Source organism: Brienomyrus brachyistius, chromosome 1, assembly GCF_023856365.1.
Source record: "Brienomyrus brachyistius isolate T26 chromosome 1, BBRACH_0.4, whole genome shotgun sequence".
In the NCBI taxonomy this organism is placed as follows: Eukaryota; Metazoa; Chordata; class Actinopteri; order Osteoglossiformes; family Mormyridae; genus Brienomyrus; species Brienomyrus brachyistius.
In genome coordinates, this window is record NC_064533.1 from 34,682,380 (window position 1) to 34,754,468 (window position 72,089).

At 42.8% G+C, this 72,089-nt stretch overlaps 1 protein-coding gene across 1 annotated transcript; it reads left to right on the plus strand.

Moving 5' to 3' along the window:
- Positions 1-14,945: 14,945 nt before the first annotated feature.
- Positions 14,946-48,561, plus strand: klf7b (Kruppel-like factor 7b). Its single transcript, XM_049017695.1, has 4 exons — positions 14,946-15,450; positions 40,280-40,889; positions 44,285-44,408; positions 47,433-48,561. Exons 1-4 carry the CDS (start codon positions 15,349-15,351, stop codon positions 47,482-47,484), a joined length of 888 nt encoding a protein of 295 aa, XP_048873652.1. The 5' UTR covers positions 14,946-15,348; the 3' UTR covers positions 47,485-48,561.
- The last annotated feature ends 23,528 nt before the right edge of the window (positions 48,562-72,089 follow it).

Below are 72,089 nucleotides of genomic sequence, written 5' to 3' on the forward strand. Positions count from 1 at the left end.
GGCAAATGCCTAGGGGAGCAAAAGATTTGTGTTTGTCAGTTGCCACAAACCAACATTTAGCTATGAGTTGTACCTATGGAGCATTATTTGTAAAGACAAATGTTCAGTCTAAGACACTGGTGTAGCTTTATCACAAGGTTTTGTTGGAAAACATGTTGCCATTTAAGAATGTATAGCATTTGTAGTTCCGGAAAAAAATAGTGACCTCACAAAAAAAAAAGATTCTACAAAAATCATGGAAAGACTAAGTTTGCCTATTAGTTTGAAATTAGGAAGAAAAAAAAGAGATAAAACTGAGAATCTCTCTTCATTCTCTAAAGACCTAATTCTGCCTCGGCTTGTGCTGGATTTGCAGTTATATGATGAAGTCCAGCACTTCCCATATTCACTCAGAAAGCTGGGCAAAACAAAACAAAAGCTTACATGTTGTCAATATTATCAGAGTTTTAACACACATAATGGTGAGAAGGGAGAGAGAAGTACTGTTCATGTCACAAATCCGATTTCACCCTGACTCTTGTCCTCTTGTTCCCAATGTGCACAACCAAATTAAAATTCTTTATTCAATGCCTAAAGGGTAGTTTCAGTTTTTGTTTCATCCATGGTGTTTTGTATTGACCCCAGTCCTGTGAAATCCCAGGAACGCCCCCCTCCCCCCCCCAAAGAAAAATGACTCAGTAAACCGGTTCATCTGAGCCTAATTCCTGTCTCGCAGGGATCTGTTGGATGCCCTGATTGGACTCAAGTGCAGTTCAAGAGCATACTGACATTATTCTTCATTTGGATGGATGTTAATGAGCTGGTGTCAGGGAGCACAGGGCCCAGTGCAGGGCATACAGTACCTTGGATGGATCGCCATACACACATACTGTACTGGGCAATTTAATGACACCAATTCAAGATACAAGTTTTGTCTGACACATATACAAACATACAGTGTTTATATGTGTACTCTGTCCATCTGCTTCATGGATTGTGCTCAAAAAAGAAACATGTAAAACAAAGAAAAATAGCATGAACATGAAGATGAAATAAATTAAATAGCGGGACGGCATGGTGGTGCAGTGGTTGGTACTGTTGCCTCACACCTCTGGGACCCGGGTTGGAGTGTCTGTGTTACAGAGACCTGTGTTACATGTGTGTGGAGTTTGCATGTTCTCCCCATGTCGTCATGGGGTTTCCCCCGGGTACTCCGGTTTCCCCCCACAGTCCAAAGACATGCTGAGGCTAATTGGAGTTGCTAAATTGCCCGTAGGAATGCATGTGTGAGTGAATGGTGTGTGAGTGTGCCCTGCGATGGGCTGGCCTCCCATTCTGGGATGTTCCCTGCCTTGTGCCCATTGCTTCCAGGATAGGCTCTGGACCCCCCGCGACCCAGTAGGATAAGCGGCTTGCAAAATAGATGGAAAGATGGAAATTAAATAGTAAAATAAATATTAAAATGAAATCAGTTACAGTATTTGTGCAAGGCAGTGATAGGTAAGGTCCAAAATGAAAAACAAGAAGTATTGTAAAGTGCATAAAAGTGGTATATTAGCTGTATTTGGCCTCATTTACTACACAGACAGCCTGAGGGTAGAAACTTGTTCTCAGTTTCTCAGTGTTGACCCTGACCGCATCAGAGAGAAGGGAAGAGAGAAGGCCATTGTTGGTGCGGGTTGGATCTTTAATTATTTTCTGAGCATCGTCCCTGATGGTGGCTTGCTGCTTATGGAGAACACATCCAAATGATATGCATTTAGATTATGGTTGGAAAGAAGTACCCAGTGAAAACTCACACAGATGGCAAGAACAACCTCCACATACATTGAGCCAGTGGAGGCAGTAAAAACCAGTGTTTCCCAACCCGGTCCTTGGGCACCCCCAGACAGTCCACGTTTTTGCTCCCTGCCAGACATGGGAGCTTGGAGAAAAGAAAAACATGGACTGTAGTATGCCAGACAGGAAACTGGGTGGGAGCAAAAACATGGATTGTAGTATGCCAGACAGGAAGCTGGGTGGGAGCAAAAACATGGACTGCAGTATGCCAGACAGGAAGCTGGGTGGGAGCAAAAACATAGATTGTAGTATGCCAGACAGGAAGCTGGGTGGGAGCAAAAACATGACTGCAGTATGCCAGACAGGAAGCTGGGTGGGAGCAAAAACATGGACTGCAGTATGCCAGACAGGAAGCTGGGTGGGAGCAAAAACATGGACTGCAGTATGCCAGACAGGAAGCTGGGTGGGAGCAAAAACATGGACTGCAGTATGCCAGACAGGAAGCTGGGTGGGAGCAAAAACATGACTGCAGTATGCCAGACAGGAAGCTGGGTGGGAGCAAAAACATGGACTGCAGTATGCCAGACAGGAAGCTGGGTGGGAGCAAAAACATGGACTGCAGTATGCCAGACAGGAAGCTGGGTGGGAGCAAAAACATGACTGCAGTATGCCAGACAGGAAGCTGGGTGGGAGCAAAAACATGGACTGCAGTATGCCAGACAGGAAGCTGGGTGGGAGCAAAAACATGGACTGCAGTATGCCAGACAGGAAGCTGGGTGGGAGCAAAAACATGGACTGTCTGAGGGTCCCCAAAAAACAGGATTTGGTAACACTGATCTAAACTACAATTATAGATGTATGGATTGTCATCAGAGTTATTATACTGTTTTTATTTAATTTAAGAAAAACTCTAAAGGAAGGGGTGGATTAACGGGTAACACTGTTGCCGCTCACCACCAAGGGCACCACCTCCGCTCAGAGTGTGGGGAGTCTGAGATACAGATCCTCCGCTCTCTGAACAAAGACATGCAGTACAGCTGACTGGCAGTGCTGAATTGCTCATGCCACAGTATCTGGGCCCTGTGAGGGAGCTGCCCCCCATCCAGGGTGTACCCCTACCTTGTGCTCTCTGCTTACACACGGTGATCCTGACCAGGAGAGGTGGATGGAAAATGGATCAATCTAAACTGAATCCCTTCATCTTTAGCCTAAATATGTCTCCTAACAACTGCTAAACAGATGCACTAAACATAGTAATAAGAGATCAAAATGCATTTCGTTTAACAATATAGTGGCTACTTGTCTTGTACTCTAACATAGCGATGTCACCGTACGCCTCCTCTATATCACAGTTATACACATTATATGGTATGCTATGTTCCTAATCTCATTCAAGGTCAGCATTGCATTACTTACTATAAATGAAATTCCTTGTGTAAGTAGAATGTTTGTTTGAGTTCAAGCTTCATATATAGTCTGTTTTACTCACATCACCTAACTGGTCAACATATCTCGTAGGCAGCACAGAATACTCTAGGTAGCTAGATAGCAGCACAGGAATGCTTTCTACAGTAGCTGTCATTTTATGCACAAATGGGTTTTAACAGTGTTGTTACTCTGCATTTCAGAATGTCTAAGGCAGAGTGCCCACAGACTGTCTTCTGTAAAGTTTTCTCTGTGGATTTGTCTGCCCCATACATGAGAAGCATAACATTTGGTCGTGGAATTAATATACATCTTAGACAGCTTCAGTCCTTGAGCTGTTTATGCTGTGGTTTCGAATTTTAAAGATTCATCATCCTAGTTAACTAGCATTTCAGCCATAAATACTCCATCAAAATACTTAGTTAGGGGTAAACACTCCAAGGCCATTCTTTTAACAGTCACAAAATATGGTCTGAATAATTTTTTCATAGTTTATTGGCTACATATTTCTCAGAATCATATGACAGTGCCTGCATTTTAATTTTTAAACCCAAAACTGGTGGAGTCAGAATTGTAAAACACACATAGCCAGAGGTCTTAAAGGTGGATTATTCTGTTTCAACACTTGGCTCATATTCTTCACAACCTAAATATGCAGTATTTCACAATAATCATGGCCTGTTCCCTCCCAACCAACTGCCTATATAATATACAGTAGCTAAGTTGTGCTTACATTTTAATTAGCATTAGGAGTGGTGTGATACCTCAGTGTAGTTGTGGATTTAATTCAGCTTTTGTGGTGTGTCAGTACTTCTTTTCCCCCATGTGTGGTTTATGTGAATCTGCATACGTTGCAGGCCTATGATGGACTGGTGTCCCGTTCAGGGTGTACCCTGCCTCAGGTGCTAGAATAAGCCCCAGGCTCCCTGCAAAAATCTGTTAGATAAGTGGCTGTGGAAAAAATTAATGATGCATGAACTGTATATATCTACATCTATATATATATATAGCTGCATATAGGTGCATAGTCTGCACAGCTTTTTAAGCGATCTGTAGCAAACCCTAGTATTACCAGAAAGACAAAGGTCTGGAAACTGCTCATTAACTGGAATGAACGTGCTTCCCTGCCCTCTGCCATGTCGCATTTCTACACACCTTTTGTCAAGTGAATGAATAACAATGCATAAATATCCAATGAACAACTGTATTAACAATGTGCAGTGATTGCTGTTGTGAGAGATGCAAGTCAAACACGCTTACCAGTCACTAAATAAAACAAGGTGCGAGGAAAGAACTCGTTTCCACGGAGACGTCGGCGGCGCGCCGCACGGAGCTACCTGTGTCGCACAGCGGTGATTATTGACACATGCCGAGCACCATCGGCACACACTCAGGCACACCCGCTGCGAGCCCGTGGATCTCTACTGACACAGATAACATCAGGAGAGCAGCCCTAGTGGGAGACTTTTGGGGGGGACCAGTGGGTGTCTCAGGAGCGAGGAATTTTGCCAATAAGAGTTCTGTTACGTGATCAAATCTTAACATGAACGTCCAATTTAATATAGAGAATATTACAACCGAACATTAACATATAACTTACACTGCTACAGGGAGTCCCAGACTGTAATGACAATGATGCTAGGAATATTTCGTTTATGGATTGTTGGTTTCCATGGATAGACTATCTTTGATCCACACTACTCTAGACCTTCACCCTGTCATTCTTTGAAGGAGGCACATCAATGACTGTGGTCGATACCTGACAGATGCTACTCTCTGTGTTGCCATGGTTCCCATGCGACCAGTCTAGTCCCTTGACATCTGACCCCTTTAGTTTGCTCCAAAGCCATGGTCATTTGATGGTAGGAGTGATGGCTGTTCACACCTACAGATGCCTGAATACCCCATTGCCCTGACACAGAGCAGAGCACTCTTTACAGGCGAGCCAACCTCTGCTTTTCTAGAATCCACACTGACTCCGGGGTTGGAGATCTGCTGTTCCAGCATCATTTTCATTAGCCTGGCCCAGGTATGTACATCTCCTGTGTAATGCGGTGAAATTGCTTTTCACAGGTCCCCACTGAATGGCCTCCAGGTTTGCCTCAACAGCAGCAGGAGGGACTGGCCTTCCAATAATCACCATTCCTGGCAGACGCCACATTAGCATCAAATTAACCTTCCAGAAGCATGTGAAGACTTAAGGAGAAAGAGGTCAAATTCTTATGGCCTCTGTTTTTTCTCCTCCACTAATTCCTGTTTAATAGCTTATAAACGGATGGCCCTTCTTGGCCCTGCCTGTGTTTTTACCCTCTGGTTTTCGTGCTATTTATTCCCTTTCTTGGCACGGGAAGCACTAACGCAGCACTAAAGCTGACCCAGCTGAGAACGCACTTTTTTTTTTATACCTATTTTTCACCTCCTTTCTGCAAAAGTAAGGTTGCCCCCACACGACCCCTTGCCAGTCAGTCACCTCCCTTTGCAGTGCAGACCCCTGAACAGGGCATGAACACGGAGCAGACAGACTCCCGGCGTGTCTGTAATGCTCTAATGAACCCGCCTCGCCCTATGAATATGTGTGCTTTTCTTGGTCGGCAAATATGGGCCTTATCGAACGGCACAGACCCTTGAGTAGGTATGTGTTTGTTCACGCAGCGGTGTCCGCCCCCTCTGTCAATGCGCACCGGGGTCTTTGTGTGACTCTGAGGCGCCCGCCGGGCTGCCATGCTGAAGAGCTTCCCACTGGAAGACCTACCCGGCGACCTGCACCGTGCTGATAAATCCGTCCTCAATGCAGCCCCCCCGTCCTCCATTCACCAATGCAGGGGGCTCACGCCGCCCTCCCGCTTCATATGCACCCATTTTCCCAGCTGCTCTCCATGTTGTCGACACTGTCTGCTACACACCTTTGCATGGCTTGCCATGGAATTCCAGCGTCGGCTGCATCTGAGAAGATGAGCGGCCTGGGTTTCTGTGGCAAACCTTTGGTGGGATAACAAATGGCTTAAGAAATACTTGGCCGGTAGACAACGGCATTAGGAAATAGCTGAGGTCAAGGCTTTGCATTGTTGAAAACCAGCTTGAAGGCCATTTACGCATCACTGTCACAACCCAATGCCTGCAAGCCTCACAAGTTCTGCACAGGCGCTACAATATCCATGTAGTTCCCAGCTAATCAAGTATGATCCGGTCGTCAGCTGAAATTAGAGACTGAGACTGTCCCGCATGCCTCCAGACAAGCGACAAGTCTGTTAAAGCAACATGCCATGTTGCTGGCACACTGGAGATCTTCCTCCACACCAGACTCTTCTCCACCATCCCCTGTTGGCACTTGCCTCCATGTTAATCTCACAGCAGGAACTATGCATCTAATTATTTATTCATTCATTTGTGATTTGTTCTGTCAAACAAGCGCAGCACCCTTGAAGTTAACGACACATCATACAGAAGCACAGCGTGATTTACATTTTACACATTTTTTTTTTGCATACACAGGGGTATACAGTATATCTGCCAGCAGAAAAAAACACAGGAAATGAAAACAAAGAAGACAATTATTTCTTCAATACATAGTCATTGCTTTACCGTGCAATTTAATGCAATTCTGAAATAAACTCAGTGGTCACTTTATTAAGTATCCCTGCAAGGAATGAGGTTGGACACCCTTTTATTTCGAGAGTCACAAGGGCTGCTTGTTCCGTGATGCCCTTCTGCACATCACTGTCATACTGATCTCTTAGTTTTCTTGTCAACAGAGCTTCTGCAGACGTGCTTATCGCACCCCACTCTGTAAACTCACCACAGTGTAGTATGTGAAAATCCCTGGAGGGTGACTGTTTCTAAGACGTTGAAACCACGGTGTCTGGCCCATAACGATGCACTTGTAAAATCAGTCGTTTTAGTCATTCAGAGGCTTAGCGGCACAGTAACTGAACTTCTTGACCCAGTCTATATTCTGTATATATTTAGTTGCAGCCAGAGGATTCACACTGTGGGCGAAGAGGATGTCTGTGTTATGTGGCCATGGACTTAATATCCATGTATTAGCAATGGGATGGAAAAGACTAGTCCTTACATTTACAACAGTACAGACACCAGAGGACTGTCAGTTCCCTAATCTCACAAGGCTACCCCCCCACTCCCACTGTCCAAAGCAGTAGCATAGTGGCAGCATAGACAAAATATAACATTCAAAGCACCCTGCCAAGAGTCAAGACTGGAGGGACAGCCAGCCAGTCCACAGGGGGCAGTGCGGCAGACTTTGATCAAAGGACAGATTTAACCAAGAGTGACAGCCCACCCGCACCATTGGCCTGGGTTCAAACAGCATGCTCTCTAAGGGAGGCAGGGCTGCGGGGTGTGTGTCACAGAGCTCAGCTGACTGCGCCCGCTTGCTACACACGCCTTCAGCACGGAAATACACTCAGACTCATGAGAAGATCAACTGGCTCAGCTGGGGGCCCACCCCCCACCCCTATACATATATACATATAGATGTACAGTTCTCCGAAAAAAAGAAAAAAAACAACTGACTACCCTTTGCAGCAAATTCATATATCAAAATCATCCATATAGCAATTTTTGCGCATGCAGACACAATCATTTAACACATACAGCTCCTCATATGCATGAAAAACAAGAACACCATTTCAAATCAACCAAGATTCAAAACACTGACCTACCCAAAAAACCCACAGCTTTATAAATAAGCACAATATACTGCAGTATTCACATCTGTCATTCTTTGCAAAATCCTCTTCCATTAATTGATCCGCCCATTTTCCAACCGTTAATCCCAGTCAGGGTCACCTGGAGACTATCCAAGGTAGCAGAGGGCATGAGGATGGGGTACACCATGGATGGGATGCCAGTCTATCACAGGACACATGCACACATATGCATAGAATTGGCAATTTAGAGACACCAATCTGCAGGTCCTTAGACTGCAGGAAGAAACCAGAATAGCTGCCCGACACGGGGAGGGCATGCAAACGGCAGGAAAAGAGCGACAGAGGGATTCAAACCCCCAGCCTAACAGGTGTGAGACAGCAGTGTGACCCACTGAGCCGCCCATTTTCCAAAAATACATTTAAAAAAATGCCTACAAAATATGCATTTCCACAGAAGCAGCATAATACAAAATCACACATATGCATATTTTAAACTATTTCTGTATAAATACTGATCTGTGTTACCATTAGTACTTTATAGCTAAAGGACGTTGACTTTTTGTATTTGCTCTGCTGTGCCTCTTTGACTCTGACATATGCACTTCTTTATTAAGATCTGAATTTACAATAAGCTGGAATATATAATTACTCCACCACTTTGCATAGCAATAAGGTATTTTTAACTTCTTCTAAATTATTAATAACATCACTTAGTGGAGGAGAAAGTGGTTTTTTTGTGCTGCATTATGACTGAAAGAAGCATTTCAGGGTGAGTGTGTGCGATTTTATGGCTCACGAAGAATATGCACACATTCGGAGGTGGTCCAATCCTGAAATGGGGCGAAAATGAAGAAAACTGAGACAGTTACCCTGCTTTGAAGAGGCTGCGTCTCCTTGCACCCTCCCACCTGTCAAACACAGCGTGAACCAGGCTAATTGCTGCTCCTGCACTTAGCCCGGGTGAAATAGGGTTCCCGTGGGACGCTACCAGCCATGCCCCCCTGCTTCCTGCTCAGCCACGCAGAGATAAGCAGCAAGGAAGTGTGGAGGCTGCAATGTGGCGAGTGGGGGCCAGAGAGGGACAGGCGACACAGCAGCACAGACACATCATACAGGCTTGCGTGTCTGTGCCGCTGTGTCGCCTGTCCCTCCCCAGCCCCCACTGCTTTGCAGACTTTATCATGAGCTGCCTGGCAGTCCTGGGGTTAGGGCCTGGAAAGGGGGAGAGAGAGAGAGAGAGAGAGGGAGAGATAGAGAGAGAGGGGGGGGAACAGGGTGTCAAATGGATGAATGTCTCTGGATATTGCATCTGAAGCCAACCTCCACTTCTTGCCCAAATGCCATGTGTAAAGAGCACAGTCAGGGCTGTCAGCTAGCCTCCCAAAGCAGGATAATGAGATTACAGCTTTCTGTGTCACTGTGCTGGAACCAAGGAGGAAGACAGAAAGTGAAATACAAAACAAGCTTATGTGAAGAGGACAAGTCAGCTGTGTCACTGCCGCCGGATCAGGGAAAGGTCTCACATTTGGACAGTTTAGGGCGGACGCTGGCGTTTGCTCTCTGATCCTTTCATATATTTAGCGGAGCTCGACTAACGACGAATCGCCGCATATTTCCAATTCCCCTGAAAAGTCTCACGTCTCACTATCATGGTCGGTGATATTTCAGAACCTGGAGATTAAAGGGAAAGATCTGTACAGTAATTCCTGAGTGCACTGCAAGCCTGAAGAAAGAATGTAAGAGGCTGCGGGAGAAGCTCTACTCTTTTTAATCATTACTGAATTCATGAAATTCACCCTATATCTGTTTCCTGAGTCTTTCATACTGAGAGTGTTGCTAGATGAAAGGCAAAAGATAAATGTATTCCCTTTATCATTCAAAGTGTGATTTCTGGAATTCATTTAATAATTCTGCTCATTTCGGCTCATAAACCTGGAACGGTTTTTTATTATTTTTATTCTAATCCTTTTTTGCTTGTATAATCAAATGAATAAATGTAGAAGAATAGCTGTTTGTTTTCCTTTTTTGCCTCCTCCTCCATTGAAAATGCCCTCTTTGCAAACCATAGGCTGGGTCATTCTGGGACGGGATGCTCGGCCTCACTGAGGGGCGGCTCTGATCCGAGCAGACGCCGCCTATCCAGAGTGCCGTGCCGTCCAGCATAATTGGGACAATTCCCACTTGTGATATAATTTCCTTCGTACCTCGATGGCACTTTTCCCTTCATCTGATGCCATCCTCCAGCTCCGCCTCTAATTGGCTTTCTCCTGGCAAAACAGCCTTGTCCCTGTACAATATCCCTGCAAAAGCACTGACTGCCGATTGCCTGGCATATGGGTCAAAGGCTCATTGAAATTGTGGTTTCAAATGAAAGTTTACAAACATAATACTTATCCTTTATACAGAAAAAGCAGGTTTTTTTAAAACATGAGTAATTTTCATTATAAGAACAGATACGGTTCTTTTTCAGTGTCCTCGCGTGACTCTTCTAACTCCATTAGCAGCCTCCTTTAGTATAATCCTTTGCACATCATTGCATTTGTAGATCTGTTTATTCCAAGCCCGATCTAGATAGACTAATACTAGCAATGTTGAAGTTCGGCAAAGTTAAAACACCGGCTACAGAAGACAAACAACACAATGACACAACAGCTAATATCAAATGAACTCCAGAATCAGGTGAGCAATTAAATAGAAATTATGAAAATGCCTATGGAAATTTATCGAGCGGGGCGGGGGGGTGGGGGGGGTGGGGGGGGGTGGGGGGGGTGGGGGGGGGTGGGGGGGATGGTTAGCAATATGAATCCAGAATGTCGTTGGTTCCGATTCTGTGACTGGCATAGTAACCATATCACTAATGGGCCCTTGAACAAGTCCTGCATTCCCAAACCCTGCTTCCCGATCCCAGAACCTGCCCTGCCCTGTGTATATGTGTAGGAGTGTGTGTGTGTGTGTGTGTATATCTGCATCGCTTAGACTGGGAAAACCCACAAATTCCTACATACCTGTGCTTTCATTTATACACTGAATTTTTTTTTTTTTCTTTCAGGCAAATATGTTCTGGAAAGTAGCTTTTCAAAAGTTTTACCTCATTTCCACACTACAATACAGGTTATATGGACAAAAGTATTGGGACACCTGGCCATTGTACTTACAGTAACTTTTATAACATCCCATGTTAAATCCATAGGCATCAATATAGATTTGGTCCCCCTTTTGCAACTATAACATCTACCACTCTTCTGGGAAGGCTTTCCACAAGACTCTGGAGCGTTTCTGGGGGAATTTTTCCACATTCATCCAGAGGAGTATTTGTGATGTTAGGTACTAATGTTGGACGTTGGTTTGCAATGTAAATTCTAGATCATCCCAAAGGTGTTTCATAGGGTTGAGGTCAGGGTTCTGTGTGGGTCAGTCAAGTTCCTCCACACCAAACTCACCCAACCATGTTTGTATGGACCTTGCTTTGTGCACTGGGGCACAGTAATGGTGGAACAGAAAAGGACCTTCCTCAAACTGTTTCCAAAAACTTGGAAGCATATAATTGCCCAAAATGTCTTAGTAGGCTGAAGTATTAAGAGTTCCCATCACTGGAACTAAGGGGCCTAGCCTAACTCCTGAAAAACAACCCCATACCATTATCCCTCCTCTACCAAACTTTACAGTTCTCCTGGCATCCACCAACCCCAGAATCGTCAGAATGCCAGACAAAGTGTGATTCGTCACTCCAGAGAACACATTTCTACTGCTCCAGGGTCCAGTGGCGGCGTGCTTTACACCACTCCATCCGAAGCTTGGCATTGTGCTTGGTGGTGTGAGGCTTGCATGCAGCTGCTTGGCCATGGAAGCCTGTTCCATGAAGCTCTCAGCACAGTTTATGTGCTGGAGTTAAAGCCAGAGGGAGTTTGGAACTCTGCAGTTGGTCAGCAGAGTGTTGACGACTTTTACGCACTATGAGCCTCAGCACTCGGTGACCCCGCTGTGTTACTTTATGTGGTCTGACACTTTGTGGCTGAGTCTCCGTTGTTCCTAAATGCTTCCACTTCCAATAATACCACTTACAGTTAACCATGGAATATCTAGCAGGTAGGAAATTTCACAAACTGACTTATTGCAAAGGCGACATCCTATAAAGTACCCTGCTTGCATTCACTGAGATCTTCATAATGACCCATTCTTTCATAAATGTTTGTAAACCTGACTGCATAGCGAGGTGCTTGATTTCATACACCTGTGGAAATAGGAATGAATGGAACATCTGAAACATCTGAAGGAGGTGTCCCAGTACTTGTATCCATGTAGTGTATACTTTACATTTATTTAGCAGATGCTTTTGTCCAAAATGATGTGCAAGGGAGGATCAGAGAACAAGATCAGTCTGCCTTGCTCAAGAACCAAACTGTGAGATAATTACTCAACCAACCATGGGATTTTAATCCTTGATCTTCTAGACAAAGGTGCATATTCCTGGCCTAATGGACTGAACACCACACCATGAAAAAGCAATGCAATGTACAAAACAAACAAACAAACAGACAGACAGACAGACAGACAGACAGACAGACAGACAGACAGACAGACAGACAGACAGACAGACAGATAGATAGATAGATAGATAGATAGATAGATAGATAGATAGATAGATAGATGTGCCTAAATATTGGATTCCGCAAAACAGCCACCTGATCAGCTGCAATAAACGAATCACATGCTTTTACAGTATGCTATGATAACCATGCTGGCTGAGATCAGCATGAGTTTGATACCTACCAAAGCAATCCCAGACCATCACAAAGCCTCCTCCACGTTTGATAGTGTGAACCACACATGCATAGCTTCTCTTTTGTAAAATGTTTCACATTTTGGTAAAATTATTTTGCTGTAGATATTAAAAGAAATGTACAGAGTAACAATTCACATAATCTCTGTTGTGGATTAGGCCTCTGTGATCGTGATCACAATATCATTGGTTTGAACTCTGTCCTTTGCAGGATAGTAACTTCTCAGATGAGCATTTGAGCAAGACCCTTAACCCCTCAAAAAGCTCCAGAGGCACTGGAAAAATGACCATGCTGACCCTGTGCTCTGACTCCTGGCTTTCACCTCTGTGTGTGTGCCAAATGGACAGCAAAATGGGATATGTGAAAACGGCAATATAAAGCATCACTTTTTACCCCCAATTCATTTCTCTTTATAAGAGGATTAACTAATAGCAGTGAAGGTTTTGCTACTTAAAGAAGTCTATTCTTCTCTCCTTTTGTACATCTTTCACCTAGCACTGCCCAACAACTATAAGAATAAAAGTCACAGCTTTTAATATAAACAGCACCGGCTACATGTTACACTGCAACAGCAGAGTGTAGACTCGACCCAGTGTCAGCGTGATGTAGAGGGATGTCGCTGGGGCTTTAAGGTTCAGTGAGGGCCAGCTGCTTCAGGCATGGTATTACAGCAAACCACCAGCAGGGAGGCCCACACCAGACATCAGGGGTGAGAGGGCCCAGCTTGAGCCCAGAGCATGAGTAAATCACACCTGCCCTTTACCTGCGGTGGGCCTCGCCACCCCTCCCTACAATCCCCGGTGTCCTCATTGCTGCTAAGCCAATAACTGAGGGTCTGTATGATGGAGACCTATCTGCATCCAATAAGATTAGACACGGTATTGACAGAGGACAGAGGTATTGGACAAACGTCATATTCCTCATTTGGGATACACCTCCCTGCAAGCAGCCACTGCTACTTGCTGTTCTAAACCATTCCTTACATACATCACAGAAGTCTTCAGCAAAAATAGCTAAAAAAAAATCAATCGAGACAATGGCCTGAAACTGATTTAGTAAGCATCCTCTCCTGTACTCTACTGAGACCTACAGTAGTACATGCAGCATGCAGGAGCAAGGAATGAAATGATGCAGGTGCAAACTGAATTTGAGCCACATCAGGAAATAAAGGGCACTGTCACTGTTAAATGCATACCCACACAAAATCATCCTGTAACTAAATCTACTACAAATATATTCTCATTATATTCCAGTCCTGGGTTGATGTAATTGTTTCTATTTTCCTCTTTATTTACTAAATTGCTGACAGAACATGTTTGCAGTGATAACATAATGTAGATCCTTATTTTCAATGTGCGTGTATTACATCTAAAGACTGAATGCTGATTCTACACATACAGCTGTTGTTTTATTTCAGAGTATATGAATACCGTCTCCATATACACATATACATTAATACACAAATATACGTTCATGGTAGTCTATCACATTCTCATTTATTTTACAATATATTAGCAAACAATAGCATATTTTAAACGCAATGAATGTGTTGGACTTGCCCTTGTTTTAAAAACTTCATCATGACGATGTTGTGCTTACCCTAGGTAAACAGAATAAGGATCACTTCCCTTTCCTATGGGAGACGCTAACACCACTTATTTCTCAAACCACTTATTTGGCACATACTGACAAAGATGACGCAATTAATAGCACGTGTTAAACGAGTGTTATTTTCTTAGTTTCACTTCTTCGCCGACATTAAGTTACATCGAACAGGCTCAGTAAGAGCGAGTTCCCGTCTTGAATTGGCATCCTTCAAGTTATTCTCTCCTAAGCAGACGTGTATGTTGTGCGTAATAAACGTTACACAACGACCATGCCGTCAATGTTTTTTTCTTGTTATAGGAACTTTTCCTGCTACCTACACATGTGCATCGCAATGATAACCCACCGCGATAACAGCAGCAATTTGGGTTAAAAAAAATAATAATAATTTTCAACATTTCCCTGTACACTGCAAGCACAGGTTTCTGTTTTCTCACCAACTCTCTTTCTTGGAGTGTACAGAAGCCAAGCTACTACATTTATATAGCCCTCTAAAAATAGCTCACCTTTCTCTGCCATTTATGGCTTGACTGACATCCAGCAGTAGCAAATAGCAATATTATATGGCCCATAACTCCGCCCAAAACCTTTACTAGCGCCGCCTTAATTGGTCGCATGTGAGATCGTCAACCCTCTATACCTTATATGGTCACGCACGGATTTGACAGACAGCGAGCTCCCCGTCCACTCGCCCCCCCCCCACCCCCGCTTCTTGGCTTGCTCCGCTCAGTAGAGAGCTAGCCCGGCTACTTACCTGCTGATACCAAGCAGCCAAAAAAAGAAAAGAGCAACCTGGAATTTAAAGCGCAAAGATTGCAATTTGGCAATGCGGAAATAGATGGACGTTTCATGTCGCTGAGCTTGTTTCCCACTTCTGGACTGACTACTTAACCGTTAACACTAGAGAAGGGATTGCATTTTAGTGGCACGAGCTTTTTTTTTAATGTTTTCCTTGTCTTTATGCTTTTAAGTACGTTATCTGTTGGTACATATGCATTCAGCTATCCTGGATCTCAAGGAACACGGATTCGAAAAGCTTTTTGCGCTCATTAGAACAAAAGTGGGCTGCAGTTTGCTGGAGTGAATTAATTTGTTTTACACCGAGCATCACCATGGATGTGTTGGCAAATTACAGTATTTTTCAGGAACTCCAACTCGTGCACGACACAGGCTACTTCTCGGCGATGCCATCCCTGGAAGAGAACTGGCAGCAGGTGACCGATTTAAGTTACTCTAGAAAGCTAAATCTGTTACTATAGTAAATGCTGTCAATTGCTACGCAACTTTGTTGCTCTGATTTACTGACGTGCGTTCGGATGGAAACAGTCTCAACTCCTTTTCACCTGCCGCCCTGAGCCATGGATTTTACTTAAGTTTCTCCCTTTAAGCAAGCTTTTGGCTTTGGAAAAAAGGTTATATGCACATATATTTTATTAGTGTGTATTAGTGTTCCTGTATTAACACTTTATCGGGCGATAATTATTCTGTGATTAGTTAACAGACAGTATGAAACCCAGCAAAAACAATGTACTGAATAGCATCATCTAATTTGTTTGTTTATTTGATGCAACATCTTGGCGTATATTTTCTTTAAAGTAACATCTTTATGTTCTTCGTGAGGCAAAATGCTGGAAGATGCTCGGAGGATTTGTATCGATTTCTAAATGCTTAGAGCAGATCGATACGCCCGTCTGTCAGTCGTTATGTTTCGTGGATTTCTAAGGAACAGTAATCCGAGCGGATAGTCTAATTGTGATTCTTTAGATGCCAATTTTCGAAGGCGAGAGTAATTCAGACAGAGAAGATGAAGACTTGACTAATAGCAAACACACTTATTCTTAAATAATGCATCCGCATCTGTCAGATTACTTAGAGTTTTCTGCCTCTCGGTACGGCCAACATCTCCCAATTCTAATGCATAATATATTAGCGCAGCTGAGAGGATGTGTGCGTTCAAGATAAGCGGAGCTGAAGGAAGTGCTCAGAAAGGATGCTTTCGCAATGAAACTGGGCTCCTTTTGCAGTTTGCGTGAATTAACCACGAAAGTCAATGAAATATATCTATCTACCTATATCTATCTACGAAAATCTATGAAATCTATGAAAGTCATTCCATACGCGGCGTGACACATGGTGACATCGTGTTGGCCACGCACTCACTCGTTAGAATTAAGTCATCTGCAGCGCTGGCAGACAAAGCTCTTGGCAATGCACATGGTCAGGCTCATTCTATAGATAGCCTTAATCTTCTGCAAGACTTTTTTGGAAATAAATGCTTAACAGAAGGTCTAATATCAGAAGTTTTGCATTTTGTTAGTGACGATACTGTTAAGCTTTTTGGGTGTGATTAGTCGACATTGTTGCTTCTGCTCCACGTCCCTGTGAGGGCTGGTGGTGTTAGGGACATTTTGGGGTTTCGGTACACTGGGAGAGGTGAAAAGAAGGCGGCCCCAGATTTTTTTGCCCCCGCCGCACTCCGATGTGCGCATGTACCAGCTTGCTGTCCTTAGCGCATTGCCAGTCCATGTGCTCCAGCTATGAGGATGTGCTCTGGGTGGTTATTTACAGGTTCTGTATTCGTGTAGTTGATGGTCTATTCCCTCCATGCTCTCCAATATTAAGGTGGACTTCGGTAGTATCAAGACACTTTACTGCGTGATTGGTTGCCCCCTGTCAAATTGGCAGGTCCATCAATCACCTTTTCAGTTTTTTGGTCATTCTCTTTTTGTTGTTTAATTTACTTGTTTACATTTTTGGAAAGTATAAGCTGAGCCACACACTGAATCCTTTTGTTTTTAAATACATTTTGGCTGCTACCTGTGTGGTATTACCTTTCTGAGGTTTCGTGGACTGCACCGGTGCTGAAATACAGAATTTTGGGTAGTCTGTATGCATAAGTGGAGGGGTGAAAGAACTGTTTTTATGGTTGGGGGGGTGGGGGGGGGGGTGGTTGGCCTGATTGTGAATGACCGTAAAATTGCACAATGCTCAGGAATGACATGTGTTCACTCACAGCAGGCCAGGAAAATGGAGACATACATTGCTGGCCCCGGATAAAATATTGCTCAGAAGGGTAAACCATAAAAAGAGCCATTTAAAGGGGAGCGGAATTAAAGGGCCAGGTTCACAGGACAGGTGAAAAGAGGCGTTTATTTGGTGGCAGGCCGTTAAAGTGAGATGGTTTTACTGGACCTGGTGGTTTTATGGTGGCCTTATTTCTTGCAGAGGAGGTAAACAAGACCCTTCGTACTTACAAGAAGATGGATTGTTGTGTTTGGTCTTCAACTCATGGACCATGAATCAGAAGCTAATGGAGGCAGCATGGACTGAATTTTAGAGCTTTAGCAGTATGAATTGAATCGTAGGGCACCTGCTGTGACCAGCGTTCAGGAGGATAAGCTTGGGTTTGGTGAGGTCATGAGTTGGTGTAGGGGCTTGGGGTGTATGATTGAACACTAAACTGCATTGCCCTGTGATAAAGTCTTTCGGACTGATGTGTAGTGCTTCAGTCTCCCTTGTTCTGCTCTCTCTCACAGCCATGGCTGTCTTTGCATGAACAAAGACACCATCCCTCACTGTCACCAGTGATGGGGAGGAGAGGGGGCACCAGAGAGACGGCACAGTAATCATTCCCCGCTGGCCTGGCCGCCCACCCGCTCACTCGCTCGCACAGGGGGGATTATTTAAGTGACCCGCAAGGAGGTTAATTCAAAGAGCGGCTGTTTGCTCAACAAGAAAGCCCCTGTTCCCCTGGCCTCTGGCTGGCGCATGTGGGAACCCTGTGGCAGGGAAGAGCAGGTGGAAAGGCTGGCCGACCGAGACCAGCACAGAAAACAACATGATTATTATATGAAGAGTCAGCTGGGCCAATTAGCAGGGGATCCACATCACCTGGGAAACGGAGTGTCAACGAAGCCACTCCCTACGAGGCTGCTCGGGGGGAGGCCGGCTGTCTGTCTGTGGCTCCGTCCCCACGGAGCGAGCCCCGCACTCCTGGGGCTCCGCTGCCTGGCTCGCCCCGCTATAATGGGCTATGTGAAAATGGGTCATCTCATACCTCTTTGTCTCAGCTATTGCACGCAAAAATGTTATTCTTTTGCATTCCTTCGTTTTTTTTTCCCCCTCATTTAACTTTTTTCGGTAAGTCTATATTTGAATCCTGGAGCATTGTAAAGCATCCTTTCTGATTGGTTTATTTTCAGTGCCACATATTTTTGGCTCTCAAATAATATTGGGTTGAACCGAACTGTAGCCAAGAATGGCCGAGAGGGTCAGGCAGGGCTTTCTTAGGAGGGGCTGTGAGCGCGGTTTGTTTTGACTTATAGGGTGAACCTTATAAAGTGAGGGAGGCATCACTGGGTATTACCACTAATTAACATGAAGTTTTTGGCTGCATGGATGTGATCTTTTACAAATATTTTTCATGCTTGAGAGATCGTGCAGTGCACCACACAGTTGGTGTTAATCCCTTGGGGAATATAGGATTGCTGTTGCTGTACTCGTAATGCTGGACTTTACCCTTATCAGACAAAGGATCCAAAGAACCAAGCTGATGCAGCTAAAGGCTGTAGGTTACAGTCCAGAGGATAGTGGATGTGGCCTTCAGGCAGGACCTCTCTCCCACCATGGGGCTGAATCCTGACAGGATGATCGGCTTCACTGCTTGCATGCCCTGAAAGGCCTTAAGAGTCCGTGATGAGGGAGCTGCTGAAGACAACACTGTTGCAAAAGGGCTGGACCCTGTTAAATCCTTGCCCCAGAACGGTACTGTGTCCTGCGAGGCATGAGATACGAGGCAGCTTGCTTTGAATCTCAGACATAAACACCCATCTCGCCTCCCACGTGTGGAGAACCATCCAGCTGAATACGCTCCCATTACTTTAGGCGATAACTGCTGAAATGTGTGTTATGTAATCCTCCGTGGAGCACAGCTGGTTGCTCAGAGAGGAGCTGTGGACTGGAGCTGAGTCTCGTTGGCTCACTCCTGGACAGTATTTTGGATTAAAATCACATGGCATGACAAAACCCTGGTGAAAAGGAGGTTCGGCGATGAAAACCTGATGGTAGGATTTCCCGGATTGGAAGAGACACATCCGGGGAGTATGTTGAAACCCGGAGTGTTCAGTATGTAACCTGTTCATTCTCCAGTTTAATTTCTCAATGAGCTGCAGGTGACCTGTTTCTTAGGGGTATCTAATATATTCAGCACTGTCCCCAAAGTCTTTCACAGCACTAAAACATCTAAAAAGATGATTCTGGGATTTTTTTTTTCTTAAAAAACAAATTCCTTTTGGAAACGTATAAATATCTTGTCACAACCAGGACACACTGTAATTCAACATATGTATAAAAGAGGGGAAGGCAACACTTAATGTGAATTTGTATCACATGATACTAACATTTTCCATGGTTTGTTGAATTTTTAAAAGGAATTCAAATGGAAAATTTTGTGGGAGAAATGAAGGAATTCAAATAAATGTGTATGTTTTTACTTTAGCTGAACAAAAAGACCTGCCAACCCTGTATTCCTTAAGCATTTGAAAAATCTGTAACCTCTATGCCTTATCAGTGCCTGAAAGATAGCTTAAAACACATTTTTTATATGTTAAACTCCTTAAGTTGAGTGGTACAACACTGATGTGTCTATGGCTGAAGAGTCTGTTTTTTTTTAAAAAAAATGTAATTATTCTCATTTAAGACAATATGGGAAAAGCAAAGAATGCTATGAATCAGTTGTCGCCAACCTATTGACAGCTCTTACAGTCTTTCCAAGAGAGTGTGCTGAATCCTGCATGTATAAGGTGGTAGTTTTTTGAGTGTCTCATTAAACCACCAGAACTGAATCAGATGCATACTATAATATGAGCAATTTACAATCCCAGCAATCTACAGGAAAATGAAAAAATAGTGAAAAGCTTTTATTTATTTATTTATTTTTTTTGCCATGTAGTGATTTTGCTACCATTATGGGCAGCAGTCTGCAAAGTGGTTGCGGTCTTCACATGCTGCTGCTTTGTGTACCAGCCAGGTGTCAATCGGAGTAGCGCGGGTGGAACACATTAGATAGCCAACAAGAGGCTCGACATGAGTGACATGCCAGCAAGGCAGTGTATTTACAGGGTAAACGTCAGCCTGCCCGAGCCTCGAGCTCCAGGGCCGAGCAAGGACAACAGGGACACCCTCCCACTCATACCAATCTCGAACCGGAGCGATTCGATCGCAATTCCACTGCCCCGCTCATGAGACGTGACAAGTCCCAGCGAGTGGAGTGATTATTTGCGCGGCTCGGGAGATGATTGCGAATCAGCACCGTCATTGTCGTTGGCGCGCCGTTGGGAGATGGAGAGGTTCGCGACAGCAGTGATGAGGGCACCAGGCATGGCATTCATTTGTCTTGCGGTTCTTCGAATGGCTGTCAACACCCAGCCCATGGACAGAGCACCGAAAGGGAGGCAAGAACAAGATGAGCATCACTGACCTATCTTTATGTATGAGGCCTGTCGCCTCCACTCCACACTTTGATTAACAGGGAAAGTGGAGGTACCCATTTCTCTCACATAAGCACACATGGCTTAGCAATGACTTTAGCATCACTTGAGTGAAAATAAAAAACCTTTACAACAGATCACAGCAGTAGGATATGGATCAATTATATATCACCATCTCATCTCACTTTTATTTCTTTACCCCTTCAGATTCAGTTTTTAATATAGGATAGGCATTCGTAATAACTGTATTATTATTATTGCATAAATATCCCAAGGATCACATTTAAAGATGCTCATTGCCTGCTGTTTTTTAAATTAATGGGCATATCACATTTTCATGTAAAATTTATGTTTGATTAATAGTCTAATAAGATGATCAAACTTCAACACTGAATATTGGTGCAGGGCTGCATTAACCTTGTCTTAATTCCCAACTGAAAAGTAGCTTCAGAATGTTCCCTTGAGAGCCATGAAAATATGTATAATATTTGAACAGATTAGCAGTTTCTGGCCTCTTTAATATTGTATTCAAATTGCTTAGATTCCAAAGACTTATCGCTGATAACATTATTTGAATGGAAGGTCAAAAAATGACTTTTTTCATTTCTTTTCTTAGTTTTCTTTTTGTCTTACACTTTGAAATTATATGAGGTGTAGATTAAGACAATAGCTGTTTTATTCTATATGTTTGCCAGTGGGGTACAGCACATGCCGGAGGATAACTTTGATAGAGCAAAATTTGATTAACCCAGATTTCCAAAAACACCTGTTGCTAAGCAACTATGAATAATCGTAGGCTATGCTCTATTATTTGTTTTGCTATTAGTAAAGATGGATGATTCTAGTTCTGCGGATGCACAATTAAAGCAGGCATGCAAGATTTTTATGCATATGGATGTTTTTCCAGAGAAACCACTCAGTGCGGGGGTGTCCTCAGGAAAAGATATGGAGGGCAGTCTGCTCTGAATAAACACCAGAATTATAAATCATCAATTCCTTTTTGTAGCATCACAAAGCTTTGTAGCAAAAGGTGGACCATGTTGTGTGGTGCACAGGTGGTGACCATGCATATTGGCTTGAGGATGTCTTCACTTTGCTGAAAATTCTTGCAGAGCAGGTGTTTACATTTAGGGAGCCACATACAACAACATACAACAATATTAACTTTCTTGTTAATTGTGGTGTAAAGCACTTGATGCAATGTTGCCTTTTTGCAGAAACCTTAATTCAGTACTTTATAAACCACGCAAAACCAACTGTCCTCCTAGATATTGGTGTTGGCTTCTAGTAGTAGCTTGCATGCAGATTTAGGAGTGTTTACATATCGTCATTGTAAACTCTCAGGGGTCCATGTGACCTGGCTGTGTTCCACCTTTGCATTGACTCAGGTATGTGTGCAGCTTAGTCTAGTTTGCAGTCATGGTCTTCTTGCTGTGCTGCATTCTTGCATAGTCCTCTAACCTAATTGACTCTGCTGAGTAATGAGATGTAGGAGGAAAAAATCAGGACAGGTGCCTGGACTGACTTAGAATTCATTCGAATTAGTAGCATGCTTGGGAGAAGTCCTTTGACTCTTTCCACTGATTTACTGTTCTGGAAGTATTGGCAATGGACCAGGGGTCTTTTAGGGCTGCACTATGGCCCTAAGTGCAATCCGTGGCCAGAAAGCAGCTATAGAAACACAAAAGGAAGCCAGAAGTTGTGGTTGACATGCAGGACATTGTGAGCACAATGTTTCCCATGACTCCAATCAAAGGTCCCGCCCCCTCCACTTCCTGTAGTTCAGGAAACCTGGGCCTTATTTCCAGTGTATGAGTGGGTGTGCATGTGTGTATCTGTGTGCATGTGTGTGTGTCTTTCCTCAATGCTACAACATCCCATCCCAGCCCCCACTCCCCACTAGCACCATGACAGCTGGGATTGCACCAGTTTCCTCATCATTCATCACCTGGTTCCTGCCTTGCTTCCGGTTGTTGTTCCAGCCCCAGAAACTGTCATGTGCCTGGCAGAGCATTGTGTTGTTCTTATTTTTGTGTTTTATTTTAGGTCCTTCCTGCCTTCACACATTTTGCATCTCACCAGGTGGCAATCTGTACACCCAAGTAGAACTCTTTCTGCAAATATACTCTGCTTAGTTCTGGGTTTATTCTAATACTCCTGCTCCCTGCAGTCCCACTCTAGAATGTGTAAAATGATTTTCGTTTGTCTTAAGAAAGTTAAGTGACACTGAGAGTCATCTTGCTTATTGGGGTATTTACATATTTTACATTTCCATAGCAGTGAGGACATTTTGCTCATTACATGTCTTTGATGTATTGAGTTGCATTGATATAACATTCCAGTTTGCAAACTCATTTCTTGGCGCACAACTGTGTTCTTTAACTGACTGGCTCTACAAGAATGAAAGGCAAGCATGATGGTGTCAGGAACCTGAATTTAGGCCCACACTGTAGTCAATGCAGCAATGCTGGACACTGATGACAAGTAGGGAGTCAGAGCGTTTCGCAGGAGCAACGGAACCATGCTGGAGCTATATGGGTCGAGAGCTATTTTAATCATAGATATGGCTGAGAATACCTGAGGGAGTGTCCCCACACTGCTGGAATGTGGGCTGTTGGCATGTCTGTGTACACGTGCGAGTGCGTATGCGTACGTGAGCTTCTTTGTGCGTGTTGCTGCATTCCATGGAAATGAGCCCCCGCCCTCTTTCACTCAGTCAGTGGTGAAGACACTATGTGAAGGCGATCAGCACCCGTCCCACCTAAAGACGGGAAACTGGAATGATGGGTAGGTCTTTGTGTCCCAGCTGAGTTTCTGAAAGCTTAGCAGCACCCGTCGTATCGTCGGGTAATGAGAAAATACATTGTCAGCAGCTTCAGCTCTACTTCACTGATGAGAGATGATGGGACTCTCATGCATGAGCTTTCCTTACTCTAAACTGTGGCTGTAAGTGCCTGGCCTACATTCTGGTAATGGGATGGGGCTGGGGAGCTGTGGGGGAAGGGATTCTGAATACTGTCTTGACATTGCAGGTGAGGTTGTGAGTACCAGTATAGATATAGGATGGCTTTCTGGCTTTTCTGAATATAGACTCCATTGTTTTCTGTCACTTCATCTGAAAGACAACAGTTAATGGGAATAAGGAGTTTTCTGGCACAGAAAAGTGATGGATGACTGGAATTGTGACTGTTGACAGGTGTGGTGGCAGCAGGGGTCTGGCCACAGAAAACCACCATGACAGTGGGGAAGTGGCTTCAAAAGCAGTCCCCTTACAGGCCAAGTGTTATTTATAAACTTAGCAAGTCTGGCAACTTTGTACAGTGGATCATCAGGGAGATGATCTCAGGTTTGTCATGTGGCCTCAGGCAGCAGGTCACCATCCAAAAAGATGCCTTCTAGCTTCCTTGGCCGACCCATTCTGAAAATAATGGGCCACAAAAGTGTTAATCAGCTCTTTGTTAGTCTCCCTTTCTGCTACATCTTGTCCAGCTGGGATAATTGGGTCAAAAGTGCTGTTCGTTGCTTGCAGTTAAATAGCATTGTACCAAACGTATACCGTCAACACAGCCAAGGCATCTAGCGTTTCACGAAGGCTTGAGTTTGCAGATACCAAGTGGCTCTGATATGGCTCTCACAATGGCTTACATGTTTGTGTACGGCTGAATAGTCAGTCATAGCTTCTTTGTGTTGTTTGTTGGGAAAAAACGTACAGCGAGTCTCTCCAAATTGTTGTATTTTTTGTGTGAAAAGTGAGGCAGCGACACAAGGGCAGCATGGTCATTATTCTTCTTCCTCCAGTAACTCGATTTTTAGAAACGACAAACGTGCCCAAAAATATTCAGTAATATTTTTCATCATGCTTTGTATATATTTGCTTGGTGTTAGTCTGTCATGACTCCATGTTGGTTGAATAACTGGAGTGACTTCATCTATGCGGTATTTATGAAAGGTTAAATTCTGAAAGTGGTTTCACTTTGCTTTTGCATTCACTTTCCTTTTGTCCACCGTTCTGTTTTGAACGCCAAAGTCAAGCCACCATTCCAGCCAAGAACAAAGCTCTGGTGACAGAATTCCAGTATCTGATTCATGTTCCCCATTGTTTCTGCCAGTATAGTTTGTCTCTAGGCAGCCAAATCTCAGGAGTGCCATGTGAGAGAAAAATGTGAACCATCTTCAACAAAAGATCTTGAAACACCCCTGGGCGTAATAGTATGGTCAGGCAGTTTCTACTACCTTCAATGGTAAAGCGTTGTTAATGGAGGAAGGGATGAATGAGTATGCCTATTTGAAAGCACTGTGTACTCTGTCCTCATAACTAAGATTGAGGCAAACAAATTAAGAAGACAACGTGTGGATAAAAAGGCATCTTTGATGCTTTTCTACTAGTAAATGAATGAACTATTTGAGCTGGTGCAGAATTCGGCCAGACATCGTTTGCTCAGAACAGAGATACAGTGTGTTTGTTATCTCTTAGAGGTGAGCTCACGCAGTGTGTCTTCTGTGGAGTGCCGTAGCCAATCGGCGTTCTTCAATTTGCTTAGAGAGCTTTTCTGCATGAATAATCAAAACGGGGCTGCTGCTGTTTCCTACCCTATCTATGTTAGCAGCCAGCGCAGGACATATGATATGCGGATCTGCAGAGAGGGCTGCCTTTGGCCACCCCCACACTTGCCCGTCCTGACCCACTTGTCTGGAATTCAGATATTATCAAAGCACAGGCAGCCAGATCCTGGCAGCCAAGCGTTGTTCTGTCAGCACTGGTGAGTCAGAACATAGGGCACCATGTCTGCAGGCAGGGATTCACATGTTCTGCTCTGTCCTACCTGTGCAATTTCCTGTCCCATTTCCCCCTTATGAGGCAAACAGTTTCAGTCTGTTGAAATTGCAGTTAAGAAAGTGGGGAGAGGAAAGAGACTAAGATAAGAGATGAGGTGCTTCCTGTGTGTTCAGTCCAGGTCATGGCTTTTCTTTCTGACGCTTTTCCATGGTGCAGTTCCTTAACAGGGGAAAAAAAGCCCATTATTCATTCATTCATTCATTCATTCATTCACTCACTCATTTATTCATCTATCTATCTATCTATCTATCTATCTATCTATCTATCTATCTGTCTCTGTCTGTCTGTCTATCTAGGGGGGGCTGTATTGTCCCATTATACCATTGCCCCCTACCTCACTATGTGTTAAGCCGTGAGACCTGCAAGATGTTGTTCGTCTGGATTTTCCCATTTGTTGAGAAATGAATAATTGGACACAAATGTTTTTCCAAGTAAGATCTGGAGAAAACGGCCTCTCCCAGGAATCACAGGCTTCGTTGACTGCAGTGAAAGAGAGTTTCCCAGACAAAACTGAGAGGAAGCACATGATGGGCAAGAGGCTGCTATTTTCTCCTGAACATTTCAGTTCTGCAGAAACTTCACTCGGGGTTCCATTGTTTTATCCAGTGCATTACGATGGGTGATGCACGTACAACAGTGATGGTGCTGCAGGAGGCGTGCGTTCTGGAATTCGCTCAACACTGTAAAACAGCGGATATCCTGTGGGCCTCTTGAGGGTAGCTTGTTGAGAGAGGAAGTGGAAGCTGGACTGAGGGGGGCTATTGTCACCACTGACAGGCCAATGGCACGAGCCTCTTGTCCAGAAACCTGCAGCACTTTGATACGTTTTCTCATCCAAGGTGCTGCTGATACTCATGAGGCTTCCCAGTGCAGTACTAACTAATACCCTTAGTAATTGAAATCCAGTGGGTTTCTAGATAACAATGACATAACCACAGAGGAAAACACTGGCCTGTTCCCCTGGCCACATTCACGGCGGGGTAATTTTAGCAGCTCCTCATGTCGCTTCCTGCATTTGATGTAAGGGGGCAAAAGTGCGGAAGTATTTGCTGGCTGTCAGCCCAGAGCCTGGAGAGCGCCTGGAAGATACTGGAGACCTGCTGCCCACTTCTATATCAAAAACCATCCAGAGTGATGCTCACAAAGGAGACAGTTCAGTCACTGGATCCCGATGTGGTAAAAGGTCCTAGGTGGCTAGCCTCAGCAACCCCTGTAGGTCCATCCAGAATATACTCCTCTCTTTACATTCTGCTAATAAATAATAGAAATCCATCCATATGCCCCTCTGCTATCTGCTGGCCAGTGTGGTGGATATTCATATAATCATATACTTGTGCACCAATACTACACAATGATTTGGAAAACTCTTAACCAATACAAATATTGGTTATCCTGTTCTGTCATTTGAAAAGATAATTCTCTTATTCTCTCTCCAATCTTCTGCTTGGAGGCTTCCAAAACGATAATTTAATTCAGAAAAGTGAATAGAATTAGAATAAAACAACAAGGTTATCCTCATGACGCTGGCCAGTGGATGCGTCCTTAACGGCCGCTCCCACAAATGTCGTTCACTGGTACTGAGTATTTCCCCCTTCCTCTTGGGATCTGAGTGCATTTTTAGCCCTGGGAAAGATGGGGAATCTCCAACACAACTCACTCTAGACGTGCCAAACTCATTGCCTTGCCTTAGATACATGAAACCAGAGCTCTTGCAAGAACACTTAGGGAACCATGTATTTGATCAAAAAGAGATGCCCTTCAATCTCTTTGTCTCACTCCCTTTTTTCTCCTTTACCCCCCTCCCCCCACCCCCACTACTAGCATATCTGTTGTTGTTTTCATACCTGCACCCTCCACCAATGGAATCCTTCTGTCTCGCCGTGTAGCCTGTTGGCCCAGTCCCATTCTACTGCCTTTTCATCATGTTAAGTAATAAAGATTAGCTTGCCACGTGGCACAAGGGGCCACAATATCCCTCGCACAGACGTCCCAATCTTATAAAAAGCTGTTAACCCTGTTTAAAAATGTCCCCTTTAAATGGGCTTGTGCTGGGCAGTAATCCTGACTGGGCGATTTAATGAAAGTCGCCATGTCCCGATTAGATTAGCCTGTGTCGCCAGCAGACTGTTATTAGCCGACCCATATACAGATAAACCACGGCTCTCCCAAATCCAGTTAGCGGAAGATGGGGATGCAGCTTGAAGCCAGCGGCTGCCCGTGGGATTATCCCAGCACTGGCGTGTTCCCTCTCGTCGCTCCATGTCACTTTCACACGCTCACACCTCTCATGTCACTTCCTTGACTCTTTGGGTTTAGTTTGTCCAGCTTAGCCACTCATCACAAAGGCTATACTCAATATTGAATGGCGGAAAGCTGTTCATTTTCTTTTTAAGAAAACACTATCATCAATAGGTATTTCTTTTTGTATTATCTTTTTATTCCATAAATAAGCAAATGTATTGTGAGAAATGTGCATTTACATAAAAATGACTAAATCATCATGATAAATGAAGTAATGGCTGTTAATCAGCCCCCGAGCACTGCACTCACTCGACTCAGTCCACTGCAGGCACAGAGTCAATAAAGTATTTACAGCCCCATCTCTACAGTGCAAATGTAAGTACATATGTAGTGCTCTCTGAATTTAAGTGTGGGAGGCATGTGTGAAAGGATGAGGAGAGGGGGGTTCAAAGTCAGGATGAAGGGCATATTGTGTGCCTCACATTTGTTTACTGATGAAGCAGCTAAGTGGGGTAAATGTTAGCTTTTCTCCTACTGTTTGTCTACAAAGTGACGTGTGACCTGTGTCAATTTGCAAGCCAAGGAGAAATAATTGGGCTAAAAAAATAACAAATAACCATCCCTGAAACCTAAAAGGCAGTTTCACATACGACCTTGCTGAGTGAGCTTGCAGAGTGGCTGAGTTCAGATGACAGGATTATAGCCTGTCCTTATAATCCCCCAGAAAGAAATACTTTACTTACTGAAGGTGACTATGGAGGTGCTATTGGCGGTGCATAGAGTTAAGACTGAGGTTCAGAAAAAGCAGGTCTTTTGGACCCGTCTGGGCGATGAACTCCACACTCCACACTGCTGCTAGGGTGAACTGGCTGTGGCAGACACAGCGTGTGAGGCCTTTGGCTGTCCCCAAATCTGGCCGCAATCATATGTGACTTTGGATACTGGATACAACTCTGCAGGTCTTACTATCAAAAGAATCCTGCTAGAAATTTGGCATTCTTCCATTTGTTTAACATTTTTCTGCCAAAGCCTGTGGACTAAAAATGTATGCATTTAATTACATTAAGCATACTAGTTATTTATTGGTTGTGTTAGTTACAGTTCTGTATAACAGCGGATGTCCTGTAGGTCTCTTGAGGGTCAGTTGTTGGAAGAGGAAGTGTGAGAGGGCCATTGACCAGCTACACGGTGTTGCCATAAGTTCACAGTCCAGAATGCTGTAGCATCCTGGCAGGACCTCTCCTTCATTGTGCTGCCAGGACTTAGGCAGCACGGGGCCCCTCAGTGCAGTATTATCTTACAGGCTTGGTAACCGAAATCCTGATGACATAACAGTCCCAGATAACACCGGCCTTTTCGCCCCGGCTACCCGTCACGCAAGGGTAATTTTAGCAGCTCCCAGTATCGTTTCCCGCTTTTGATGCACGACAGCAAAAGTCCAGAAGTCTCAAAAGCTTATAGGTTCAAGTGCCTCAAACATACTCAACCTTAATTACTTCACTAATACACCCGCTTTCTGCGATATGGAGAGAAAATGTGCCACCTACAATCCTGGACTGCTAGCAATGTACACTGTTTGAAGGCTTGTACTTTTGGTGTTTTAAGGTGTTGTATACTGGAAAGCACTGTAGTTTTAGAGCATTCTTAGTGCAATGCCTCACTTAGCAAACTGGAATCCCCTGCCATGCTGAGTGCATTAGGGAAGGAGGGGTTCTCTTTTGCTGCCCCATTATTTCCTAGTACATCAAACCGTGAGCGTAGCAAACATTGTAAACCTCCACTGTTAACTGAGAGCTGACTGCTACCCCTATGGTGAATGTTAGTAGCAGACTTCTGGTCTGTCCAGTTTCTTTGTTTAACAGCAGCTGCAGCTGTGTAAAACTTCCCTCCTGTAACAACATGCATAGCTAAGTCGGGGGACAACCATTCACATGTGTGAAAACAATCCAACACGCAGCTCAGCACACTGCTTGCTGGATGCTAATGGATTGGCTTCATGTGTGTAGCCCTGATAAGACTCGTACAAGATTTTGAACAAGCAATGGTCTTTCACAGGACAGAGAAAGATATTACCACATGAATTGCGTGAAGCAAGTAAGATGAGGTTTATAACTTGTGGTACGTCAGAGGCACTACAGCTGTTTCAAGATTCAGGAGTCGTGATGTTTATTGGCTTGGAATGCTTACTTGTTTGGCTCAACCCAGTACAAAGACCCATGAAAAATATACAAATAATAAGTAATAAATAGACAATAGACTGTAGATGTGCTAAAAATATGTTGAAAACAAGTCATATTTAGACATTACAAGTCGCATAAAATGCAGGTGCACATGCTACTATTGGTGACATGAATGGGTTGGTGGTAGAAGTTTTCTTGGTAGTAGGTGTTCTTGAGTATGGTGGTCAGCATTCTGATGTTAGAAAACCTCCCATTAGCCTCCAGGGGTGGGAACTGCAGGCTGGGTCCTGTGGTATACTCTCAGCATTAGTGTGCCGGCAGTCAATGTATAGTCAGTTAATGAATGGCATTGCAAGCTCCACCATAGTATACTGCTCTACCTCCTCTGAGGACACTTTCAATGGTATTAGCAAATAAGTCGGTAAGTGTGACTGTCTCAGGAAGTGAAGATGCTGCCAAGATTTTATGAGGATTGATCTAGTGTTCTCTATCTTACCCTGAAATCAGGAGGCTAAGGGACCTGAAGCTGCTGATGGTTTCCACTGGAGAGCCATCAGTAGTGACTGGTGTGTAGTTCTTGCTGTGCCTCCTGAAGTCCACAACGATCTCTGTTTCATTGATGTTCAGGGTGAGGTTTTGTTGTGGCACTACTCCACTAGTTCCTTCACCTCACATCTACATGCAAATTTATCATTATGGTAATGAGTCCACATACTGTAGTATCAATAGAAAACTTGATGATCCAATTGTTTCCAAATTTGCCTACAAAGTTATTGGTTATGATGGAGTACAGCCTTAGGGTCATGCAGGAACCCCAAGGAGTCCCCATGTTGAGAGACAGGGTGGATGAGGTTATATTCCTGATCTTCTCCACCAGGGGTCTGCCTGTCAGGAAGTCCTACACCCAGTTGCAGATGAAGTTTCTGTGTTCCAGTTCCCAGAGTTTACCCACCAGCTTGTCTAGGATGAAGCTGTTAAAGGCTAAGCTACGGTTGATGAACGACAGCCTGGCATAGCTGTTGTGCAGGTGTTTAAGGGTGGTGTGAAGGACCAGAGAGAAAGTGTCATCCGTTGAGCTATTCTGTAGGAGGTCTACAAGTCCACTAGTACTTCAGGAAGTATTAATGCACAGTGGGACACTGGACAGGGACAAAGAGATGTTGGAGATGTTGCTTTCTGCTTGTCTTTAAGACATCGGAAGGGACGCCATCATGGCCAGCAGCCCTGCAGGCTTGGACCATTAAAACGTCCTCTCCATGTACTGTTCAGACAGCTGCAGCACAGATTCCTCCTGGTCCACTGGGAGCTTTGCGTGTCTGGTCCATGTTTGGAGCCTCAGACCATGAATTCCATAAAAGTTACTCAGCTCATCGGGTAGTATGACATCAGATTCTGTAATCTGACACGTTTTTTTTTTGTAGTTGGCGTTGCTTTGTGTTGGCACCCCACATTGTCATTCCAGCTCTCTGAGCCACCCTGGGTTTCCAAAGCATCAAACCATTCCTTTAATTTTTAATGTTATTATTCAGCCAGGGATTTTGATTTGGAAAAGGTCTTATTTTTATTGAAATACAAATATGAAAACATTGCACCTCTGCATATCCGTTAGTGTCTGGCTGGGTCTTTGAATGCATTCCAGTCTGTGCATTTGAAGTAGTCAGCAAGTCATTGCTCTACCTTGCAAGACCAGCTCTGAGTGGACCTCTTCACAGAGGGCGAGTCTTTCAGCTGTTGTTTGTATCCGGAGCACAGAAGGATGGAAGTGTGGTCGGACATGCCAAAGTCTGAGTGCAGTACGGCATGGCACACCCATTTGTTTGCGGTGCAACAATGGTCTGGGCTTTTAGTGCCTCTGCTTGTGGGTCATGATGTGCTGATGAAACTTTGGCAGAACTTTCCTCAGGTTATGGTGGTTAAAGTTCTCTTTAATAGTGAAGGAAAGCTGGGGATTCAGGCTCTCCTGTTTGCTTATCACGCTGCACAGCTCGCTGAACACCGCCTCGGCTTTCGCCTGTGGCTGGATGCAAGAATAATGGAGCTGAATTCCCACAGTAGCTAGAGAGACTGGAATATGAGCATATAGTGCTTAATGTTTGCAGATCAAGACTCAGTATAGACTCCTTTTTAACCAGTCATTTCCTTTACACTCATTTATCAGCAATGGTGAATATCCATCAATTCTTGTTCTATCCCATTATCTAGATCAGGGTCATAGGGGGGCCTGGAGCTTAATAGTGAAAATCTCTGAAGGGATTCTTAACCATTTGGACCTATTATATCATTTGGATACCTCCAGGACAGGAAAATTCCATTTATCAACTAGTAGATGCTTCTATTCTGCTTTCATAGTAGCATTTTCAGCTTGAGTTTGCATGTAGCTTTTTAAATGCTTCTGTGAAACTCTGCCTGTATATTGGGCCCCTCTGTGCTGACTATACTTCCTTCAGAGTAGCTCCTATCCTGAACTGTGGCTCCAACTACTGCTATTCCATATACCATTGGTGAGGACATATATATCTAAGAAAACTGTATTAATATAGTAGAGACGCTCCTCACCTACCAACCAAGTTCCGCTCCTGTGACCAGGTCGCTAAGCGAAGAGCTGCCCCTTACCAATATTTCAGGGATACTGTACTGGTAGTCTTTAGATATTTTGATGTCACCTTTGCACCATTTAGTATGTTTATAATGTTTATATAGTAATGTACTGCTCTGAAATGCATTACATACTGTAGGTGTGCAGGTCGGAGAGCTGGTTAAGTGAGAAACGTCTGTATGTTTGTGTGAGTGTGTGGTCCAGGTATACCTTACCTTGTCCCCACAATGTGATGAATACCCAATTTCCTGGTCCCCATTTGGGAGATCTCTATTTTATATAAATCTGTGTCTGCAATTTAAAAAACTAAAAATGCAAGAACTCTTGTATTTGGTTTGGTTACTTATGGTTATGGTTACGGCTGGGTAGGTGTATAAGCACAATTGTATATTGTTAGAATCTCCGTTTCTGTTTTAATCTAAGGATTTATTAGCTTTATTTTGTTCCATATCAAATATATATTGTTATTAGTAGTAGTTCTAAATTCAGGTCCAATTCACCAAGGCTAAACGGCATTTTCATAACTTAATTAGAAACTGATTGTAGTATAAGAGGTCTATTCCCTTAACAAACCTGTCCTTTAATGTTACCCGGTTTGTCCTTTGGTCTCTGTTTTATTGTCTTTTAACCATTATTACAAAAGTCTCTGTCCTACACATATTAGATACCAAGGCTCTCGGGAACTGGGCTTGATAATGGAAGCAGGAGCTCATACCCATCCCCCACAGTGGCATGTTTCTTCCCCCCTCTCATATTTGTACCGTGACAATATGGAAGGAGTGGAGAAGCTTCCGGACTTCTGTGTTTCTCATATGAGCCTCGGTTTCTGCTGGCGTGATTCGGCACGTCTCAGTGGTCAAGCTGAGGAAGCTGAGGGGCGGGCCTGAGTACGCGCAGCATCGCCTGACTGTGCAAGGGTCTGCTTACGGTGCCGAGGACGGATGTAGCCTGGCGTGAGGAGGCTTCTCACAGCCGCTGAATCATTCCTCTTTCGAGAGCAGGATACTTCTTACCTTTTCACGTGTATCTGTGCTTTCTGTTGTTTGAAAATGTAAGTCACGGGAATCACAGGAGTTATTTTGAGTGTGCTAATTTTGTGGCAGAACTGACAAAATGGAAATTTTAATTCTCACATACATGCCTCAATGAGCTCTCAGATCGTGTGGTAAAGCGGAACGAACCTGTTCAAAACCGCTATTCAGGCACAGGAAATATCATTGCTATTATTGTGTTTGAAGAACTGATAATTCCTGCTGGGTTCATATAAAAATCTCATTTAGGGTATTGCTGTGGTATCCTAGAGTTTGAAATATAGCCTTTTGACATGGCCAGTCTTATACGGTAATAAAACTATACATTTCCAAGGCATACACATTTCTCTCATTTGCATACATTTTGTGATATAATGACTAAAACTATTATTAAACAGACAATGAAATGCAGCTGTTATAAAGGACTCTCAGTCATTGTCAGTGGTAAAATCAGGCTACTGCATTTAAGTGATGTTACACAGTCATCATGCTCCATTAGTCAGGCTGAGGTGCCAGGCAGTCCCAAGACAGCTAGCCTTGAATGTTTGCTTTACCGTTGGAGCGGTTAGCAGTGAAAATGGGCCTACCTTTTGTTTCTGGCCTCTCCCCTGGTATTGATCCAAGCCTCCCGAATGTTTTAATGTCTGCTGCCCGGTGGGCACTGAAGGTTCGCTATCGCCTTTCCCATCATTCATCAAGCAGTCGAGCTGTTAGCTATTGGCGCCGTGTCCTTTGTGTGCAATTGGTCTTTATAATAGTGCCGGTGTCCTTGTGTTTCTCAGCTTCCATTTTTATGTCTTTACTTACACTGCACACCAATCTTCTTCCCTCCCAGAAGGCAATCGGTGCAGGTAGCGATGACATATTCCTAGGTGTTGCCCAGCAAGGCTGTAAATTTACCCCTCTGCAGTCATAAGTGTTGTCCAGTTCGTGACCAGGTACTACCCCTCCTTTTTCTGTCATGGGCTGTTTATTTACATCACTGACCGCTACACAGAATATCACTGCAGGCTATTTAACTGTGGCAAGTAGTCATTCCAGGGAACATGGGCAGTGTATTGTGAAACAAATAATATACATATGTCTGCTTGTGTTGAATTGCTTTTTTACCCAATGCCTCCATATTTGTCGAAGGCGTAATCAATGACCGCTGATGAAGTGTACTCACTAAAGGCGTGTCTAGAGTGAAAATACAGATACATTAATAAACGGCAACGTAACGCACTCTCTCATGATATTTTGCTATCTCCCGTAAAAGAATATTGCTGTATTCAGCTCCTTGGCATTGCTGAACCGGTCTGTGGACAATGAGTGTGTTATTTTTTACCATCAACAAATGAGGCATGTTTGAGGACAAGTGCTTGATTTGATAAATAACCCCACTGTGCCATTTTTTTCTCTGAGTCAGTGCCACTGGGCACTGGTGGCAAGTGGCCAAGAGAAGCCGGATTGAATTATTCCAAAATTAAATGGGCATATCCTCCCTGCCTTTATCCTCAGCTGTTGGTATTTCTCCTTGGCTATAGCTGTGCAGTATTTCATTATACCCATAAGCTGCCTGTGTGCTGCTTGGGTGTCGGTTGTTCTACTGGTTTTTGTGAGAGGCAGTGTGTGCATGTGTGTATGCCTGTGTGTGTGTGTGTGTGTGTGTGTGTGTGTGTGTGTGTGTGTGTGTGTGTGTGTGTGTGTGTGTTTAGGGCACATGGAGGCAAAGGGGACGTTGTGTGGGCCATTTTAGGAGGGAGGCTGGCCAGTTCACAAGCAAACGGGAGGGGGGAGGTGGAGCAGGGGTCACAGGTGCAGAGATGTGGAGAACAGAGGGGTAATTACACAGCAGGAGTCTGTGAGTGGAGCTGCTCCATCACAAACCATTTATTAAAATTTCATCGAAGCAGGCTGAGACTAGTGGGGCTCTGAAAACTATATTTTTAGACTCAAGGGATGAGGGTATTACTTTGAGATGAAAACGCGAGCACGTGTTTAGGTGTACGCATGTGTGTCTGTCTGAAGTCCTGGGAGGTAGTTGAAAGTCCTGTATTCTTTGAGAACGCTCAACCCAGATCTTTGTGTAACATGGATTAAAGGGAAGATCTGAGTTATGTGTGGTGCTCAGGTCTGCCCAGCAGCTATAAAACATTACTATAGCCATGCTGAGCAAATGTCATGTGCCGCTTCATTTGTTGACAAAACTTTAAAGCTTAAAGCAGTATGAAGTCAGCAGGGTGAGTGTGTGCAGTTTCAGCTGGGGTGGGCATTTGAGGAATAGTCTTTTGGGTTCCAGTGGGACAAGTCAATCAGTTACCATAGCGCTCCAGAAAATGTTTAGTTTCAGGGAGCGTTACTTGGTTCCTGACATTATATGGAACTGACCTGTGTTGACTTTTTAGATCAAAGTCTTTCCCTTCGCCACTGACCTTGCATCAAGCCACTTTTTAATCCCCTTTTGTTGTACATGTTGTTTAAAGTCAGCCATGAAGAGGATTCAGTCGGCTGGTTTTACGGCCTTTTTTCAATTAGAACCACACACACGCACACACCCACGAGCGTACTGTATTTATGGCCATTCCCTGTAACCGTATCCACTAAATGTCAGAATCACAGGGGCTGGACAAGGCTGGGGAGGTGGGGCAAATGGGACAGCGTCCTGAGCAGATGAGAATCCGGGGATGTTGTGCCTTCAAAGTCTGTGCTTCCCTGCTGTCAGTCACTCAGGGCAACCTGACATCATTCCCTCGTACAGCTGAGATGGACCCGATATGGAGAAAGGGGGGAAAATCTATGAAATCCTGTTTGTGTCGGTGTGCATATCCCAGGCCCCAGCTGACTCTGATGCACAGCCTGCTGCGATGATGGTTTGAATGTCATCTGGCCAGATACGATCTACCCCCGAGTGTGACGGGGAAGCTGACCATCCCCCCGCCCCGCCTGCAGACTCGCCGTCAGCCGCGGAGACGGACCGGCGTGGGGAGGGAGTCAGCATCCCAAACGTGCCCCTGCTGCTGATCGCAAGCGACTGTCACTTCTCACAATGGCTCTTTCATGGCTCCAGTAATTGTTGTGTCGTTACAGAGCTAATGGTGCAGCAGGCGCCGGCAGTCGCTGCCTCTCACTGCCATGCATATCACGCAGCTCCTCATCTGCAGGGCTGAGCAAGCAGCCGAAATCGGCGAGAATATAAATTACGGGCAGCATCCTAATTTCGCCGGGGAATGGTTCTGATGTTGGGAATGTGTGGGCAATAATAGATGCTGCAGAGTTATAGCTCTCAGGTTGATGGTTACATACGCTGGTCGAGGGGGAAGGGGGTTGTAAGTTACTATGGCTCATGCTCATCAGCTGGGTGTATGGATCTGCTAAGTAGAGCCAGACAGGGGACAAGGGCAAGGTCATTGCATAGGAGAATGGTGTTTTCACCTCTTCAACGTAACAACCCATTTTCAGAGACAACTCTAAAGGTTTCTGAACATAATATCAGCAGTTGTATTACATTCTGCCTGAATGTCTGAATGTCTTTTCTATCTATTGTCTACCACTCACACACACATACACAAACCTTCCATTTGTAGAAATTTAAATAAAAGGTTTACCTCCACTGTTTTTTTGTGGATACTACTCAGAACAGCCTTTTGTGCAACCACACACACACACACACACACACACACACACAGTGGCTTCCCCATCAGCAAATTAACTGAATAAAGAGCGTCTCTTCACTGGTTCGTTTGAGTGGCTAATTACTCATCAGCGCACGCTGTGTGGGGAGGGGAGAGATCGGTTTTGCATCAAGAGGTACAGCTTCAAACAGCATCTGATGAAAGCCAAAGCACTTTAATTAAAACCTATTTGTATAAAAAAATTAATCTGAACTCTGAGAAGGGGAAAAATACACAATTCCAGCAATGGGGCGGAGATTTAAACCCATTAGTTTAGATAATGTGCTGACTTCATTATTTTACCAAGAGAGTCAAGACTGGGAGAGTAACTGAATCGGATATCAATGATCATTTCCCCTTTGTGTCTAGTTCAGCTCCAGCCATATGCATTAACAACAATTTGTGAATCGCACCTCCACCTTTCCCTTGTCTGGTGACCTTTAAAGTCTTGGAATGAACCTGAAGCTTTGCAGTGTTCATTCATGTGTCATAGATGACAAGTGATTTAAATTGTAAAGAATAGCAACTGGGATTTGTGTTTATGGCACTAGTGAGCTGAACAAGGAGTATTCAGACTATTATTTCAACAGCATTTTTTCCAGCTCACTAAAGGGCCAGTCCAAACCTTATATATGCCTTTTTTTACCTTGGACACTACTGAGTGCTGGCTTGCAAAGAACCATATAACAATGAAGGCTTCCTGCTATTTCATGTTATCATGTGGTGTTTTAAACGTCAACCCATCTTGCGATTAGCCAGTCCAGGTGACAGTTATTTGACACATTTGTATTTTAAATGAAACTGAACGGTATCACAAAAGGACCACTGGCTGTCTGGGAGCGGAGAGCAGTAATAGGAGAAGATGTCAGAACTTTCTACCGCAATCCGCTCCGCAGCGAGGCAGTCGAGCATTCCTACGTCAGTATGTGTGCATGCTCATTTCACATCTTCCTTTTTCGACTTTCCGTCAGGCCCACGTCAGAAGCTGTGCTGCCTGTTAAGGGATGGTTGGAAAAAGAGGCACTGCAAAGTGCTTTGTTCTTGTTTGAGCTAAGTTCCCCTTTGCCCACAGAGTGAAAAGAGGCCATTTATTGAATACTATACAGAAAACACTGGGCTGGTTGTAGATTTGTGAAGAAATGTGAATTTACGGTTTATAGCTGTGTATCAATCAGTCAAAAAGGAAAGCTTGGGGATTGCTTCTGCAAAAGAAAATGAGAGCTGTAAGGGACACCTTTTTGTGTTTTGCACCATATGTAAAAAACTCTTATTGGCAAAGTTTATTAGAAACCATTGCCCTGAAATCCTTTGATTGATGTTCATATGCAAATGTGTTTCTCTGTTGAAAAAAAAGCAAACATTCTTTAAAAAAAAAAAGGCAAAGCTTATCGTCAAGCAACAGATGCTGAGCTTAATTTTGTTACTTATTTTCTGGATAATAAGAGTTTGGTAAATACCTATGATGCATTCTGTCATGTTTTAAGTTCTACTAATGGAACTATAGGAGCTATAATTTATATTGATGAAATGGATGAAAGAGCCAGAAGGTTTGGTTCCATTCTGCTCCATCTGCCAAAGTGGTTTAGTAGAAAAATGCCAGAGAGAATGTGCTAATAACAAAATTACCAACTGTAACAAAGAAACAATATTATCAGACCTTCTTCAAAGGGGCTGCTAAATAGACATTTAGGCAGCAGTGTTTTCTGTGTGCCAAGGCATTCTTTATACTCGAGGATAATGCTATCAATACAAAGGCAAGACAATGTGGTTGTTCTCTACACTTTAATAGAGTTTATTTCTCAGGAAACCAGGTGTAGCTAAAAAATAATTAAGCCCAGATTGGTTCTTTTGTAAGTAATATGTTCTATTTGAATTCAGGGTAAAATATGCCTAATTTTTTCCCTGCATGTTTCTTTTTCTTATGTTGAACTCTTGCAGAATTTTAATAAAAAGGTATAACAGGGAGTGTGCCCTGCTTGTGCTAGGACTGATGAAATGCAGTTCAGGGCAGGTCTGGCCAGGATATGAGTAATAATAATAATAATAATCCATCCATCCATTTTCCAAACTGCTTATCCTTCTGGGTTGTGGGGGGTCCGGAGCCTATCCCGGAAGCAATGGGCATGAGGCAGGGAACATCCCAGGATGGGGGGCCAGCCCATCGCAGGGCACTAATAATAATAATAATAATAATAATAATAATAATAATAATAATAATTTGTAGTATTTTATCTAGATTAGCTGAGTACCTTAGTTCACAGACTCATAATCAGAATTTTGCTTATACTGTGTGATTTTAAACCAATGTTACTTGATGTGCTGTACATTGAGGAGTGATGATACTGATGTTATGGTGTAAATGTGACGGTGTGGATGTGATGGTGTGGATGTAATGGTGTGGATGTGACGTGTGAATGTGATTGTGTGGATGTGACGTGTGGATGTGACGTGTGGATGTGATGGTGCTGATGTTATGGTGTAGATGTGACGGTGTGAAAGTGATGGTGTGGATGTGACGTCCTGGATGTGACGTGTGAAAGTGATGGTGTGGATGTGATTGTGTGGATGTGACGGTGTGGATGTAATGCTGTGGATGTGATTGTGTGGATGTGATGGTGTGAAAGTGATGGTGTGGATGTGACGATGTGAAAGTGACGGTGTGGATGTGACGGTGTGGATGTGATTGTGTAGATGTGACAGTGTGGATGTAATGGTGTGGATGTGATTGTGAGGATGTGACGGTGTGGATGTGATGGTGTGGATGTGACGGTGTGAAAGTGACGGTGTGGATGTGATGGTGTGGATGTGATGGTGTGGATGTGACGGTGTGAAAGTGACGGTGTGGATGTGATGGTGTGGATGTGACGGTGTGGATGTGATTTTGTGGATGTAATGGTGTGGATGTGATGGTGTGGATGTGACGGTGTGGATGTGACGGTGTGGATGTGACGGTGTGGATGTGATGCCAGAGGTTCTTAGTTCTGTGCTAAACAGTTTTCTTTGTGCTTTTTTTCCAGACATGTTTGGAGCTAGAAAGGTACCTGCAGACGGAGCCCAAACGGTTGTCAGAACTCTTTGATGAGGAGCTGGACGGACTGCTCACGCCAGCCTTCATGAAGGGGGACAGTGAAGACGAGCTGGCAGACCCCCTACTGCCTAGCCTCTCTGTTCAACCCAGCCCCCCCCCCACCTTGGCTTCCTCCCTCAAACTCCTGCCAACCCCTGTCACCACCAAGACTCCTGAGTTGGGCCCCAAAGAAGGTGCAGAAGGGGTAAATGCTGCTCAGCTGAGTGCCGTCACTTCCCTCACGCCACCCTCTTCACCGGAGCTGGGACGCCATCTAGTGAAGCCGCCCCAGACACTGACAGCTACGGCCGATGGTACCCTCACTCTCAAGCTGGTGGCCAAGAAGGTGGGCCTAGGGGCTGCTAAGCTGGTGGCCACCAACAGCCTGCCCTCGCCACCCAACAAAGGTGGGCTGAGTGACAGTGAGCAGGCGGGTTCAGGGAGCATCAGTGGTGACATCCCTGAAAACAAGAAGAGGGTCCATCGCTGCCAGTTCAATGGCTGCAGGAAAGTGTACACCAAGAGCTCGCATTTAAAGGCCCACCAAAGGACCCACACAGGTAAGATTCCTAGACCCTAGTCATAGATTTGTGTGGTTCCCTTAAGGTAATGGATGGGACATCAGACATAATTAATAACGGGGACATAAGGGGGGGCAGTAGCTCAGCAGGTTTGGATGCTATGATTTGGGCCCCTGACCAAGGCCCCTTAACCTACAAGTGCTCCAGGGATTGACTGACCCTGGTTTCTCAAAAAAAAAAGAAATTAAAAAAATAATTTAAGTTGTTTTGGACGAAGACAACTGCCAAATAAATAAAATATAGAGAATATGGATTCATATCTCCTGAATCATATAGTTTATGACAGCAGATTGACCTAAAGTTTGCTGATTAACATCGCAGGAGGGACCTTATATTATCACTGTTGATAACATACTTAAGATGAACCCAAATGGCTCCATTAAAAGGTGAAGGTATATAAGTAAAATTTTACTAAATCTAAGTTCAGGTATCTACCTTTTTTGTCCAGGAGGTTCCCAAAGCATTTCATTGTTGTAACACAGGTCCAATCTAAGTCCAGACCAGAGAATCCAACTATGCAAATTGCAAACCAGTATGGACCAATATGCTCTGCTGAAGATTTAATATCTGCTGTAATTCATCCATCATCCATCCTCCCATCTATCCATCATACATTCATGGTCTGTCGTCCAGCTGCTTACCTAGTACAGTGTCATGGGGGGAGGGGCGATCGGGGGCGGGGGGCAGCTGGAGCTATTCCCAGGCAGCAAAGGGCACGGCATATGAACACCCTGGACAATCACAGTGCACTGGTAGTATTTCTCAGTTTTTTATGTATTCTGGCACAGTAGTGTTTGCACTGTACGATGTAAGAAGCACGTGCAACTTCTTCTCAGGACGTACATCCACAAACACTGCTTGGGATCAGTTCCCTCCACCTCAGTCCAATGCCACCATTCAGAAGTATCACTGGGGAAGTTTATAGATGATTAATGCCTTATTTGCACCATGTACCACTTTCTTTGTGTAAATGTATGCTTTTTTTCTGAACTGGTGTCCACACTCCACCTTTGAGCTGTTCTTGTTGTCCTCCAATCGAACCTGAAACATGCCACTCATCAGGGTTACCTGGTGCCTGCTGCATTGAAGCCCAAACCAGTAATCTTGGGAAATAATATTGACTTTGCAAATTCCGATGAGCAGTAATGTATAATGTGGTAATAATCATTTTCACAGCGATGCGAGGCTGCGGCGCTCTTCTGCAACGGGGGAGGCAAAATAACCCCGAAGTCACAGAACCGCACACTCCCATTTTGTTCATTACCAGACGGCCTAAGAGATGTAATTAGCCTAATCCTCTTTTTTGGTTATTATTTCCATAAATTACTGACACAGAGAGATTAAGATTAGTGCAGGATTTAAATGGTCTGCATTGAGATGACACAGTCCTGCATGGTTTTATGAATGGTGCTTCACAAGCAGATAAGCAAATCTACAATAGGATTCCGTGGGTGAAGGATGTACTTTGTGTTTCTTTCTCTTGACTCAGCAGCTCATTATAATGTACTGGAAAACTTCACAAAATTAAAAGCGCTTTTACCCTGTCAGAAATCGCAATAGCTTTTCCTACCTCCAGTTGGCAATAGATATATAATTAACTGTAGTGCAGACACTGGGGGGGGGGGGGTAGCGTTGCTAGGAGACTACATAAGCACCAAGCAAGAGACAGTAATTGGCTGATTATGTGCTGCTTTCCGTACTGGTTTCTGCCTGTACTACTAATGTTTAGTGTGCCCAAACCACCCTATGCCCCCCAAAATAACCCCTTTACTCCTCCACCAACACAGACTCTGTTGGTTTTGGTTGCCAGGCAACAGCATCACACTTAGCCAATCCATGCCATAATTGGCTGGTGGCACAGAGTGGTCTGTGGATTCAGCCGGCTGCACTGCTGTCTCTACTGTTTCTCTCTCCCCTCGTTGCTAGGCGACTGCATCATGCATCTTTGCCTCCCCTGCATTATAATTGGCTGTGTCTGTAGCTGCCGTGGGTGTGGGTCCAAGACTGCCTCACTGCTGTTAGGCCTTGGGGGGTGAAGGATTTAGGATGGGGGGTGGGTCTCTGGCCAATTATTGAGAGTGGGGTGTGAGTTTTGCACTGTCTTGCACCTGCGTCCCCAGCACTCACCAAATGACTGGTGCCTTCCACTCAGTCCAGCAGCCTTGCTACATTAAAGGCACCGATGAAAGCATGTCTCTGGGGGATATTATCTGCTACAGCTTTGCGGTGTGAAAGGGGCAATAACTGGCCAATAAAATACTGGACACGCTTGATCACATCTTTTACAAGGATGTGTCTTTACTTTTTGACAGCCTTGACTGGTTGAGCATCAGAGTCTCTTGTTCAGTTCACTAAAAAGACTGGCTTTTTTCATCTCTTTGTGTTTTTACATCATAGATCACTACTCTCTGTGTGTATTTTGGGTACTACCTTAAAAATGCACCGCTGCAGTGCTTTTTTACTGCACAAAACAAAATAAAAGTCTCCCTCTCTGTGTCCCAGTAAGAGGTGAAACACTTTTCTTCTGTGTTTGTAATTCTATCTGAGTATTTATTTCCTCACTGTACAAGGCTTGTTTAAAAAGAGAAAGGCTGCCTTATTGGCTGTGTCAAACCTTATGTTCCTGTTAATGCCGTGTCACCTTTTATAAGATTCATCATTAGATTTGCAGCAGGCTTTACAACCCAGTGTTCTCTTACGTGGGTGGGCTTTGCTGACTGTCAGCCGTGTCGTTTCCTTCCTTACAAAGGTGTTTTGGCAGCCCTTGTTTCTGTGTCCAAGTTTCAATAGACTTCAGTTTAACTTTCCTTGTTAAGATTTGTGGCAGTCAGCTGAGACAGAGGCGAGGCGCTGATTGTAAATTTGATGCCACTTCCCGTTAAAGATTGTTAGCGGCATAATTGGCATCAATAGCATCATTGCGATTAGACCTGGGTTTCGTGTTCATTTCACTCTTCACACGCAGTTTTTCAGTCTTTTTCTCATCCAGGCTTTTTTGTTTAATTCCTTAGAGAGCATAAAACGAAAAACTATGAAACAGGACAAACAGATAATCTGCAGACTTGAGGGGACTTCAATTAAATTATGAATCTGTCATTTGATTTATGTATGACTTGAAAATCAGTGAACGTCGGATGTGCTAATTTAAACATAATCCTATAAATGAAACGTGTAAATGAGATGGGATCTTAAATGAGGCGCCACTGAGGAGTAATGGCTGTGTGAATTTCATCAGTTCCGAATGTACTCGAGGCCTCCTCTAAAACAATGAAGAAAGCGCATGGACAGTGTGCCTGGTCTGAGACTGATGGTTGCCTGCAGAGTCCTGGTGCAGCTGGGGTGTCTGTGATCACACAGTGTGTCTCCTGTCCCAGGTGAGAAGCCGTATAAATGCTCGTGGGAAGGCTGCGAGTGGCGCTTCGCCCGGAGCGACGAGCTGACGCGGCACTACCGCAAACACACCGGCGCCAAGCCCTTCAAGTGCAACCACTGCGACAGGTGAGACGCGCATGCGCGTTGCATTCACTGCGCTCCATCACACACATACGCCTTTACCACTGTACTTCAGTGTGTTGGGACTGTCATTACACGTATGACCTTTAAATCCCTGGCATGGTCCCACAGATGCAGCCCTTTCTTGACCTTCTGTTCACCTTCAGTGCCTTTAGCTCGCAGTCTTGTGAACTCGTTCACATATTGACCCTCTTTTTCACTTTGCAATATGGCTATTTGGGCTCCTTGCACTAGGGACGCATGCCGAAAACTGTAAAGACTGAATTTCTAGAATTTTGTCCAGAAAACCCAGAAAAATCTTTTTAAAAAATTACAGCAGTGACAACACATACACTCACTCACACTCACAGACGTGCACACACACACACACACACACACACACACACACACACACACACACACACAAACCACAAAAGTAACCCTTTGTCTGGTGATAGGACAGCTGTGGGGTGGGCATTCGCATCATCCAAAGGCCCTGACTGATGGGCTGTCAGGTGACAATAGCAAGAAGCTGCCACGTCCCAAAATGCACACGGACAGCAATTACGCGGCAGCGCTCAGGCGCGCACCGAGCGCACTCCAGGTGGGGCTGTAATTAAGCACGGCTCTTCATCTTCTTCAAGCCAGACAAGCTCCACAGATACGGCCAGTGACCGCCACACCGCAGGCAGGAACACTATTGAAAGCATAATGAACAAATTACAATATGACCCCATTTACTCATAGATGTACTACAGCTACTAGCATAATAGTCAATCCAATAACAAAGATAAATGCTATGGGGGTGGGGGGGCAGAGGAAGGTATATTATGGATTGTTCATCACTATATATAAGACAGATTTCTGAGTTGGACTAAATAATACTTCTGTCCTGCTGGTATCAAGTCCCCAGCAGCTTTCAGATAATAAATGCCTTCCACATATAGACAGAGGACCTGCAAAATTCCCTGTCCATCATATGGGATTTTAAATGGACATTCGGTTCAAGATATAGTCACTTTAAAGTCAAAACCCTTATTTCAGTAATTCAACGCAAACATTTTGCAAAGTAAACATTTTGTGTTGAGGAGGTTAATATTGCCTGATTTTTAAATCTTATGGGATTTATTTGAGAGCTGAATATGAATATCAAGAAAGGAAAACATCTGTTTCTTCCCTATTAATGGTCTGTGCCTTGCAATGCCAAGCGCAAAGTGAGATTAACTTAACGCATCTCTCAGTGCTATAAACAATCCTGCATGCATGTTTCCAGTGAAGTAATATGCCTTTAACCAAGCAGCTCCCTCTCCCTTATGATCCAGTCTGTTCAGGCTCCTTCGGGAATTTAGTGTTGTGTTGCCACGAGGAGCCTGGATTACCATTAGAATGAAGGGGGGGGGGGGGTTGGTTGTGGGAGGGTGGGAGGTGGGGTGGCAGAGTGGAACTGTAGAGGTGAATACTCAGTGTGATTTAACAGTAAATACAGTGCATTGAAGTCCCCCCCCCCCCACACACACACACACACAGCACACATACACACACATACTGGCCTGTTATTAATCCTGCCTAATCAAGCCCAGGACCCCCTGCAAGGTGGAGGAGTCTGGCTAGATGGTGGGGGGGGGGGGGGGGCGGGCTGTGTGGAGGTGGGCAGCAGGTCGGGGGCATGCCAGCTGGTGTGGCGGCCCCTGGCAGCGACTCGCATAGCCATCTGTCCAGCCCCACCCCATACCACCCCCCCCCACTCCTCCTCGCTGGCCATCCCTCCCCCTAATGCCCTGACAGGTAGAACACCAAAGTGTGGTGGAGGAGGGGGTGTACGATGCTGCCAGTGAGCGTGTGTGTGTTCGTGGGGGATGGACGGGGGGGGAGAGGGGGTCACTCACCATGCTGTACATGCCCCTGCATCTCGCTGTGGTGAGAGTGACACTAATTCATTCAGACGTCTTGAGGAGGGTCCCACGTCTGGCCTCTTTCTTCCTGAAAGGGTCAGTGAGGGAGGGTGACAGAGACAAAGGGAACACAAACTTGGGGCAAAGCAGGAGAGACTGTTTCAGATCAAGTTCAGCCACATCTTTATCTCAAGCCGTGGGATTCCAGCGAGCCTGTAAAAACACAACCAATAAATAATGGAGAGAGCCACAGGCAAAGTGATCCTGTTTCATTATTTCTTAAGTATATTTTTATTTCCTTAGGTCTTATTCATTATAATTTTGATTCATTTTGTAATAGTCATAAATATAAAGCAATAATCCTTAACCTATAGACACATCAATATATAAATACATTTTAATTGCAAATATTTTTCAATAACGTGTTATAATTTAGCATTCTCATTGTGAGCGGTAGCCCAGAGTCAAATCGATTACTGCCACATAGTCAATACAATGTGACTGTAATGATTCAAAAGGTTTATAACTGATGCATGTTCATGTTTCTCCAACAGTGTTTTAGCTCCAGCATGCTAATATGAATTGTTTTATTAGACTATCGCGTCTTGATTTCCCGGCATATTTTTTGGAAATTACAGCTCATTTTCTTCTCAGATGCAGTGGATACGAGGGCTCTTATTGAATATGCTTGAAAGTCATTTGTGTCACTGTAGAATGAAGGTCCTTATTTAGAATTCGTTTTAGAAGCCAAAGCCATTTGTGTTCCAGCACAATCCGAATGGTTCCATCTGCACAGGCGACACCATCTCGAGCTTCTGCCATGCACAACTGCTGTGATAATACATATTGCTAAATAAGTTTGTTTTTATTGTAGGCTGATTCTTATGTCTTTATGTGTTTTATTATTATTCCTAATGAAATATTTGCATAGTAGCGCCTTTATCTAAGGCACTTTCTAGTACTGAGGGGATTATGTTTAATCATAGGATTTAATCAGGCACTATCGCTGAGCTCATCGCTTATCATGCAGCCATGTGACCATATCCTGGTTTATTCTGCAATGACATTGTTTAAGAACTCTTTGATTGCTCATAAGTACCGGTTTCCCCTGACAGTCTTCCTGTCTTCTCTGCTCCAGGTGTTTCTCCCGGTCAGATCATCTGGCCCTGCACATGAAGAGGCACATCTGAGACCAAAAGCAAGAAAGAACGAGTGAGAGAGACAGGAAGAGAGAGAGAGAGAGAGAGAGCACGAGAGATTGAACGGATGGACGGAATCAGACAGCGTGTAAATGTGTTGTGCGTGCCATCCTGAGAAGGCCCAATTGAGAATATGAATGGGAGCAATGTGTCCTGTTGACACTGTGGCCACCACCAGCGTAAGGGCAAAAGACAAGGGGATGGAGGGAGAGGGACAAAGAGAGAGAGAGAGAGAAGGAGCTCCGTGGTTTTTGTTTATAGACGCACATTGTCCACCAGACTTACTTTCGTCAGCGGATTAACCATGCCTTACTGAACAGGGGCTGGGAATCAGACACTGCCAAACAATCTTGCTGATCCAGTCATGCCCCACGTACTCTTTTATTTTATCTGCAAAAACACCAGAGAGACTTACAGAATATACACCCAACGCACCAAATACACTCATACAAACTTAATCTCTTACAAAAAAAGTACCATGTGAAATGTATTTTACTTTCTTTTATCTCTCTGGGATCATATCACAGTCCACAAATTTCAGTAATGCTAACCACAAGAGCCAGTCGCTGAACTGTACAACACAGCCAGACTATATTGTAAAAGACCAATGTAACCTGGGCCAAAAGCGATGCCCTGTACCTGGATACTAAGGAGTGGGCTCACTGACGGAGCCAGTACACACCTCTCCACCTGGGGAGCACCTTTCTCTCTTATCTTCATGCCTGCCACCTCACAGGCAACCCAACAAATACGCAGCGACACTTTTTTGCCTTTTTAAATTTTCTTGTCTTTTATGAATTAAATGTCTTAAAATATGATTATCATTTGCCTTGCAAGAATGAACACGGATGTGAACACATGGAGGAAAACTTTACTGTGCATAAAAGCCACTGTTTAGCACTGAGAAAAAAAATGGAAAGACAAGTAAAATATGATCGGAAGGCTTTATGATTGTACTCCTGAAACAAAAAGGATTGGTATCCGGTTTCTCATTTTTTGAGGTTTTTTTTTTCTCCAAATCAAATTCTATACAATGCGAACTGGAGCATAATGTCTACTCCCCCACCCCCCCACCCACCAAAGTAGCAAGACTACAAAAACTGGGATAGCTGGGGGTAACCTAGGACCACCGAGATCCAGGACCTTTCTGGCCAGGGAGCCAATGGACACCATTATCAAACAGGTGCCTCAGGAAGGGACAGGTGGGGACAGGTGGGGACAGGTGGATTTGACTTTCATGGACAAAAAAGCCCACCTCTTTTAGGGTCTGGAAAACAAGGCCACATCAGCCAAATGGAACTTGCCTGTTTCATACCTGTTGTCTGCACTGACTTTTTCCAATGTGATCCATACTTTTTCATATAGGAAAGAAAAAAAAATCTCAAAACAAATGTAAAAAACACAAAAAGAATGAATTACACACAAACACAGAACAGTTTCCTTGCTCATGGCAAAACATATACAAGAATAACTCTCAACTACATACACTCTTTAAAATAAAACACTGCATGGCAGAGTCACACACAGATTGCTTCCCGGAATTATTTGTTAAGTTCAGAAACATTCATATACCAATTATGACAGTTGTGTTTCTTGCTTTGTTGTTTTTTTTTTCCAGAAATGATCCAATCGACAAAAACAACTTTGAAGTGATATGCTAACGTAGCCTATCTTCATGTTGTAGTGGATGCTGTAAGGCAGGTCTATCAGTCTGAACATCCTGGGGGATTAGATTTCTGGTCCAATCCCGGCGTATGCAGCTCTGCAGGGGCTCCACAACCATCCCTCCTTTTTTTGTCCTCACAACAGTTTAAATGGCTGCTGAGCAACGGTGGAGAGGGAGGCTGATGCTGTTATCTGCTAGTAATAGCATTCAGTAACAGCGCCAGACACTCTCAGACGATCCCAGAGCAGCCCCTCAGGGGACCGGTGCCACTCATCACCACCAATACCAAAAAGCTGCAGCACGTAACTGCCCAGAAAGGAGGCTTGGGAGCTCGCGAACAACAAGAACAACAAGTGACTCACTACCACACAACGCCTGTCCGTTCCAGCTCACTTCTCTATAAGAACAGAGATCATTTCTATTCTTCTAACAGCTACTTACAGTAAATAAGCAATCGCGCTTGGTCTTTATATAAGTTTTTTATATGGGATTTGGTTTTGTGGGGGGGGGGGGGGGGGGACTCATGCCAAATTTGTTATGATTTGGGGGTTTTATTCAACCATGATTATGTACAATCAGGTGGGATTTTTCTGATGTTTTGGTGATCAGCTGCCCGTGAATGTTAGCATAAGCCTCCGTTTAGGCCATGTCTTTTGTGGCCAGCTAAATGCACACGGCTGCTGGACCGTTAAAGCAGCATTGTGAGCTGTTTATGAGGGCAGTAAGGAGGCATTTTACTGAGCATCCTTGGGAGACTGCGGTTGTGTGTTGGATAAGAGAGGTTCCGCTGATTCGTTTTCTAATCATCAACTTCCAGTGTAACAGGAAGATGTTCATTACTGCCCAATGTTGGGACTAAAAGAATCTAGCCAGTTTCCTATTTTTTACTAATATATATAATTTAAGTAAGAATGTTACGCTCTTATGGACCAATTCCTGAGTTCTTTGGGGTTTATTTTTTGTTTTTGATGGGTCATTGGCATGACTAATGTTGTAAAACAGAAGAACCCTTGGACTACAGGGTGAGTTCAGCTTGTGCCACTATGGCCGTGATCAGTCCCCCAGTCAAGTGGAACAGACTGACAGGGTCATACCAGGGGCAGACATTGTTTTCATGCCGAATTTAACAACCCCTGGCAGAGAGATGTTATCTCCACAGTCTGAGTCAGCCCATTTCACTCCTGTGGCTTTCACGCTGCTAAGTGTCAAAACATCTTCCTTCCCTCCATTGCCCGGCAAACCCTGCCTGCCATTGTGAAAGCAACAAAGCAAACGGTGGTGTCCTCAAATCCAGTCTCCTGTATATCTGCTTTGCTTCATACGTAAATGCTGGCTATTACTGAAAAAAATTAAGAAGTTTTGTCGTTCAGAAGAGCATTAATATATGGCAGGAAGTATAGGATAAGACGTGTTTAACAGGAGTATTTCAGTCCAAATGATGCTCAACTAGATCTTGATTTTGATGATTCTGCACCGAAACATGAACGCAGACCTGCACCCCCCTTTTGCTATTTACGTGACCCTGGCTGAGACCCAGCAGCGTTTCACTTGCTGCAGGAAGATGAAATGCACATTCACACTTTTCCCAAAGATTTGCATATTTGCTGTAACATGCTGAAAGAGGAGATATAGAAAGAGAAACAAAGAATTTACTTTAGAGTCCCATTTTTTAATGGCCACCTATATAAACTTTTCAGAAGTCGACTGAAACAACTACTTATATGTTTACAGTAATATGACAATAGCACTTGTATGGTCTTAAAGAGCCCCTGTTATCCTTTCAAATGTGTAGTGGAGATGTACTCCTTTCAAGTTTTAAGAACCATACAAGTTTAGTTTTTTTGCAAAATAACTGTTGTCTGTGACTGTACACGTTGAGCATTTAACAAAAATATCAATAGACAACTGAAGTCACAAGTACCAGAGGCTAATCGCATTAAACACCTTAAGCATCCATAACCTTAAGTCTGCTCATTTCCTTTAGACTGTATTTCAGTAGCTTTTACCGCTTAGTGCATAGTTGTTAAACTGAAGGATCACGTAGAGGGTAAAAATGCAAACTCTTAGATTCAGCTGAAAGGAGTTTTATGCAATTAGCCCAGGTCCTCTATGACCTTTCCAAGTTTTGATGGATATGAAGTGTTGCTCTTCTTCTTCGTCAGAAGCCTACCATTTCGCTACATGATCTGCACACTTTCTGTATTCTGCTAGTCTAGTTTATTGGTGCACTCCTCTGTCAAATGTCCACTTAACATGTTCTGATACTTCAAGATGCATTATAAACCACGACAGGAACCCTTATAGAGATAACCGGGAGACAAAATTGTGGCTATGTTTGTGAAATTTAAATAGATTAAATCATAAAGTTGATATCAGTACATTGAGGATCTGCTTTGGGTAACTTACTCTTTCTGGCAAAAAAGTTTAGAGCCAAGTGAATGGTCAATTACTAATTGGATCATTAACTACAGGCGAATGCATATGGCTATATTGCATCTTGGAGTAATCTTTCTGTCTACTGTTGTCCATACTAGGTGTCAGTATGTAAGTCAAGGGTTTGTCAAACCTCTCCTTCTGTCTCTGGGCTCTCCCTCCCCTGACTCAGTGTCCTCATAGCTACTCAAGTGTCCCAGTGCATTCTGGGTTGCACTATGACCACTTTCTGGGTACAGAAGCCTTGGGGTTAGGGGAGTCCACTTTCCTACAGCTCTGGACTATGACGTTATACATTTTCAACAGGCCTTTCAGTTACTCCTGGATTATATTTCGTTTTTGTTGTTTTGTGAGAGACGGGGCATGGCACAGCACACTTTGTCTGTCAGAGCACCAGGCCAAGACCTGCCACTGTTCCCTTGCTGAAGACTCGAATAACAGGGATAGCACCAACCACACAACTAAAAAGCAGAGTACCGCTCAATTTGCGTGGTATTCCTACAAGTGCTTTGTTTTGTCTTTTCTTTGCCAGTTTGAGGACCAAATGCTATGTTCACCAAGGCTCTATTTTAGGTCCTATCATAGAAGAGCAGAATGCATACCACTCAGACTGGTTTAGAAGGCCTCAGGTCTGTTTTCATTATTGAAGACGCCTTGACTTGTTAGACAGAGACCCTCTCTTTGCCCCCCCCCAAATCCCTCCCCCCTCCCAGTCCACTGCTTTTGTCCGTCATTGACACTCTCACTTTTTCACTTGTGTTTTTTCTTTTTTATTTGCTGTAAAAAGTGTTTAAAAATATTATTTGTATTATATGATGTTAGTATGGTAATGTTCTTTATTAAGGAAGAAGAAAATTTATTTTTGTTACTGGTCTGTTTCATAATTCTTTTTTAAATTGGTATTGTAAGATATCTATGCAAGAACTGTTCTGTGGAGCATTTTTATTTAAGAATGTAATATGTGTAATAAATGGTAGAATCTGCTTGGCCTGAGACACAATTCTGTTCTGGGTTTATCACCGGAAATAAATTCCATATTAGGACTGGTATTCAGGGATCATGACATCACCATACATTCCATGAAACACATGACCAATGGTCCATTTCTTTCAGAGGACTGAAGCTCATAACAATTACTGTCACTTTGCATGACAATGAACAATAATGGCCAGTAATTGGCAGCCATATACAGTGGCCTAAATGCTTCAGTTGTTTCAAGGGTTACAGAGTGAAGCAGAGCAACAAATAGCAGTAATAGCAATATCATTAGAATGTCAACATGAAGAACAGAGCCATCCGTTTTTTTGGAAATTAAGTACTTTATTAAGAATTATAAATGGTTATGAAGATCTGTGAGCCCCCAAAGCTCTCTCTCAGGAGGATGTTACATATTCTGTAATTAGAACTGTTATTAACTTGTCAATGACTTATCTACCGTTTATGAAGCCTCTGCTTGTGACTGACCGATTAAAAGAGGTAATCAAATAACTAATGGATAATTAGGGAGCAATTACGTAGAATTAAAGGGCCTCGCACGGTATATAAATTCTGTGAATGTCTCTCAGTGAGATTTTCTTGGCAGGTTTCTCATTTGTAGCTAATGCCTCTAATTGAAAAGGGGCACTGTGGTTAACATGTGTCTTTGTAAAATCATGTGTCTGAGCATTGTGTCATATAGACCCACGCCTGGCAGTCTGTTAAGAACGAGCCCCTCATTGACGAAGGCTTCTTTGTTTTTATTGCATATTGTCATTTCATAGGAATGTATGCGATCTGATCCAAGCACAGTCATGGGATTTGCTGTTACTGACATGCCTGAAACATCTGCAATAGGAATTAAGGCCATAAAATTGGATTGGAAATTGAAGCACATTAACCGACAAATGGCATGTGGGGATTGGCACACAAGGTAAACTATTGCACCCACATTTGCATACTAACTAGGAGGAGTTTGCAGTAATTAATTCCGATACAATAGCATCACATGTGAAGGTTTAACACCAGTTTTATGTGTGTGTACTTACTCAGGCATTTCACTCCCGGTGATGTCCAACACTCCCTCCTGAAAACTCATTATTCAGCCACACCAGCTCCCTGCCTTCATATAACAGGAGTGTAATGGACCAAATGGCCATATAAACATTATTATGAAGGAAAAATGATTATGATAGTGCTCCACTGTGCAGTTTCATGGTACAATAATTGCTCCGAAATCAATGTGTACATTAAAGCAAATTGCTGTGGCTTTGAATGATATTGCTTTAATGTAGCTTAAAAGTCATTTTAAAACAAAATATGGCACTAACTTTTTTCAAGTCAGTGAAATCAAAATTTGTCTAACTTTTTTTTGTTGAGTTAATGAGCAATAAAGGAAGCAATGGCTCGTGAATAGCATGGCACAGAGTGTCAAAATGTCTCTCTTTTAACCAGAGGTGGAAAGTTCAGGTTCAGAAAGTGAAAATCCAGAGCATGATTTTATTTTAACCACCCAGCTGAGTCCTCTGTGACTGTGACTCTTTATGCTCAACTGGTTGGTTGAAGTAAAATCCTGCTCTGGAGTTTTACTCCTAATGCTTGTTTAAAATAGCCAAAAGAGTGTAGCTTTCCTAAAGGTTTATGATCCTATAAGTTATTACAGACTTAGCTTCCTCCAGCAATGGGAACAGTCCTGGTATGGCTATTTATAGTTGAATTTACATTACCTCCTTAACACTCCGTATTTCAGATTCAGCTAGAAAGTGTCTTTTAATGGGGCATGTTAAAACTTGCAGGGATCCTTATTACATAGCTGTTGAATTTCACAGTGAGAGTAGAGTTAACATTCGACACAGGAGCTTAAATATATGATGGGAAATTGATTAAATATTAAATAAAACAATTTGCACAATCAAAAGCTTGAATCGAAGACCTAGAAGACTAACTAAAATTAACCGTTAAAGCATAGAAAGAAGCATATAGAAATGCTTAAATGCTTAAAGTCCAGCTTTTATTTTGTTTAGAACTTTACATTTAAGGCAACATTATAAAATCAATATAAAACAAACAGAGATTTCACTAAAGGATATTTATCATATAGGGAAAGAGTGATCCAGTCTGCATTTCACCAATAAGACCACAAATACATACTCATGCAAATGTACAAGTGTGTATATAAAATGTATATAAAAATACATTCACCAAACATAGCAGCACCTAAATTGGCTCAGTGGGTAGCACTGTGGCATCACTTCCAGGGTTGGAGATTCACATCCCCCCTTCCTTTGTGGGTGTGAACTTTGCATTCCCTTTGTTTTCCCTGCATTTTGTGGGTTTCCTCTGGGTACTCCCCCTGCAGTCCAAAGATCTGCAGTCAGGTAAGCTGCCGTCTTTGAATTGAGTGTTACTGTGTGCATATATGCCCTGCAGTGGGCTGGCATCCCATCTTGGGTATACCCCAATCTCGTATCCACTGCCGCCTGGGATACACTCCAGCTGCCTCCACCCCTGCAATCCAGATCAGGAAGAGAGGTCAGAAGCTGGATGAATAGTCCTCAAACCTGTAGAGGTGATTTCCTTCCCGAGTCCGTAAAGAATAGCAGGAAGGGAAGATCATTACAGCATAACGTCTTTGCCATCTGGGTGCCCACACACGTGTGCCCTCTCACAGAGACACAGTGAAATACCAAAACACATAAACACTTTTGCTATTATAGCCATTCAGCACTATTTCAGACACACAGCTTCATTCTCAGATGAAGCAAAATGTCCTTTTCACAAAATGACAGTGGAAGATTGTGTTACAGTAACATCTTTTAATCGAGCTTGACAATCCATAGCAAGACTATCTTCGGCTCATTCATATAGGTATCCAGTGAAAAGGAGGGGTTCCATATTGAATAAATTCAGTTACCAGTATATCTGGAGACTTTAACGTGGCTGGAATGCATTCCTTTGACTCATACACACAGTGATGTAATTAGCAGAAAAATTGCAAGGAAATGACTGATGAAATGCAAATCGAACAAATCCAATTAGGACTATTAACAATGCTGATTAAAACCGATTCATGTTAAATGTGGTGATTTCCCAACAATACAAAATCACCAAAGCAGCATGCAGACCAAAGTATGGCGACCAGGCTGCACACTGTACTCTGTCCAACTGTTTTTCATTCCTCCGAGAAGAGATGTAGACACTGGAAACCTAGACATTCATCAGGAGATGATATCCTTTCCGATCATTTCTAGATTGCAGATAGCTGGGGAAGTTTCACATACAGTACATTATAATTTGTAATTTCTAGGGATGCTAAAATAAATACAGATGGTCTTTTTAAAATTAAAACTCTGTCAGGGATTTGGGGGGTTATGCAATAAGACCTCGCTCCCTCTGTCTGCTTTATACATCCTGGCTTCTTTCCTCCATCTGCTTCCTGTCTCTTTGCTCCAGGAGTCATATACAACAACAGACGATCTTTGTCTTCCATTATTTGTCCTTTACAAGGAAACAGAAGGTAGTCAGGGATCATAAGAGAGAGAGGCTTAGGATCTGTATCCTTAGACACGATTGCCTCAGTTAACAATAAAAGGATGTAAGGATCAAAAAGGACATTGATATGTAGTGAAATGTCTTGCTGCTCTCCCTGAGAGTCAGTAAGAAGCTTTTGCCCATGCCGTTCAAGAAATCTCAATAGAAATGACAGAAGTGAATATCAGATGAAAAGTTCTGGGTTACACATAAAAGGTAGATTGATGACGGTCATTTTTTTCTAAATTACATTTAAAAATTTAAAAGGTGATCACTTTCTGAAACACGTACGTGAAATTCCAGAATTTATATACTTTCATGTTTCATGCTCTGAATACATTATCTTTAGATAGTCACAGGTCTTCACGGTAAGATGAGTAAAAAATACAATTTAAAATGTAATTTAAAATGTTCTTTTCATCTTGTACTTTAATTTTTTTCTTTATGGTTTTTTTATTTCTTTCATACACACACTATTTTGAGGTTTTGATGATATCTGAATTTACCCTAATCTTCCATGAAATTTCAATTCAATGGCTATAGAATTAGATTAAGTGTTACAAAAATGGAGAGATATAATTTGTACTTCTGAATCTGCTTAATTGGACATTTTCTGTTATTCCTGACAGGCTCCATTAATTTGGTTCAGCTATCCAAATCTCGTTAGAACACTTCTGGTTCTTTAATACAATGTTTTCAACCCTGTCCTCGGGGACCCCCAGACAGTCCACATTTTTGCTCCCTCCCAGCTCCCTGCTAGACAGTCCACGTTTTTGCTCCCTCCCAGCTCCCTGCTAGACAGTCCACGTTTTTGCTCCCTCCCAGCTCCCTGCTAGACAGTCCACGTTTTTGCTCCCTCCCAGCTCCCTGCTAGACAGTCCACGTTTTTGCTCCCTCCCAGCTCCCTGCTAGACAGTCCACGTTTTTGCTCCCTCCGGGCTCCCTGCCAGACAGTCCACATTTTTGCTCCCTCCGGGCTCCCTGCCAGACAGTCCACATTTTTGCTCCCTCCGGGCTCCCTGCCAGACAGTCCATGATTTTGCTCCCTCCCAGCTCTCTGCCAGACAGTCCACGATCTTTTCCAGGAGCTGGGAGGGAGCAAAAACGTGGACTATCTGGGGATCCTGGAGGACTGGGTTGGGAAACAGTGCTTGAATACATTGGTACATTTCAGTAGCTTCATCAGGTCATAAAGCTAAAGTGAACACAGAATAACTGGGAGGGGAACCCTAATATTCGTCACAAATGGCTGCATAATCTTCTCTCCTTTTACACCTGAATACACATTGATTTAGGGTTTGGCTGCAGGAGTCTTCATATCTATTGGTCCTGCTCTGTCCTCCAAGTCAATTGTGGAGAGCTACTTGTTCTACTTCACAGCCTTTCAATTTGTGATTACAAAATGGATTAAAGGCTATTTTTAAAATTTGCATAGGTGCACCTTAAATAATTAACATTTTACAATGAATTAGTTGCCTCACTTCAAACTGATTGATTTACACCTGTGAACATCATTACATGTAAGAAATATTATACATATTGCCCACTGCCCACATCAAAGCATGGCTTAAAAAGAGATTAAAAGTGATTTATTTATGGGAATCATTGTGAAAGGTTTGGGCACATTAGGCAAAAACAAGGAGGCACCATTTCCCTCTTTTCCACAAACCCCCTTTTAATCAGAAAAGGCACAAACACAATTAGAACCGTTTCATTTGTGTCATACACTCAGTTTTCAAATCCATCTTTTCAATATGTATTGTGTCACAAACATGCTAAATTCAATGACAGTGATCAAGGTAGGCATCCTTTGCATTTTGTCAGATAGAATGCTGCATTAGGAGTCTCTTTTTGGGTTCTACAGAGAACAGTATTTCTTTGTCCTTCAAATGTCCCCAAATCCCGCATAAAACAAAGTAGATGAAAAAACGACCCAGTCACAGTATATGTTGCATCTGTGTTTCCCTTCTAATGGACCACAGCACAGAGAGGAAGAGGAAGTCTGTTTGGAAGCAGAAATGTTGATGAAGGCTTCCTCTCTCCCAAGGCCTCTGTATTGTTCACTTAATGGCTTTACTTTGCACAGGTGCAGACCACCAGGCTGCCATTCATAGTCTGTGTTTTCTAATTGCTTACCTCTAAATTGCCTTCATATCCATTATTTGACTATGAAGTCAAAGCAGTTATTCCAAATTGGCCTTTTAACTTTCATGGTATATTTTTAAAAACAGCTAAATGGTCCCTGAATCACAGAGGTATTCGATACTGTGGTCACACACTAAAACTGGACTTTCCACAAAAAAAATGAAAGACTTCCAGCATATATACTTTTACTTTTTAATTCAATTTCATTTCTAAATGTATGGTTTACGAGGCAGAATTTAGAAAGCGCTTCTGAGTCATGTGATCACTGCCAGAAGTTTGTGATGTCACTCCTCCATTTAATGAGTTGGGCAAGTTTGTCCACTAAAAATAAGTGAGCATTAATGTTGTGATGTTCAACTCTGACATTTTTATAAAGAAGACAATAATAAGAATAAAATTTCTAATACAGAATTCTGATTTGTCTGATAAAGACTTTTTTTTTTTTTAGAGTGGCATATATACCATGGATATCCATGAGGCTTTTTGTGTAATAGTAATTATTTTATTTTTTATGATCATTTATCATATGTGATTGTCAGAAGTGGACATTGTTCTCAGGAAAGCACTATTCCATAGTGAAAGATCCACAAAAGGTTAGAGAAACTGTTTAGGATTTTCCATTTAGTCTGCATTATGTTTTTCTGTTGGAATTGTTGGAACCCTGTTTGCGAGATACTTTTATCAGTAAAGCAAATGATTGTTTCAGGTGCCAACAAGCTCCCAGTCGGAAAGTAAAAGAGAAGCAGGTGCATAGGATGTTGTTTTGGACTGCAGTTGGTTCCTCATGTGATGGATCTCACTTTACAGTGATCTTCCCCCTTTCCACTGGAAATCATCGGCTAAAAGACATACCATTGGCTATATTCTTCTGCTTAAATATTATGGGATAGTGGGTGTATACTAGGTGTATAGTAGGTATACTGTGGACCCATAATGTTTTCTATGATCGACAGTATATCATTTTTGTTGATTGCCATAGATTTGTTGACGTTATGCAATGCTGGTTTAAAAATCCAACCTTTTTGAGCAGGTATTAAGACAGTCATTAAACTAGATAAGATGAAGTGTTGACAGGACATTGGTATTGACATTAGAACTGACTGACTTTGGAGTCTATCGCTTACTTTTCAATACTTTAAAATATTACTTTTTTTGAGAGGAAGTAACATTCATTTTTCCTACAATAACTAGTAGGACCAATGTTAAAAATAGTAAACTGTATTATATGAGACAAATATTGGAACCCCTTCAAATCTCCTTATATCAAGAATCTAATAAGGAGTAGAGGTACCCTTTGCCTTTAATTCTCCAAAGAATGCTGTCATATAAGAAGTGAATTGTATATACAGTAGTGGGATATTGGACGTTTCTTTAAGAAGAAAATCTTGCAGTTCTTTCATGGATTTATGAAGCATAAAGGCACTACACATTCTGCACTCCAGAGCTACTTAAAAGGTGCAATCATTCATATCTGGTGATTGTCATGGGAAGAATTTGACTTGGGGACCTCATCGTCTTTGAATATGAGGACGTCTGCAATGTACTCGCCTTCCAACCAGGGGCGTCCCAGCTTTGTACCCCGTGCTGCCTTGATCCAGTCCCCCCTGCAACCTTGATCAGGATAAGCATTTGGAAGATGGATGGAATCTGGGCACATCATGAGGGAACAGTACAGTACTACCACTATAACATGCAGCTGCCCCTGCAAAATAGCCTCATATTCCTTGGCCATTATACAACAACGGAGAGTCATGATCGGATGTAATGAATCCCATGAGATACCTGACCATACCATTATAGATATTTAACAGTCAAAAACAAACTTTGTGGATTGGAAGCATCCGCTTACTTTCTCCAAACCCCAACATAGCCAAGTGTGAGAAAATGGCTAGTCATTCGACCTGAGCACCTGTGTGCTCTTCAAACTGAGGAAAAAATGCATCTTCTGCCACTGGCTTTGGATGCATGTGGTTTCCCAGAGGCTGCACTATTATGAATCCCACCTATGTGAGGCTTGTAATGTACAGTTTTTGTTGAGGTGCTGATTCAGATGTAAGGTCATTTTTTAGGCCAGACCTTTTGTGGTGTTTAGCAACTATACATCTATCCCTATCCATCTATCCCTGTACATCTACCCCTATACATCTATCCCTGTACATCTATCCCTGTATTTATCCCTATACTGTACATCTATGCTTGTCAATGCTTGTAACTGGAAGCTCATGGATTTGAATCTTGTGGCTGGTAGAGTAATTAAATATTGTAATCAGATTATTTTAACAAAATGACTTTTGTTCATACAGTGAAGTCCATGCCAAGAAGCACAGAGTGTGGCAAGGTGCCCCCATAATAATGTACCCGGAGGAAACACTGTAGTACCCGGAGGAAACACTGTAGTACCCGAAGGAAACCCCACGACGACATGGGGAGAACATGCAAACTCCACACACATGTGACCCAGGCGGAGACTCGAACCCGGGTCCCAGAGGTGTGAGGCAACAGTGCTAACCACTGCACCACCATGCCACCCCCTATTGTTATTATTATTAAGAAAAATAAGAAACCAGATTGCATTTATTTGTGTAAATACTGCAATGAGAATATATAATGAGTGGAACGAATGGAAACTGTAGGAATCTGGCTATTATAAATTAAAAATATTGGTTCATTTTATTAACAATACTCAGTCGTTCTAATAAAAATATGAAAACATAAACTAAACAGTTTTGCCTAGTGTGTGTTCTGGCTTTGGGGGGCATCAATTATCCTAGCACAGAAAAAAATGCTGGTCTGTTTTGGCATTCCTTGTTGTGAAGGAAACTCATTTTGCACCTTGGTGAGAACAGTCACAGCAAAAGGACCATTTGTCTTTTGAAAGATACATCCATCTGAGATCCATCTAAGAATATGCCTCATAGAGGAAACAATTTCTTAGTTTCTAGTTGTGGAGTGGACAGCCCTCTCTCATGAGATTAATTAAAATGGATCAAAGAGGAATGTAAACACAGTGGAATACTAATGTCCCGTGAATTTCCCCTGAGGCATCTGTGTCTTGTCACAGGATTGAAATGGGAACAAGTGGCTGTATCTCCTAAAAACGGTCAGACTGCTTGGCTTTCTATGACTGCCGGTGCAGTTTCTTCGCTTTCATTATCTCTATTGCAATTTCCAGCTGCCTTCAGCGCAGCCTGCCGAGTACGAGAGTGACTCATCCTCTGACTGGCTCTTCCCATCCACCATGGAAGCAATAAGGGCTCGAGCAGTGATGCTGGAGTGCAAGAAACAACACAAGTATCTCATCTATGAAGTGAATTTATGAAAGAACATGGAATGGAAAAATAAATATCAAAAATGTTATACTAGTGGAGCAAAAAGATTCCATATTGCACTATGATTAGGCATCACACTTATAAGCGTTACTCTAGATATAAAGGTTTAGGTACTTTAGGTACTAGGATTTTGCATTTCTTTTGTAGCAACAGCTCCATTTAAAACAGTTTTGCTTTTAATTTAAATGTGCAGGTGGTGCGAACGGATAATATTAATGAGAGAACTGCCAACATTTAAAAGATTTTAAAACGTATCTAACCTTGAAGTGAAGTGCCATAAGATTTAGCCATATTACAAAAATACAATAAACCCCCATTCTCTGGGCATTTGGGTCTGTGGATAGAATAAACCAATAATGCAGAAAGTAGCAGTCTGGTTCCTAGAGACTGAGGATATGAGTGGGCTTAATTGCCATGCTAATTGCCTGGTTGTTACACCTGGAGCTTCCACACAGACTCCAGCTTCAAAACTAAATGAAGAACACGTCATGTAAGTGAAGGGCTCATTAAGTTACGAGCAGAAACAATACCCTGGTCAGGTGGCCACTCATCCAGGACCATGGGGAGTTTCGGGTTCCGGGAATTAAAATACGAAGAGCTGCTGGGTCCCTCTGGCCTCAGCTTTAGTATGGTCCACATTAACTATTTTTTCTACACTGAAACCCTATTAAGGACAACCCTCCCATGAACATTCTAAGTCTTGGATTAGCGCAGATGGGCATCTGCAAAGCCTCTGAGAGGCTAATGCACATGCTAACCTTTGTACTGACTATGGCTGACAAGCTCAGATATGGATCTCCACAATCAGCCAGGGAAAGAAGCAAGAGAGAATGGAATCAATAGATAGAAAAAATGAGCACTTGTGCTTTTTCAAGTAGATGCACTTTGGATTAGCAACAAATCTATTTTTTAACAGTCACACTTATGGCACTTTAAATAAGATAGAAATGTCCTGCTTCTTTGAAACCCTACATGAGATCTTCAAGAGGTCCCCATATCCGCTGCCTTGTGACATCATGAGACCCAGACTTCTGCAGCTTCAGTTCAGTATACAATGCAGTGTACAACAAATATTTCTTCTGTACAGAACTCAATATTAAGGAACCACAGACCAGAACGGTCTTGTCCTTTGGATCGCCTCCTGCCTTGATCTGATGATGCATGCTAAATTTGAGCAATTGGTACAACCTTAAACCTTAAACCTTAAACTGTCCATATGCAAAAGAACACCCACACTGTGCTTTCTGCCTGGCAAAAGCATGGAGAGCTACTGTATATCCTCATCCCCACTGCCATTGCTCTGGGCCTGTTTCCAGTGTCTATGGTATCGAAGCTCTCAGGTGAAGGACATCCAGCAGACTGCTCCAACAGCCGTGCCAATGGCCTTGGGGGCAGCACAGGGATTTGTCTATTAGCTCTATTATGCAGACTGTCCCTGACCTCACACCCCTAATAAATTTGATTGGTTGTTTGCATAGTGAGAGGCAGCAAATAACGCGTCTTATGCCTCACTAATACTGAGGCATTTTCTGGCAGACGGGCATCAATTCAGTAATTACCGTGAGCTTCCTACGTTCCAGGAAACAATACACAAAATGATTCTGAAGTGGAAGGCAGAGAGTCACAAGGACCGGATATGCATCCAGTGTGCATGATGTGAGAGTGTAACACTCTGACTATGGCTGCATCAAAGGCAGAACGTAGCCCACCCTCTCCATTGCATTACATCAAACCCTCCTACAAACCAATCACTGTCTTTTGAGTGTTATGTTTACGTCACTGTTAAAATCCATCTTTCCCTCACTCTGTTATCTCTTACTTCTTCTCTACTACATTCACCATTTTCCAGCTCAATCCCACCCTACTTCTGTATCACATATTCTTTTCCCTTATCTTTGAAACAGAAGAATAATTGATCATTGTTAACCTCAAGTCAAGTTCCTCTGATTCCACTGACAGTCTTTAGCTCTCTGTTTTTCATAGCAGCTGAGTGTTTTTTTGCCTCTGACTGGGGGGCAGGGGCAAGAGGGGGGCTCCTATGCCCCTCCACCGATCATCCTGCCCTAACCTCTTCCAGCCACACAGATGGCAAAGGCACCTGCCTGGAAATTTCTCGTCTATTGTGGCATTGTTACGGTGCACGTTGAAGCAAACATGATCCTGTAAAGGAGTTTTCAGATTCAAAATGTATGTTTTTATAAAGGCTACACTGAAATGACCCACATGACCTTACATGACAAAATCAATAAACATGTAAACAGCAACCAAAGGGCTTTCATCTGTTAATTCCCTTCACACTATGATGACCATTGTCTTAGCTTGATTATTCCATCCATATAGGCTGCATAAGTACCCCTGTCATCAGTGTTTACCTTCAATATGACTTCACTGGTGGACTCCACCCAACAGCCTGCTAATTAGCACGTCAGACTCTTACACTTTGCATAGCATGGCTCCCCGCTGCGATAGCGACTGTTTACTTTCATGTCCGATAGCTTTGCATTCCTCCGTGTTTATCAGTATTACACTGAAGCTTCAAAACTTACTCAGGTGATTGCATCATTTTCCTAGAAAGAGCAAGAAAGGGCCGTCAGTGTTATGTACAGCGCAGTTACAACATTCTTGTAACACTGTAGTAAAGCAAAAACCAAATGTCCTTCTAATGTCTCAGTAACAGAGCAGCAGTGTCTATGACCCGTCTATGGTGTTGGTGTAATTAAAACCATAAAACAGTCGGTTCTGTAATAATTGTACCACACCTAAAATAAAAATATTGCTATTCAGCTTGGCTCGGCCACATCAATAACAATTTTTTATTTCCCGCCGATAAGACCCCCATGGCATGGCTGAATTGTGAAAAAGAGGTCCTGTGAAGTAGCGCCGTTACTCAGCGGGGCCATCAAGACAAACCAATCGGTTTTATGTAAGAGAAAAATCAGTCTGGGCTGTTGAATCTCTGGCAGGCTGTCGGTGTCAGATTAAGGACGCTATCACGGCATCGGACCATGTCCACAAGCACAGCGACTGGAAACAGATTACTCACTTCCCCAGTTTATCTCTCCCAGTCCACCTCTGTTCTAGCTCTGGGGATGGAGCTTCTGTATAAAGAGCTTACCCTCCTGCACCCCTCCAGTGCCGTTCTGCTCCACTACAACCCAGTGGAGGAAGGGAAAGTTACTATCATTTGCACATACTGGGTTGCACACCTGTCCTGTATAAATTTCCTATTTTATTGACTGTTTTATACCAAAACATATTCTGAATTCAATAAAATGGAAATCCATCCATCCAAATAAAGGTCCATTTTTTAATTTTGAGTTTAAAAACCTTCCCAAAGCTGTAGTATTGAAGAATTTCTCATTCAAGAAGATCAACTGAACTGCTTTCTACGATGGGTTTATATTTGTCATCAAATTATCACATAATATTTCTAAGCACACCTGCTTCTTCAATAACACCCGTTCACATCTGTGAATTAAATCAGGCAATATAGTGAAATTTACTGATTTATATTGTCAAGAAAAAATAAATACTAAAATTAGTTGGATATTACTTTTGCCATGTTAAAAAATGTGTAACTTTATATTTTTTCTAATGCTGTATTTTGCAACATAAACGTGTAATGGGAGCCCAACCACCCCCCCCCCCCCCCCCAGCTTGCCTTGAAAGTCACATCCCGTACATCTTTGTTCCTTGGTTGACTCTAATGTATTTCTTTACATTCAGCTCAGAGCAAGAAAAGGATTAAATATTTCTAATTATTGGGAACATGTCAAGCTGACCCCAAGTAATTAAAGCCGAATCATAGAGCAAATTCCAGTCTGGTCTTTGTCAAGGTTTCATTAGTCACATTTCCACCTGCCGTCAGAATCACGGTGCCCTTGAATTAATTCCGCTGCTCTTACATATATTTTTAAGTTCAAATGATCTGACCCAGCAAAAAAAGGACTTGCTATTAGTTATTAAATCTTCCAAGCTGAATAGAATACTTCAAGTGATTTGCCTTGCTGTCATTTATTTTACAGTGCAGCTGACCTTCTCTAGATAGTGCTTACATTTAGCATTTTATAAAACTCATACAGGCCTGAAGACTCATCCATCTGGATTTTAGCAGACAAGACAAACCACTCATACATCACACACAGCGGAAGTGTGTCCATATACTGAAAAATTGCCTGATTCCTCATAGATCCTGCAGGGATTTCACCAGAATGGCTGAAGTATCTTGTATGCCTACGTGGGACTGCAGTACTGAGTTTAACCAAACATTAAAGCAAAGAAATGTGTAGAGTGTAGTCTATATGAAGGCATAGATATTTACCCGAACTCACATCTGTCAAAATACATAGAAACAATATTAAACAATAATCAATAACTAAATTCAAATGAATCAGAAACGACAGTTTGACCTTTTATTTATTTTTTATTTCATTTTAACCTGGTGATTACTTCACATGTTGCCAAGAAACTGATATGGATTGATATAAAATTTCATTGGACCGACACTGATCAAATTCCAGCATTAACCTGCTCAGTGTCATCAGTCAGATATATCTTTTTCCATCTTGTAACTCCACCCTTCCTAATCATGCCAAGTTTTTCCACGGCATGATGAGAAACCAGATTATGACATCAGCATCAACATCATTCAAAGGTTTTAAAAGCAACATCCTGATAGCCTAGAGGGCATGGAGAGAGATCGTCATGCTTACTCAGACACTGAAGAACATGCTGAGTAAGACGTACATTGCCCTAAAATTCTTTGTGTTTGTATCCTTCTGGTGAATGAAAGATCCCGGAAAATCCCTCCAGTTCATTAGGTGCTGTTTGCATTCACCGTTGCTCATTCTTCCTGACAAGGCAAGTTACTGCAAGCTGACACAGGGCAGGACAGTCCAGAAGACAGGAGACTATTCCACAGATAGCTCTCCAAATAGGTTTATTCGCTCTTTACTAATGAGATGGAGGTTATGTTCCTAAGAACACTGTTTCGTGGGAAAATGGAGTGGGCATACAACAGCTGGAGGCTTGCTGGAGCAATGATTGGATAGGACTGGGATAGAGTTACCCAACCAGAAATTTTTTGTCATCTGAAAATATTTGTATATTATTTATGGTGCTTGTGGGCCTGACTCTCGTGTCATTAAAAAGCTTAGCAGTGGGATGTGACAGGAGGGAAGTTGACATTCCTTCCAAATTAGCATGTAAATGGCTTAACAACCGATGCATTTAGGAGCTTGATTGTGAGTGGTTTCTCCATAATCCCTAAATTCCTTCCTTATCAGATGGGGTCCTGTCCTTCAAAACAGAGGCAGTCATTCTAGTGGCTAGGAGAAAGTGGCACGATTTGAGCATGTGTTTGTATTGCATTTTTGGAACATCCTTGCCTTTCCCGGCCTAATGACTGTTTAGTCAAGCTATATAAACTGAGAAGAATATGCCCACTGAGGGCAGTAACCCATGCTGCCTGCATTCTGGTGCTGGTCACGCAGCTTCCATCGCTGCAGAATGATTTAATACCCAAGCCAACACTTTGCCTTCTGAAGAAATCCCTTTGGAAGTCATTTTCAGCTGTCCCCCAGCATGCTGCTCTTACCCTCCTCTGTCAGGGAAGTCATGTCTCTTCAAAATGGATCAAAGCTCATGCTAGTCTCATGACAGCATACCAGGACCACTGTGAAAAGATGCAGTTATCTGAGGCAAGCATCTTCAGGTCAGTCAGTCAGTCAGAGGAGGCATCGCCTCGCTGTTACAGCCCTGAACCCCAGGCACTTTAAGGAAGACAAGTTTGGGAAATGAGATTTTAGACATTCCGTCCGAATGAGGCTCACCCATTGGTCAGCTGCTCTTTATAACCTACACACAATGAAAAGGGCATTTCTTTTCTTTGAGGAGAACAAAGAAGAACTCCATTATTTTATTCAACAATTCTTTCAAAACAATTTATCTAATGTGCCTGGAGATGCTGCGGAGCGAGGACCCTGTGATTACAACAGAGCCTTTAATTAAGCTTGATGAGATAAAGACAGATCAGTGGTAGGATTAATACAGCAGCTCCTTAACGCACACATAGTGCAGTGATTCACCATTTTTAACATTAAAGATGCACTTCATTTAATTAATTTCATGGCATGAGCTGTTTGCATGGGATATTTATCATAAATTTACCTTGATCTATGTAGGGGGTGAATCAGCATCCTTCAGTTATCCTATTACATAGAATATAAATTATAATATAATGTATTATATACATATACTGTATATCATATACAGTATGTACACCAAATCAAACCTTTTATGTGTCCTCAGAGAAAAAAAAACTTAAAATAATTTTAGATTTAGGTGAAACGTTGAAAGCATGATCTATGCAATTTTCCTTTTTTTCCATCAGAGAAAATCAGCTGAATGTCAAATTAGGAACATGTGTTCAAAGATCACTGCGTGGTTAGGCTTTGATGTATTTTTTAAGAACCCCTCAAGTGTGTTTTAAACATCCAAAATGAACAGGGAGACAGACAGAAAGTGCGGCAGAGCAGAATGGCTTCTTGCTGGCTGAGGGATCCAGTATTGCTGAGTATGGAGCTGGAGCCAGCATGAGGGTGTTCATTCGGGGGAGGTGCACAGTGGGGGCTCGGAGGAGAGAGGCTGCAGCCCACTCACCAACTGTGATGCCTCCTCAAGGTCAATCACTAAGCTGCACACACACAGACACAGGCGCGCGCGCACACACACACACGTACACGCATACGCACAATACAAATGACATGCATGCATATCATTTTTTTTTTACTGCACAAAAAACAGACACAAAGGTGCAGACGTAAAAACACACAATCGAGCATGCAAAACACTCGCACATTCACGCGATCGGACACAAAACATGCAGAAAACCGAGACCGCACAGAAATACAGGCTTCTTCAAGCATTGTTTATGAATAAGGGAAAATACGCTCTATATAAATGGAAATTACAGTTAATGTGTAATTCTTAGTTATTTTTCCTAAATATGAAGACAACAGCTAAGAATTTCCACAGAACAAGATTGCAATGAAAAAAATAACCAGAAATGAAAATGATTTATCTTGTGTCTTAACATAATTCAATCAAATTATAATAATAATAGTAATTTTGTTAGTAAATCTCATACGATTTTAACGAGCGGACACATTGTCTAAAAAAACTCTTTACTTAATGAAACGGACAAAACGATTTGAAATGAATGGAAGTGGATGCATTTGTACGTCCCCTTTCCTTTTTGAAAAAATAGGTCTGCCTTGTAAAACCTGTTCCACAAATTGGTCAAAATTTTCTCATTCCCTTAGGATTTTAGCTGCTACAAATTCACGGTCCTCCATCAAACCAACAGGGTCAATTTCCCATACAACGACTTTCATGTCACTATAAAAATGTTTTTATGGGTTGTGACAGCAAAGCACAATCAAGCAGATAAAACATCAAATGGGTATCGAGAGGATTATAAAAAGAATTGCCTCAATAAACCCACAAACAGACGGAACAGCCTTTCCATTTCTCTATGCTGACCAGAAGCTTTGATTCAGGCAATAAACTTGCACTACCATCTTCAGGACATATGCATTTACGTCGTTGAGGATTAAGGATTCTACTCTAAATTCAGACACTCGTCAAAGTTATGGAATATTGCCCCCTGCTGGACATATTGAAGTCACATTTTTTTGCGTTTTTTTTTACACACGTTTAAACCACGTTTCTTTAGATATTTCATGTGATGGAGACCCTAGATGAGATGTCAGTACATTTCGCACACTCTAATGTCAATTCAGTCATGGGAATTCATCGGCATGTCTTTAGAGCACATGAGTAAACCTGGCCAAGGAGAACATACAACCTCTACACGAGAAGAGTAAGATTCGAACTCCAAACCATAGAGGTGGGAGGCGATAGAGATAGCATGCAAAATAAGTACACAAACAAAAGAATAACATTTATTTTGTAAATATCAAGTATATAATAAATTCAAATACATGTTTCATTTTTTTTCAAATGTTCTTCCTGGAGACACTGTCTGAGACTTCCACTCGAAAAATAGCACTTACTGTCTTTAAACAACAGGGGGAGAAATAGCTTGCCCGATCAGTCACTGACATACACTATATTGCCAAAAGTATTGGGACACCTGCCTTTGCACACACATGAACTTTAATGACATCCCATTCTTAGTACATATGGTATAATATGGAGTTGGCCCACCTTTTGCAGCTATAACAGCTTCAACTCTAATGGGAAGGCTGTCCACAAAGTTTAGGAGTGTGTTTATGGGAATTTTTGACCATTCTTCCAGGAGAGCATTTGTGAGGTCAGGCTTGATGTTGGATGAGAAGGCCTGGCTACCAGTAGCCACTCTAATTCATCCCAAAGGTGTTCTGTGTGGTTGAGGTTGGGGTTTTGTGCAGGCCAGTCAAGTTCCTCCACACCAGACTCGCTCATCCATGTCCTTATGGACCTTGCTTTGTGCACTGGTGCGCAGTCATGTTGGATCAGGAAGGGGCCATCCTCAAACTGTTCCCACAAGGTTGGGAGCATGAAATTGTCCAAAATGGCTTTGAATGCTGCAGCATTAAGAATTCATTTCATTCGATTCATTCAACTAAGGGGCCAAGTCCAAGCCCTGAAAAACAACCCCACACCATAATCCCCCCTCCACCAAACTTTATACTTGGCATAATGCAGTGAGGCAAGTACCGTTCTCCTGGCAACTGCCAAACCCAGACTCTTCCATCGGATTGCCACACAGAGAAGCATAATTTGTCACTCCAGAGAACACGTCTCCAGTGCTCTAGAGTCCAGTGGCGGCGTGCTTTACACCACTGCATCTGATGCTTTGTATTGCACTTGGTGAAGTAAGGCTTGGAGGCAGCTGCTCGACCATGGAAACCCATTCCATGAAGTTCTCTACGCACTGTTCTTGAGCTAATCTGAAGGCCACACGAAGTTTGGAGGTCTGTAGTTACTGACTCTGCAGATAGGTGACTTCTGCACACTGTGTGCCTCAGCATGCGTTGTCCCTGCTCTGTGATTTTACATGGCTGAGTTGCTGTTGTTCCCAATTGCTTCCACTTTGTTGTAACACCACTAATAGTTGACCGTGGAATATTTAGTAGTGAGGAAATTTCACAAATGGACTTATTGCACAGGTGGCATCCTATCACGGTACCACGCTTGAATTCACTGAGCTGAGAGTGACCTATTCCTTCGCAAATGTGTGTAGGAGCAGTCTGCATGCCTAGGTGCTTGATTTTATACACATGTGGCTATGGAAGAGATTGGAACACCTGAATTCAATGATTTGAAGGGGTGTCCCAATACTTTTGGCAATATAGTGTAGGTTTGTATCTCTGTCTTGTTCATTGTCTCATAGCTATAATTACTAAATGACTAATAAAGGCCACTATAAATTAATTCATATATTGTATGTCTGTACAGCCCAATCTCTACATTAACCAAAAGTGGAATATGATTGAAAATTGTTCTACACTTTTAATTCCAATAACTTTTTCTCTCTCATCTTATGAACTTTATCCTTCATAACTGTGTGCTCTTGGTGTCCAACTGTTCTCCAGTAGCAAAGAGTTAATGTCTTTCTGATTTCACTGGTATAAATAACAAATTATTTAAAAATAACAATAATTAAATTAAAAATGAAAACAGTTAATACCTGAAGGGCGTTGTACTCAAAAGAATGAACTGGAAGTACAACTTAATGAAATGAAAACAAAGCCATTCAAAAGTTTCTAAAATAATTACATATTTCATACAACAAAAACTGCTTACTACTAAAATTTCCTTACATATTACTTGACAATAATATTTATAACATACAACATAAATGTATATATAAAGTAGGCCTGTATGCATAAGTTTTTGGAACTTTGCATATTTCGATTGATGAAGCACATCTTTGAAATATAATATTGTAATAGATTATTCATTTTATTTTAATATGCCGCATATAAGAATGCCCACAACCCTGATGGTTGGAAGAATAGAATAGACTTTATTGTTAATGCACAACATACAATGAAATATATCATATATCATACAACGATTGACAAAAGTGATTTCATCATTGACAAACTTTAGTCTCCTAACCTTTCTGAAAAAATAGGATGCAATAAACACATTCATGTCAGCTTTATGTTCTATATTATACATGTACAATTCAATATTATTCCTAATTATGAAACAAACATATTTGTGTTTGTGGAATTTAACCACTATTTAATGCAGAATATTTAACAATGCGTGTTTTAGCAGGAAAAATGGGTATATACGCGCATGATTTCCTATTCTCTGCTACATCTTGAATCTTGTCATCGATATTAATCATTTGCTGGACGTTACATGCAACAAACTGGAGAATGGGGATAAAGACCTAAATATTTATTCCAACAAAGGTGATTCTGAGTAATTTGTCTAGTATTTTATGCATTCTCTGCCATTCTAATGGAATTTTCACAAGTCAGCAAACTTAATGTATC

Bases quoted from the DNA above. Each gene is read 5' to 3' on its own strand.
- klf7b (XM_049017695.1), top strand. From the start codon at position 15,349: ATGGATGTGTTGGCAAATTACAGTATTTTTCAGGAACTCCAACTCGTG. The intron at 15,451-40,279 runs GTGACCGATTTA...CTTTTTTTCCAG, and splicing joins TGGAAGAGAACTGGCAGCAG to ACATGTTTGGAGCTAGAAAG. The intron at 44,409-47,432 runs GTGAGACGCGCA...TCTCTGCTCCAG, and splicing joins AAGTGCAACCACTGCGACAG to GTGTTTCTCCCGGTCAGATC.